Source organism: Labrus mixtus, chromosome 2 (assembly GCF_963584025.1).
Source record: "Labrus mixtus chromosome 2, fLabMix1.1, whole genome shotgun sequence".
In the NCBI taxonomy this organism is placed as follows: Eukaryota; Metazoa; Chordata; class Actinopteri; order Labriformes; family Labridae; genus Labrus; species Labrus mixtus.
In genome coordinates, this window is record NC_083613.1 from 1,875,045 (window position 1) to 1,947,133 (window position 72,089).

The 72,089-nt window shown below is 41.3% G+C and overlaps 1 protein-coding gene across 2 annotated transcripts; it reads right to left on the reverse strand.

Annotated features, from left to right (window-relative positions):
* Window positions 1-31,139: 31,139 nt before the first annotated feature.
* pcdh18a (protocadherin 18a) lies at window positions 31,140-38,760 on the reverse strand. 2 transcript variants are annotated; one of them, XM_061046912.1, is made up of 4 exons: window positions 35,761-38,760; window positions 34,998-35,086; window positions 34,281-34,453; window positions 31,140-32,573 (listed from the first exon to the last, which is right to left on the reverse strand). In XM_061046912.1, the coding sequence occupies exons 1-4, from the start codon at window positions 38,248-38,250 to the stop codon at window positions 31,750-31,752; spliced, it is 3,576 nt and encodes a 1,191-aa protein (XP_060902895.1). In that variant the 5' UTR covers window positions 38,251-38,760; the 3' UTR covers window positions 31,140-31,749. The 2 variants fall into 2 exon arrangements, with proteins under 2 accessions (XP_060902895.1, XP_060902903.1); XM_061046920.1 differs by having other exon boundaries at window positions 34,998-35,053; window positions 35,761-38,758.
* Between the last annotated feature and the right edge of the window lie 33,329 nt (window positions 38,761-72,089).

The window sequence follows — 72,089 nt, forward strand, 5'->3', positions numbered from 1 at the left end:
AACATATGTGAAGATAAGGTTTCAACATGACCCCTGTTTTGAAATAATGCCCTTTGAACCTTGACCCAAGGGCATGTGTGAAGGCTTATACCTCAGCAACAAAAGGGGCTACAGACATGGGAACTGTTTTAGAGAGGTCTTGGAACAAAGTATCATGTGAGGGTTGTCAGCTCACCAAAACAACAGGGGGAGCTGCTATATATGGTTAAAATACATTTTAACAAATGTATCAATTATTTTTTAAATATCTGATAACATAAATGTGTTAACCATCCAATTAAACTCCCCTGTGTACCCTCAATTAGATATATATTACTTCTTAGGTAAGGGAAACACTGAGATTTGTCTAAAAGACTACAATTCCTCAGAGTCAAGTCATACAGCTTGACACTGAATGGCTCCATAATTGTAGTCTTTTCCGTTTCCAAAAAAAGGTTGTAACTAGGATTATAAAGGGCTTACAAAAGATATATTCACTGAATATGTCACGAATCTCGTGTGGCCGAAGTATTTATTGCATAGTACATATATGATCTAAGTTAAAATAAAGTACATATATCAGTTCATTTCAGATATTTTGTCTGTTATTCTAGAAACAGGAATTTTTGTAGTTATGTCTGGCGTTGTGCACAGAGGGAACATAATTAGGGTTGTAAAAAATGTATATCTACCCACTGTATCAAATATTTACTAAAGCCGAATGGTTTTGTAAAATAATCTAGACTACATATATATTGTAAAAAGGTGGTCAAATCAAACCTGTTTTAAAAGATAGTATTAATCTGTCAGGATTATTTTGTTAAATAAAATCATATAAATCACACAAACTGTACAGTATTGTCTTTATGTATTGTTACATGTTATAGTTTATAATGTTGCTAATATGCATCGATCTGTTCCAATCGTTTTATTAAATTTGGTTGTAATGAAAGACATCCATAAAAATGTAACAGAAATCATTATTTATTGCATAGGAGTTTAGTTTGATGTCTAGGGTCTGATGTAACCCGTTTTAAGAGCCGCGAACCGAACGTCCACTTCCTTCCGGTTCGTTGTTGATAGCGTCCATAGCTATCACCATAGCAACAGTAGAAAACGTAACAGTCCAATGTTTCTCTAGCGAGACCCGAAAGAATCTTCGTAGAAACGAACAAACTAAAGATCATAAACATAAACTGAACAAAGATTATGAAGATACAATGTACATTTGTCACCAGAAAGGTTATCAAAACGACACTTAAGCCTCAAACTATCTTAAAATATTGCATTTTCCACCGAAAATAGAAGGGATGTCCGCCATGTTTTTTTTTTCACCAGGGGAAAACTGGGCAGTCACGTGACCTGAGGTATGCCTATACAAAAGAATAGACAAAAGGAAACGTAGACATGTCACAATTTTAGAGCCCTTATTGTGAAACTAAACTAAACTAAACTTGCTGGATATCATGTACATAACTGCCCTGAATGTGTATATGTGCGAGTGCACGGGTGAGTGTATGTTATGTACTTAACTACCAGGTGACCTGCCGCTCAGCTCCTAATAAGGGGCATCTGGTGCTGCTTTACAGTATAGAGGAGCTGGGATGATCAGAAAAAAAGGGTACTTTTCACTATTACAAGGTTTTTAGTAGAGGGAGGAAACATTGTAACATTGGGGATGTGTCCGAGGAAAGGGAATGGGTAAAAGGAATGTACATGGGGGAAGGATTTGAGGATGAGTGACTGTGACAGAGAATGAGAGCTTGGAGGGCATATTAGAAGAGAAAATGAGATATAGAGAGCGACGCCGAGAGATGAGCCCACAAACAGAGTGAGAGAGAGCGATGGCGAGCCAGAGAGAGCCCAGATGAGGGAGTTGAGATGATGGGCTGGCAGTTTCCAAGCACCAGGCTGTTTTTCAGGGCTGTCAAGCACATTGTGAGGCATTGTTTGAAATGCCCAGGATGATGGCTGACATATTTCCCATGAATCTAGCATGCCAGGCCGCTGTCCAATACACTATACTCAGACACACACGCTGATGTGCCACGCGCTTAGCGAGGGAGTGTATGTGAGTGTGTGTGTGTGTGTGTGTGTGTGTGTGTGTGTGCATGCTGGTCAGTGAAGGGTAATTGGCTGACCTTGGCCCATCAGGGTGGCTGGAATGAGGAAGGGGGAGTGAGAGGGGAGGAGGTGGGGGAGGGCAGTTGTAAATTTTGTCTGACATCAATGTATTTCAGTCAGTGGCACTCTACACTGGCAGTTAAATATTACCTCTGGAAATGTTGGAGCATACACACCCATACACGCACACAAACACCCGCACACACACACACAATCCAAGAAATATTATGAGTTATCAACCCTACACACACATACACATACATGCACTATGGCACACAAAAGAATGAGTGCAAGCATCTCTTAACAATAGGGGGCACCCAAAGGGGATGACACACACAGCCACACACACACACACACACACACACACACACACACACACACACACACACACACACACACATACACACTCATGAACACAAAAATGCACACACACACACACATACAGGGTGAGGTAGTGTTTAATCCCCTCACCAGCACTGATCCAGAAGCGTCTCATACAAAGTCATATCAAATCCACATATTTAGACATATGCTTCCGGAAAAAAAAGAAAACCTCATAGGTCGTTTCTTTCCTTCCTTTTCCTCTCCCGCATTTTTTTTCAATTGTCTCCCACATTGCATCTCTATTTCACTGTATTTCTCTTTGTTGGCTCATTTTCTTTAATCTGCCCCCGACACTCCTTCCCACCACCTCAGCTTTCCCTTTTCCTCCTCTTCCGCCTCTCCTCTCAAGTCCTGTCTTTACTGTACCTTCAGCCATCCCTCCTGCTCGCCACGATCATCCATCTTTTCATATTCTTGCAGCCTTTCATCTCTTTGCTTCCATACCACCTCTTTCCCTTCTCTCCCTCTATGTTTGTACTCCACATCCCTCTCATTCCAATTTTCAATTCCATTCCCCTGGAATGTCCCTCTGCAGTTTTTCTTCCTTTTGTCTCTTTCCTATCCTTTGCCCCCCCCCCCCCCCCCCCCCCCCCATAACCTTCATTTTTTCACGCTATTGGCTGGGAGAGGGCAGCTGGGAGACAGACCTGCAGAAATAACCGTGTTACTGCTTTAATCCATACAGCCAGGCACCAGTTGCTACTGCCATGTCCCATCTAGTGTTTGTATGTGTGTGTATGTGCACGTGTGTCTGTGTGTTATTGTGAATATGTGGACTTTTCCTAGAGGCAGAAATGACAGATAACCAAAGATATATCTGCCTCCGCCATCAGTGGAGAAGGACAGGATTTAATACAGGTATATCCCTCCCTCGCTTCATCCTTCTCTACTCTTCTTCCTCTCTGTTTGTCATCTCCACATTCCTCCTCTAATCTTTGCAAAGCAGCAAGCAAAAGGATCAGAATTAGATTGGAAAAGCAGAGTTCGTAAAGAGATGATTTTAGCATAAACAGAGCAGACTGAGAAGAGAAATGTGATAATGAAATACTCCCTGCTCTGTTTATCTTTGACTCTGGCTGTCATACAGCTCCACACAAACACACAAGCAAACACGCACAGATGAACATTCACACTTACCCAAAGACTGCTTATGACAACATCATGACTGCTATTAACACCTACTGCGCTGCAAAGCTGGTCAGCTAAACTGCTGAAATGTGTAAATCTTTATTATTAAGATGTGTTATTTTACTTTAAACATGTTGTTCCAATATCATTTGGTGGGAACTGTGTATTTGTGTGCACAGTATGTCCCCGCTTTAAAACACAAGACTTAACTTATAGCCTCCTGAAGCACTGGGGGCACTGTAAGTCTTAAAGTGACAAATACTCATTTTCTCTGCTTTCCACGGCTCATTTAACTCAGTGACAAAGAGTTGGTCCATCTGTATTTAACTCCCCTTAAGATGCTTCTCCTTGTCCCTCCCCAGTTCTCTCTCATCGTCCATTTCTCTTCTCTAGCTAATGAGGATGTTGTTGACCGGGAGCTATGTTTCTCCTCTCAGCTTCTTCCAACAGCGCTGGCTGAAATTTACTATTTTCCAAAGCACTGCTTAATGGTGGATGCAGTTTATGGGAGGTAGGGGAGAAAGGCCATGGCTGGCAAAGCTCATTGGTTGTGATGTGACTTGTTGAGCGTGCATAGGATTAGAGAGTGAGAACGCCTTGACATTTGAATGGAGGGAAGTAAAAATAACAATCTTTAATGTACTGATAAAGGTGACAGAAAGGTTACGAGACAAATGTAGGTTCTATTACTATGATAATAAGTAAAACAAAGAGGCAAACAGACCAAAAGTGAGAGTGGATTAAAGGGAAAAGTATTATAGGAACAGACTTAGAAGGCACTTTCGGCTAATGGCCCCCTGCCTTGACTGACAAAGAATATTCAGTAATCTGTTGGTTTTATGGGATTAACTGTTCAATAGCACTCCTTTGGCTTTTACAGCTTTACACAGGTTCTATTTATAAATCAGCTTTAGAGGAAGGCGTAAGTGATCATGGCTCACATCGGCGTTCTAATCATTTTAAAAGACTAGAAAGCGCTTTAAGTGACGAGGATTCTGGTTCTCAGGGGTCACGCATAATAGTCAACTAGCTATGTTTATCAAAAACTGTAAAAAGTCTGTTGACAAAATCCAAGTGATAATGCCAACAAGGAGGGTTACATTAGAGGTTTATTCCATTCGTCCAACATTTATCTCTCCAAGTATAGCAAGGATGTATGTCTTGCAGTGCAAACCTTACAACATGCGATAAGACAATGAATATGGAGACAAAGGAAACATGTGTGATGATGTAGCTTACTGTAGGTGCATCCAACTCTTTAACCTCTTTCAGTTCATACTGCCAATAGTCATTTCCAAACTCCTTCACCTCTTACTGGAGTGATGAAATTAGCTTGTAAACAGCAGTTCTACCATACATACATTAAAAGCCAAATCAGGATCGAAATGTGTTGACAGTGTTTGTCAACGGCTAGCATCCATGCTCAGTGCTAATGAATCACAAACAAGTGAGTAAAAATAAACCACAGTAACTAACCTGCCTCCTATTGGTCTGCATCAAATTGTATTGAGTGTGTGTGTGTGTAGTGGGTGTCTATGTGTTTAAATGTTTTGGTATTATGTTTTGGATTTACCTTTCATTTGGATTTTGTATTACTGATGATTATATTTATGTTTTGTAAGGACCGCCTCGAAAATGAGATGATGCATCTCAAGGGGCTATCCTTGAAATAAATAACAAATATACTCAGACACACAAGCTCACACACACACACTGCGTAGGCTACATCAAAATAACTTAAATGTTGCAGTTAAGAGTTGCATGTTTGTACCAAAAGACCTCTTTCTGAAGTATACGTGGATCCAGGAGTGTTTCTCTGTGTGAATGAGTGGGAGTGTTTTTTTTTTTGGTGTGTGTGTGATTGCTCTCCCCTACTGTGAACTGTTGCTATGGTGACAGTATTAAACACGTGCTGTTTGTCTACCCCCAGAATTACATTTTTCACAACCCTAATGCCTTCTCTTCTAGCTGTTTTCCAATAAAAAGAGAGAAAGAATTGATACATTTTCCTTCATTTCTCTGACCTCTGATAATTACAGTTCCATTTTTACAACAGTGTATTAACCTACTATACACACTGATTCAACTTAGGCATGTATTCAATGTTACATTATGCCGTATATTTAATGGATAGATAGCCTATAGTTATTCTACTATTGTAGAATGTCTCTAAGAGCTATTAGGAACAATGTAAGTTTTAGTCTCTATGGAATTATTAAACAAGTGAAGAGGAAAAAAGGGAATGTGACAAAAGAGAAGAGGAAAAAAAAATAGCTAAAAGATTTAACTTTAGAAATACACCTTCTGCTTCTGTGGCTTTGCAATAAAAGAGGTCTTTATTTGGAAGCCACAATCCTCTGTGAAAGCAGATCCACACGGGCTGAGTGGGGAAAGGCTTGACTGCCATCTCCTGGTGGAAAAAGGAACAAGTTATTAAGCATGCAACACATTACTCTCAGATAATCTAATACAAATGGGATATGTATTGGCCTATTGGAAAGCATGAACACACGCATGCTGCTGCTAAGAGGCTGACAGACACACATGCACATACACACTCTCTGTGTGATGTGTGAATTATAATGCAGTTTTCACCTTTTAGAAATGTGGTGGATCTCCTTATAATGCCTTCTTTTTTGGAATGGTAAGAAATGTAATTTTTTAAAGATGAGAAGAGCATAAATGTCACCATTTTGCAGCAACCTATACATTACAGAGTGTGCTTAAGATTCAACTCACATACACACACTTTAACTGTAAACTGTCAGTTTGCAAAAAATCCATGTTTAGTTGGAAAAAATTAAAAGCATGCAAAATCATGTGTGCTCTCTCCTATAGGTGGACCTGCACAAATGGAGAGCACATGCAGAACATAGGGAAACTCAGACTCACATAAACATAAACACAAGAGAGCACACCATGTCTCATTGTAACAAATCCACAGCTGTGTATTGATCATGTCCTATTTGGAATTCATTATTGGCACCCTTTACTAACCTGACCACCTCACTTTCAGTCCATTGCCTATTTGTTATCTGTTATAGGCTATTATTTCCTCCCAGCTCCCAGGATGACCAGAGACACTATTCATTAAAGCCCCGATGCTATTAGACTTGCAAATGTCTGCCTCATCTTACTGCCTGTATCTCTTGGTGTCCTGCTCGCTCTCTCTTCTCTTAAAGTGCAGCCATTTAGAGCCATCCTTAACCCAGCAATTTGCTTTTTTATGCTCGCAGAAAAGGCAGCCAAAGGGTGGATGAGATCTATCGTAAAAGAGCTCTGGATGTGCGTGGCATGTTGAGGCTAACACCCTCCTTCAGTATCACATGGATTTTTCGGAACAGAGCATTTGGTGTTCTGGATATAACAGATCGAGCTGCTCTGCCTGAATGGGAAGGCTGATGTGAGGATCCTAATGCAGCGTCTAATTGCCCATCTTTTCACTCTTTTTTTTCTCTCTCTTTTTTCACTATGTTTGTAAGGATTCATCGAGGAGGAGTGAGTGCAAACCAATGTTTAAAGAAAAGCACGTATTCTCTGACAGTAAAACAACTTTAACTACCGGAAATTATTTGCACAACTAATTCAATCCAAATTAATTTTTTTCCCCGAATTGTTGGCTCACATTTTTTCCCCTTAGTGGCTCATATAAAAAACAACCACAATGAAAGACATTGTTTAATACATAGGATTAGAGTTTTGAACTAGCACAGACACCTTATGTACAGTGAGGACGGTCTAATTCTTCAATTCTCCATCGTTGTTTTTGGTGGCTGTGGCTCAGTGGTAGAGTCCATTGTCTCATAAGTTTGGGGTTTGATTCCCAGCTCCTGCAGCATCTTGTCTGATGTGTCCTTAAAGGAAAAATATGCAACTTTTTGATCCAGTAGATGTCGCCCTTGAGCACCAGCATGAAACCAAAACAACTTGCGCTGCATTGTTGTGTTAGCATGCTAATGTTAGCTGTCTTTTGTTTGCTCGTATCTTCACACTGCATGTAAATTTACCCGCAATGACCGTGATCTAAAAACGCTTATGTGACATTCAAATAAGCAGTGAGTACAGTATGTTCTTTTAAACAACTTTTATACGCGATGGGATGAGCCGACCAGCTGTCCCGTCTATGTAAACACGATGTAGATACGATTATTATTTTCACAGGATATACTTGATTTCTGATACTTGATTTGTGTAAAATCTTGCATATCCAGCCTATAAAAGACTGAACCCCAAGTTACTCCCACTGCTTCGTCAGCGGTGTGTGAATTTGTATGAATGAAAAACTGATGGACACGTTACATAGCAGCCTCTGCCATCAGTGTGTGAATGAGTACTGTATGTGTTGGTAGATATGACCAATATATGACCAAAAGCACTTTGAGTAGTTAGAAGACTAGAAAAGTGCTATACAAGCTCAAGTCCATTTAGATAAGATAGATAAGATAAGATATCTTTATTGTCAATGTACAAGTACAACAAAATACTGTTGGAGCAAGCCTGTAGATGCCTAACATCAGTACAAAAACTAATCCAAATATACTAAATTTACAATACTAACCTTGCCAATATACAGATTTACAAATTGTTTAAAGAACATATAATTTAACTAAATAATACAATTTTACTATTTTACTTTGCATTTTGCTAGTCTTAAGTGGCATTTTTCCACAGTTTTAATACATTTTACTGTTTGTGTTTTGAAATAAGTCAGAATATGATATAAACATTTAATTAGCCACAGAATCTTATGAATTATCGGATAATTATAGTAGACTGCATGCATGCAAAACCTGAATATGTGACGGCATTATTCAAACACTCCTGATATGTCTCATTAGATGACTGACAGAGGTTGGAATCTCACTCCCTGGTTTCTTCTCCATGAAACATACAAGAACTTACACATTATTAATACTAGCTGTACCCTAATTCGGAACATTGTGTTCAAACCAATCCTGCCTCAACATCATATCAGAGCCTTAAATAATTGGAAATCTTCACATTTGGGCAGAATAAACAAAAACATAAAAAGGCATCTAGCTTTTTAAAATAGTGTCTGTTGCAGTTCTTATTATATTTTTCCACCAATTAATGAATCAACAATGTTTCAATTTATATTATAGAGTTTAGTGAGTTTAGTGATATTATTAAGTCAGACTCTTACTGACAACTCCAGGATCTGACAGCCTACACCAACCGTTTCTTCTGTAACTTGCTTTTTATTCTGTATTCTGGTTTGGTTACCAAACACTCCTTGTTGACAATGGCAATAGTACCTGACTCTAATTCTGATTCTTCCGACCTTCTCTGTCTGGAAAATGTCTAAATGTTTTATACAGATGCAACCTTGGCCAGCTTATTTGACCTAAAGTGTGTCTCCTGTCTCAAAACATGTAGAGAGGAGCGCTACCTGGACTCAAAAAGTGAAGGTTTGAGGTGCTCTTTGCAGGCAGTCATAGGAAAAAACAAGAACAACTCCAATGTATCTCTCTTTTAATCAATTAAAATGCCTTGAGTTGTCAATAGTTTGCAGAAGATACCCTTTTTGTGACCATCTATGTTCTTTATTCCATTTTGTTCCTGACTGCTGTTAGCAGAATGCCCTCAAAACAGAATGATTATCCCCCAGCATCCTGTCCACCCAGGTGGGGAAAGAACAGCTTATTCATGAAAGTGACATGAGTGTAAAAGGGATCTTAAGATCAACTGCTGGTCGGGTGCAGAATCTGCAGTAAGTCAGCCGTACCAGCTTGTGCTGGTAAATATGGAGCTGCTCCAGGGGCCGAGCTATCAATGTATTTCCACTTAGTTTTGGGTCTCCCTGTCAAACTTCACCCACCCTGACCAATGACTGAAAGAATAAAAACAAGGATTCACACTGTCACAGTGACACTTCTCTGCAGGCTGTTGTCACAATGTCTGTAAGAGGGAGAGACACTCAGAAATCTTAGAGGACCTGCAAGTTTAGTTTCACCTCGGTACTGAGTGGAGCAAGTGGACCTGCCAAGCTCCCCCTACGGACAGAAAAACAAACAGCTAAAAACGACTGGAAAGACACCCAAGGAAAGACTCGAGGAACACTGCAAGGACTACATCCCTTAGTTGGTCTGAAAGTGATCTGTGCGACCTCAGATCACTCCGACTGGAGCTGCCCGAAAAATAACATTTGACTTGTTTTGCCTTCTCTTTTCCCAGCAACCCTGACCCAGTTAGTGTTGAAAAATTGATAAATGCATGAAAATGCATGAATAGGGGGGTTAGAAGCTATTACCCACGTGATGGTTAAGAGACAGGACATGGGTTCACAATAAGTTACCTGCTGGAGTGTCCTCGGGAAGAAACAGAGAATATATATTTGGCTTTTCTTTTTTACTGGCAACAGGAAAAGAGCATGATAATGTATTTAGCCAGCATGTCTACAACACCATAAAGTGGTGAACAGAAAGAGAAAACCAGGTTTTTCATATAATAATTATAATTGTATACATACATCATGAGTAGACACAGTGTTGATATGATAAACTGTGCTACTTTTTTGATTATGTGATATATTGAAATGAGAGTTTTGTCTTGTCTTCTTGATGCATATATTTAAACTGTGTTGTGATACAGCCTCATCTTACCAAGCTCCCCTCAAACCTAGAATCTCTCCACCACATTGTCTTTTTTTCGGCCCTTATGGGCAATCAGTTATATTTGAACTTTGACAATCTGAGTCAGAAACTGAAAACAAACACTGCCATAGGCCGAAGATTAGATGTTTAAGAATTCAGGGTTAAAAGCTACTTCAGTCTTTAGCTTCACTCTGAAGCAAAACATTGTTTCAGCATTCTTTTTTTTTTGACTATAAATGGGTGAAAGCATGGATACTACAGCGGCAGGTTCAAGGGGTTTTCCTGAACCTGTGTCGAGAGCTGGAGATAAATGAAACCTCCGAACAGCCAATCAGAGAGATTCCTCTCAAAAAAAAAGGCCAGCGGGGGCCGACGGGTAGCGATGGAGACGGACACACCGCAAAAACTAGGGCGACGATTTCTCAACGAAGGTCCAACAAGGACCGACGGCCGACTATCTCCTTGCTGTGTCATGGACTTTTAATGGTGAGCTAGCAGCTAGTTGCTGGGAGACACTGGCCTGCTAATTGTCAGCACAGCCAGAGATATAACTCCATTTTGGCCTGTATTACAGAGAATGAAATATCCCTAAAATGCATCTTTAAGAGGAAAGAACCCCAAGATGTGAGAGTACTCTGTAAGTGTCCAGCGAAAAGCTTAATCAGCAGTCTTTATTTGCATGGCAGTAACTGCAGCTGTAAATGACAAAGAGTACACTTCATACTGTGAAAGAGCTGAAAACGAAAAGAATAAAAACATGAAAAGAAAAGAACTCATGTTAAGTACCTCTAAATTAAAGCATTGTATAGTACTTGAGTTAATAGTTGTTTGTGTGTATGTATTCTGGTCTGTGAAAGACCGTCCCACTAAAGCAGAATTCCCACACTGTTGACACAAAACACAAACAATTGCACCGAAACAATGATTATGCAGAGGAAGCATGAATACAATGCAAGCACATGAATAAACACAAAGGACAGTGAAACGTACCGTTAATCTTAAACACACACACACACACACACACCAAATGCCACGGTTCCTTACATCGTTACATATGTCATTTGTATGCATTGTGTGCTCATTCTGCCAATACATTTACATGACAAACCCATACACTAATATACACACACACAGTTATTGCTACATACAAAAGTCATTAAGAATGCAGGAGCTCTAGGCCACAATTAAGACGACTGTGGCTCTTGTAATCGTTGTCAGAAAGCTGCCATCTGATTGGAGAAGACACATCCAATCCTGCGGGTAGATTCTTTTCATAAAGAGGGCCAAGACCTCTGCTCAGTTATTATCTCAGAAAGCACCTTGTAGATTGTGTGTGTGTGTGTGTGTGTGTGTGTGGGGGGGGGGGGGAGTGACTTGGTGTGTCACACAGTAACCTGAGGATGTGCATCCTTCCAGAATAAATCATTTCACCACTAACTAGCTTCAGTCCAAACAGAGGACATTTGACTAAGAGAAGAACTCCGGTGTGTGCATCCGTCCTGCAATTCCTCGTGGTGGTGGAGCTACAGAATGAGTTGGCGTAAGGATCAGCACTTGCATAATGGCCACATCTGAATAATTAACCAAAATATCCACAAAGATAACTTGTTGGCACGTTGTTGCAAAAACCCAAAATTACTCATGATGAAAGCCCAGTGTAAAAAAAAAAAAGCTATTGATTTTTACAAAAGGTTCTTTCCCCTGCAGTCCGTAACCACAGCTAAGTAGCAGTGTCATTTCCTAACAAGCAGACGCTATTAGATGAAATTACAGAAATTTTCAAAGACACCCCAGCACATCACCCTCTTACACACCCCCCCCACACACACACACGCACACACACCACCACAACACCACAACACCCGCTTCCCTAATAAAAGTGCTGCCCAGTCATTTTGGCTGCATTACCTGTCCCCTCTCGTATAATAATGTAATTATCCAGTGACCAGAGTAATAATCTTGTTGAATTACATTGTGACCTCTGTCTGTGTGGCTTGCTTTCACAGCTCGTCACTCTGTGGGGTAATGGGGAAAGACTGAACCCAAATGATCTATGTCTGATGAACCGGTGAGTGCAAGCATGCACATAATGGACACAAACATGCTCAAGGACAACACGGACATAAAGTGAAAACAGACAAATATGCAGGAATATAAAGTGTGTCTGTGTGCTGTGACTTGTTTTAAGGGGGGGAGGGAGTTACAAGGGAAAATGTATTATTAATTATTCTTTTTTTTTCACTAGCATTGCTTACTTCCTCTCCTCTCTCTTCTCAGCTTTGATTCACTTTTTCAATTTTTAATTTCTCCCTTTCAACTGCGACAATGTCATCTAAAAACCTGACACTGTTGTTCCTCAGAGATACAGATTAATATGTTATTTAAGACTGTAAGACAAAAGAGAAAGGGATATGCCATGAGGGATTCACGAGACAGAATCAGAATCCTGCTTTGATCTGGCATATAGAATATCTGTACACGACCGCAATAGATTACTCCAGCTAGTCTGTAATTCTAAACTGCAGTCTGTATGTCAGCGTGAAGCGCGGTCAGCAACATTTGTTTGGGTAGAAGACCTCAGCAGGAGGTTACTGGGTCAGCATCACTCTCTGATATTAATTATCTGTTTCGCTGCTTTGATCTTTCAGCTCTGCACTTTGTTGTAATTTATTATGAAGGACGGCGTCTGATAAATGCCAAACATCCAAATTGGTTTGTAAGGTAAATGAGTGTCTGATACTGAGTGATAATTCTGTTAATAATTGACATGTTCAGTGGATTGTGTTTTTAAAAGGTTATTTAAACAGCATGGCATTTAGATGACAGAGGGAAATGACAGAAACTACATTGTGTGTGAGGGAGAAAGGCTTAGATCGAGCAGTACATCAAGGGACGGCATTCTTGTTCTTTTTTCTCATTATTAACAAATCACATTAAAAGACCAAACACACACTGATTTTATCCATTTATGAAAGGTATTGCATGTTTAACTTCAGCCTGATCTACTTTAGCTTATTCCTCAGAGGCTCCCAGCCTGGAGCATTTTAACCCCCTCATGCAATTGTGATCAGCAGGAAAGGAGAGAGCAGTAAAATTATATGTCTTCATTTTAAGGAGTCAGAAGCCATAAATTCTGTGAACCAGCACTGTAGACGTCTACTGCTGTCCGAAAGCTATTAAGAAGACTTCAATGAGCCATTACTATACGTTGTTCATTTATAACAAAGAACAAGGGCACTACAGTTTATTTTACACCACACCATTAAGGTCGCTTTCTAATTTGTGCACCAATTGTGTATTGATCTGCACTGAAAAAGTCCAAGGCAAATGCAATTTCCTCTGGTTTGATTATTCACAAACAAACTGGAATTTAAACGACTTTAATGTTCAATACCACTCTTTATTTAATTTTATTGTAATTACAAAAATACAAATGGACATTCTCCAAAACCTTGCTGTATTAAAACGTCAAATTAAGACAATACTTTTTATTTTACTGTTCATTTTTAAAGGGGCAGTGCACATTTAAAGGAACAATACGATATCTACTGAATCTACTATATCATTAGATATTAAGGAAACATGCTATATGGAAATTCTGACTTGTCTGACAATAATGCAGAAGCCAGTATGTCGTCCTTTTTAGTTTTTAGTATGTATTTGTTTTGACAAGAGAAGGTAGGCGGTTTTAAAGGTACAGGACACCCCTCGGTTTGTCGGCATGCAGCAAACCAACAGGTGTTGCAGACAAGGAAGCAGGCAAGCCAACTGGTTCAGATATAACTCATTCCACCAGACCTAAAAAGCTCCACGACCAGACACGTAAGAAAAATGGAAAGAGGTTAGAACGCAGAAAGGTTTCAAGACAGATTAAGAGCCGGCTAAACACTGAAGCTTCTGTTTCCGCGGCATGGCAACCCACATGCGCAACAACTCTTCGGAGGAGGGGGCGAGGGGAGACAGCGTCCTCCATCTTTGTGAACTTACCCTACTTATTTTAAACGCTTGTTTCAGAATTAAATATTGCTCCCTTAAATGTTTTTGCCCCAGAGTTAGCTAAAAGCTCCTTTGCATCAGTTCTCACTGGGCAGATAGACAAAGAATGCATAACAGCAAGTAAATTATCAAAACAACAGGATTTGAAAACAAGCCCTATAGGCTATTAAATGTTAAAACAATATTTCATCTTTTTAATGTAAAATGAAGGAGCCTATAGTGGATGTGGACTTTTGTTTTCTCCTTAAATGGCTATACAAAATGTAACTATTGAGCTTTATGTGAGTCAAATGGAAAATATTTACATACAATAGAGGATGGCTTCTAAATTGTCGGTTATGTCCTTTAAGATATGTTTTGTTAACCATTTAAAAAAAATGTGAATCTTATCTTATAACCATGTTTACCCCAACGACTCAATAAAAACAGGGAAAGCACCTAACCTGCTGAGAAACATGCACATGCCTTGAGGCGATTTATTCGCTATGCCCTTTTAAAAGCACATCAGCAGTCGGCAGTGGAACATAAAAGGTGAGCAAGGTTTCTTGGCGGACCAAAATATAAGCAAATAAACATTAATAAAGGACTTGTGAGACACAAATATGCAACAGAACAGACAGGAGGTAAGTTGGAAGAAAATGTACAGAGACAGAAGGATGAAATGAAGATGTCAAGAGAGGAAGAAATAGATTAAGAAGGCTGAGTGGCGAGTAGCTCCCAGTTCTCCTGTTTAGAGAGAGAGAGAGAGAGAGAGAGAGAGACAGAGGAGAAAGAGAGAAAAGATGACAAGACAACTAAAAAGCAGCATCAAAGCAGGTCAGAGGAAACCAGGCTTGGAAACAAAATCAAAGCTCTCTACAAGGGGCACCAGAGGAGAAGACAAGAGCTGGAGTGGCAACAAAGACACACACATATGTGTATCTGTGCAGTGTGGTGGATGTGTTGATGTGTGTTAGCGAGTATGCATAGGCTACACAAGTCTATGCATGTCTAATAACCTTGTCTCTTTTCATGTCTGTGCAACTTCAGTTCCATGTATGTGAACGCTGTGTTTGCATTATGCGCATGTGTTTGTGTGTGTGTGCGTACGAGCAGAATTCTGGAGTGCTGACAGAGCAAACACATCGCTGCTCCCCTCAGTGTGCAGATGAGCCCTTGGCAACCCAACTTGTCCGAGCATCAGAAAGCAAGGCTACCAACACAGATGGTCAAAAACGGAGATGCTGGAAAACAAAATGGTTTGCAGCGCACAAGTGGCAGTCCGCCAAAATGCCAACAAAGCCGAGTCTAAGAGGTCCCACCAACAATATGTTTAGTTAGATATGAGGGTGCAAAATGAGTTGGCGGCAAGATTGCCTCACAGCCACCGGAAAATGTTTTGTTTCATTTTTTATTTTTTTTATTTTTTTGCACAGCTGCGTGATATCAAATGAGACATATGGCTCAGATATGAAGCATGATTTGTACTCACAAAGACGTGCACCTTAGCCTTTTGTGCTGCATTAAAACAAGAGTAAAACATGTTTGGCATTTGTGGGCCATGATGAGCCCGAAGAGAAGCCTTTACAAATGACGTTTTATCCATGGTTAGATTGCTGGAGATTGATGAAAGAAGTAGAGCAGCAATTGGAATAATCTTTTTATACTATTTGCCCAAATGTATGACTTTCTCATTTAACCACCATCATGTTCTGCTAGACATCTCAATAAAGAGCATGGGTGATTTTTCCCCCTAAGAAATTATTTAAAATTGGTGTGTTTTTCTTTTCCTTTCGTGTACTTTGTTTAAAATAAGTTTTTAAATAGAAAAAAAATAATAATTATGTGTTTACTTAAAAAAAAAAGAGTCAAATACATCAAATTGAAAAGAATCATTTTCCCATTGCACAGGTGTAATGTTTCAGTGGCAAATAACCAGATGGCTGGTGGATGTAAAGACTGATACTATAATCCCTTCTCTCTGTTTTAATCTCTCACACAGTTTCCTGCACACACCTCGAAATAGATGGAATTGCTTCACCTTCCTTGTAAATAGTTAAACTGAATTAAGGATCAGGACCTTTGAGAGGCAGAGGCTGAAATGAGCCAAACAAACCCTGCCCCTTTCTCTCTCTCTGTCTGTACTCTACCTCTCTCTCTCTCTGTCTGTACTCTACCTCTCTCTCTCTGTCTGTACTCTACCTCTCTCTCTCTGTCTGTACTCTCTCTCTCTCTGTCTGTACTCTACCTCTCTCTCTCTCTGTCTGTACTCTACCTCTCTCTGTACTCTACCTCTCTCTCTCTGTCCGTACTCTACCTCTCTCTCTCTGTCTCTGTCTGTACTCTACCTCTCTCTCTCTCTGTGTCTGTACTCTCTCTCTCTATGTCTGTACTCTACCTCTCTCTCTCTCTGTGTCTGTACTCTCTCTCTCTCTGTCTGTACTCTACCTCTCTCTCTCTCTCTCTGTCTGTACTCTACCTCTCTCTCTCTCTCTGTCTGTACTCTACCTCTCTCTCTCTCTCTGTCTGTACTCTACCTCTCTCTGTACTCTACCTCTCTCTCTGTCTGTACTCTACCTCTCTCTCTGTCTCTGTCTGTACTCTACCTCTCTCTCTCTCTCTGTCTGTACTCTACCTCTCTCTCTCTCTCTCTCTCTCTCTCTGTCTGTACTCTCTCTCTCTCTCTGTCTGTACTCTACCTCTCTCTCTCTCTCTGTCTGTACTCTACCTCTCTCTCTCTCTCTCTCTCTCTCTCTGTCTGTACTCTACCTCTCTCTCTCTCTCTCTGTCTGTACTCTCTCTCTCTCTGTCTGTACTCTACCTCTCTCTCTCTCTCTCTCTCTCTCTCTCTCTCTGTCTGTACTCTCTCTCTCTCTCTGTCTGTACTCTACCTCTCTCTCTCTCTCTCTCTCTCTCTCTCTCTGTCTGTACTCTCTCTCTCTCTGTCTGTACTCTACCTCTCTCTCTGTCTGTACTCTACCTCTCTCTCTCTCTCTGTCTGTACTCTACCTCTCTCTCTCTCTCTCTGTACTCTACCTCTCTCTGTACTCTACCTCTCTCTCTCTCTGTCTGTGCTCTACCTCTCTCTCTCTCTCTCTGTCTGTACTCTACCTCTCTCTGTACTCTACCTCTCTCTCTCTCTGTACTCTACCTCTCTCTCTCTGTCTCTGTCTGTACTCTCTCTCTCTGTCTCTGTCTGTACTCTACCTCTCTCTCTCTGTGTACTCTACCTCTCTCTCTCTCTCTGTACTCTACCTCTCTCTCTCTCTGTCTCTGTCTGTACTCTACCTCTCTCTCTCTGTCTCTGTCTGTACTCTACCTCTCTCGCTCTCTCTGTACTCTACCTCTCTCTCTCTCTGTGTACTCTACCTCTCTCTCTCTGTCTCTGTCTGTACTCTACCTCTCTGTCTCTGTCTGTACTCTTCCTCTCTCTGTACTCTACCTCTCTCTCTCTCTCTGTACTCTACCTCTCTCTCTCTGTCTCTGTCTGTACTCTACCTCTCTCTCTCTCTCTGTACTCTACCTCTCTCTCTCTGTCTCTGTCTGTACTCTACCTCTCTCTCTCTGTCTCTGTCTGTACTCTACCTCTCTCTCTCTGTACTCTACCTCTCTCTCTCTGTCTCTGTCTGTACTCTACCTCTCTCTCTCTGTACTCTACCTCTCTCTCTCTGTCTCTGTCTGTACTCTACCTCTCTCTCTCTCTCTGTACTCTACCTCTCTCTCTCTGTCTCTGTCTGTACTCTACCTCTCTCTCTCTCTCTGTACTCTACCTCTCTCTCTCTGTCTCTGTCTGTACTCTACCTCTCTCTCTCTGTACTCTACCTCTCTCTCTCTGTCTCTGTCTGTACTCTACCTCTCTCTCTCTCTCTGTACTCTACCTCTCTCTCTCTGTCTCTGTCTGTACTCTACCTCTCTCGCTCTGTCTGTACTCTACCTCTCTCTCTGTCTGTACTCTCTCTCTCTGTCTGTACTCTACCTCTCTCTCTCTGTCTGTAATCTCTCTCTCTCTCTCTCTCTCTCTCTCCTCATCCGCGATTCTCACTCAATGCATTAATCAAGTTTATCATATATATTTTAATCCTTAAAATGTTGAATACAATCAATTCATATATGAATACATCATGAATAGTTTGATTACATTTGCAATTAGATATAAATACTCTTAAAATAAAACCATAAACCAGGGGCGGCAGTAATTCAGTAGGGTGGCAGTATCTCAGTCTGTATGGACTTGGGTTGGGAATCGGAGGGTCACCGGTTCAAGTCCCGGCACGGGCCAAGTCCAGAAAGTGGGCTGGTAGCTGGAGAGGTGCCAGTCCACTTCCGAAGCCCTGTCAAGGTGCCCTTGAGCTAGACACCGAACCCCCCCCCCCCCTCCATTAATGCATGTCAATAGGATCCTGTTTATGCATGTGTGTTTATTCCAGCCTATGTGTGTGTTCATTAGACAGAGTGTAAAAACAAATGTCCCCTCGTGTGATTAATAAAGTATAAATTATATTTGCTTTGAAATGTGTTTGTGAAGCCTTTTTAAGAGGGGTGTATGTAGATGTAGTTAAATGTAGTTGGTCATTGATCAACTACATAATGTTGTGGGATTCGTGGTCAAAGTGCTCTCCTATCCACAGTGAAGGGTGTAGGAGTTTGGGTTAAGCATCTCTTCTGTGGCCAAAATGTTTCGGCTATAGCAGCAAATCAACCTTAACATTCAGGGAATTTGTAATACACACTGGAAAAGCTGCTTCTGTATTTCTATGTCTTCTACATGATTCATCATTTAGCATTAGCTAAAGCATCTAGTTAGTCTTTTAGCATCACGTATTTAGCCTAAAACCCTTATGTAGGGTTGAAGTTTTAAAAGACAAATCCCCGCATTTTGATCATGGTCATGGAGATTTAGCATCAGACCAATTGTTTATAATAGACTAGAGAAAAAATAAAAATACTTGATAGTGTACTTTAGTATCTAGAAAATGAGTGTTCAAATATATGCCATGTAAAACAGAAGGTACCACATTTACCTCATTTGTCTCTTTATAGTTTGCATTACATGATCATGTTCATTTGTGCCGTTTTAAAGGCACGGCAAGTAGATTCCACCACCAGGGGGCTCTCAATCAATACAATAATAAAACATGACGTTGAGGCTCGCAGGGAATCATTGGCGTTCTCTCTGCTACTCCACCCCCGATGAAAACGAACTGTGCGTTGACCGTAGTAAAGATGAACGGCCAAACAGACCTGAGGAAGACAATATGCTTAGCGATGATGTATCCGAGTATAATTGAAAGGACAGTTCCCACTCCCTTGTGTAGTGGTCTTTGACGTAACATCCAGTGTTTCCACGGCAACGATAAACATGTTGTTTCTGTCATGGCAGCCGCAACGACAAGACACGTCCCGCTACAATTATAAAATTAAAGTATTTTTATCCTCTACAAGATTTTGTATAAATATTTGTTTTATGTTTGTTGTATTTGTTGAGGTTATGTCCGTACTCAACAGCAAAAAATATATATAAAACATAGGTTAAGTCCATTTATTATTCATTTCGATTTTTTATTGTAAACATTGTAATAAATTCTGCATGTTGTACATTTAAATGATAAAGAGGCACAAATAGTTGTGCAATCCTACAACCTAAGACATGTAAAATTAAATATATTTTGTAAAGCTAGTTACAAGATCAACATTTAAATACCTCATGATCAACATTTATCAAAATGAAAGAAGGAAGTTATTGTAATTTAACACTGGAAAAGTCCTACATTCAAGTAGCACATACAGTGGGTAAGTGAAAAGAGAGAACAAATTGAATGGTTGGAAGAAAAAGGGGTAGAGATACTGGAAGAGACAGATAGGATAGCAGTAAAGACGGAGCCACTTAAGCATGAGGGTGAAGAGAGAGAGGGACAGACAGTGAAAAAGGCAGAGTAAATTGACTGCCGGGTGTCACATGGAAACAGTCCCTAATTGGCCAATCAGCGGACCCCAGATTGAGCCTGTCGTTTTCTCTGACACTGCAAGAGCACCTGTACCTCACAGACACACACACACACACACACACATACACACACACACACACACACACACACACACACACCTTCAAACATAACACCTGCCACCATTACCACCTCTTCATCTTCTCCCTCCATTTCTGACATATACTTTTAAGAAAGATCTCTGACAGCAGGGAGCTGACAAGAAAAGGAAAAGGAGAAAGGAATGAGGAGACGGTAGAAGAGAGATGGAGAAGGTCTTTTTTCTAGACTGGCTGAGAGTAAGTCGTCAGCCTCACTCTTCAGCTGCTCCCACTGGAGAGGTAACCTTTACATGAAATATTAGGTGATAAATTGAGAATGTATGACATTTCAGATAAACATTTCCTGTCTTCAAAGGCTTCTTGATGTATATCTCAATAACATGATGTGAGAGGAATACATGCTGTTTAATGCTAAGTTTAATTGTGTGAATTTAATTGAGTTAGAAATCACAGAACATGTAAACTTATTTAAACTTCAGTTATGCTGTATTAACTGTCTGTAGTAGGGTGTGAAACCTTCATACTATCACCTCTTGAAGTTGTTGAGTGTTAGGGAATATAAGTCATCAGTTGTCCGTTTACAAACCAGCAGTCTCAGGGAGAGAAGAGCTTTCTGGAGTATGTAGCGATTGTGCAGCATTGAAATCACCACGGATGTAGAATATTGCTAATGGTATCCTTTTTTCTAAGGCTAAAACTATCCAACCTAGTTTTTAACAGCAGCAGCCGGAAATTGTGTTCCTTGAGCCTGACTTTGAGAAACCTGGACAGCACCAGAGACAGAAAAGTTAGAATTGGGCTTGTATATAATGGACCCTTTATAGCAGTGGTTCCAGACCTTATTCCCCATGTAATTCTGGGCATCGCTCCTGTGTACGTTTTGTATGAGCAACACTCCATGTAACTAACTTCAGTGCTAAACTAACTTCATTTAATTTGACATACAAAAAAAACCTATACATTCATTCATGAGTTATTTGAGGTAATTTAAAAAAAATCACACAGGAGTCTTGCAGTGTTCTTCTAAATCTATTTCATGTTTATTTGTATATTAACAAGTATGGAGCAAGTAAACACTTGCCACACACAACATCATTAATAGCCTAAGCTAATTGTTCAATGCCCATCCATATGGGCCTTTAAAAGACATAAAACTCAACAATAGATACACATTAAACAGTACCAAACAATCACAACAATGCACAACACCTGATTTTTATGAACATTCAGTTGGAGAAAAGCATCCAAAAAGGGGATGCGTATGGTGCTGATCTAGAAGCATATGGCATATGGAAGATCGAACAGGCTGTCAATTTAAAAAGCAAAACTGCAATGTAAACTATCAAATAACATTTGCCATTACCTTCAGTGACTAAAGGAAAACTGACTAAAGCTTGAGCTCTCATCCGTTTTAGCATAGCTCTCCGTAACACTCTTCAATCTTCAAATACCTCTCTAGCTCTGATACTTTGAACTGGTGTTAGGATTCATTATTTCATACACAGTTTCACTATTCATGTCTGAAAAAGGACATGACTATTTTTTTTACTGGTTTGAGAAATGCAACCATCATGAGGTAGCATGTCTGACATGTGCTGTAACTGGCAAAAACAACACAGACAAGCTGTCTTTGTGCGACTCCAAACATGTCCGCATTATCTTCATTTGTTTACTTGTGGAAGACATGACACCATGCTGGAGCTGTAGAAATACATGAGAAGACAGTAGCATTGTAGAGAGGTTGTTTGATTCTTTGCTATTGGGAACACACACACCCACACAACCCCGCACACAAACAAGCACACACACACACACACACACACACACACACACACACGCACACACACACACACACACACACACACACACACACACACAGGGTGGATTTCTTGTTAAGTATGAGGCGGTACAAGCAGACCCACAGTTGCTGTGATCTCTGGATAAATGGCCTCTGGTATCACTTTACTCCTCTGAATGTACAAATACTCACAAAGACATTGCATTACACACACACACACACACACACACACACACACACATTGGCTCGCCATTCTGCTACAAAGGTTGAGGAATAATTTTAAAACATAAGGCATGAGCACAGATGCATGCTACCTCTTGCCTTCACACACATTAACACAAACACACACACACACACACACACTATCCCACAATCTCAGACACCCACACACACCAAAAGGGAGATGAATTACTGAGTGGATAGGATCTGACGCAACCCATAGTGGAAGTAGGTCACATGGGGGGAGACAGGTCATCAGGGAAATAACAGTGCAGTTGCACTACCTTTCTCTCTCTGTCTGTATCCCACTCTCAGCAGCATTGTCTTTTTCTCTCCACTCTTCCCAATATCCCTGGATTTTTTGGCTTCTCTTATAACACTTCAGTTTCAATTATTTCATCAGTGGGACTCGGAAATGTAGTGTTGCTAAATCTGTATGTAAAATGTAAGAAACACCACAGAGAAATTATGTAACAAATATATTTATGCAATAGGTTTATACTTCAGAAAAAAAACACGTTTGTTCACCTTGTGTTTTCATGTATTTTACATGGTGATGTAAATTGTAAAGGGACTTGGACCTTTTAGTCTTCTGACTACTCAAAGCACTTTTACATTACATGCACTGATTGTAGATGCTGCTGCATAAAGTGCTGAACTGCCCACAAGGAGTGCTCCATTTGCACACATTCACATGCCACTGGCGTCGCAGCAGGAGCATTTCAGGGTTCAATATCTGCTGTGCCTGAGGACACTTCTGAATGTGACTGCAGGAGCTGGGAATCAAACCCCCGACCACTAAGGAGCAACTGCTGGGTAAGGTAAGAAAGGAGTATACTAATTGCTAAGCCTAAAAAGTAACTGAGGTAAACACCTTCATTATAGCCTGCTTAATCTTTAATGAACACTGTCAAGATTTGGTGTAGTAGACTGCAAAAACGACCAGCTGACTTATCATACGCTAAAACTTGTTCAGGCCCACCCAACACCCACAACATGATCCAACGTTTGAACCCAGCCATATCCACTTCGCTCTGCTGGCCTATCATCTCCCTTGATTGTGTGTGTGTGTGTGTGTGTGTGTGTGTGTGTGTGTGTGTGTGTGTGTGTGGGGGGGGGGGGGGGGGGGGGCAGCTTTTTGCTCTTTTGGCTTGACAATGTTGGAATATCAGAACTGTAGCATGTCTTCGGTCTCTGCCATTTTTCCACACTGTACTACTCACCTTGACCAAACAGTACGTGGAGAAGCTGCTTCTGAGAACTCTGATATCTGAATCATATTTTTTATTTATTTATTATTTTTTATTTTGATATCCTTTATTAATCCCTGAGGGAAATTTGGGTTTACACTTTTATTTATAGGGACATGCTTCTCACACACATATGCCCGAGTCACAAGCATGCACAAACAGGACCTGATACAAGCTGCTAAGCTTCGGTGCCTTCCTCAAGGGCACCTCGGCAGTGCTCAGGAAGTGAACCTGGCACCAGACCAACTTCCAGATTTGGTCCGCACCGGTCCGCATCCGGTTCCCAACCCAAGTCCCTACAGACTGAGCTACTGCCCCCCTATGGTATATGAAGAAGACACAGTGCACCTACACTCACACACTCACACACACACACACACACACACACACACACACACACACACACACACACGCACACAGATTGGCTGTCTATAAGCATGCATTAATTAAACCATCTGGATATCAAACTAGCTTGCTTAGCCTCGAGGAAGAAACACTTGTGTGTGTGTTTTAACATGTGGCATTCATGTGCATGTGTATATATGATGTGGCATAAGGCCAAGCTACTGGCTGCAACAGATAGAGTCTGTCTGTAGTCTCTATCCGTCTGCACTAATCCAATTGTCCAAAGAGAGGGGGGGTGAGAGAGAGATGGGGGTAAGAGAGAGGGATTCTGAAGAAGAGCGGTCTACTATTGGCCTCTCTCCAATTCTAAATGGCAAGCCAAATGGGGATATCTATTAGAGGGTGAGTGTACAGAAAACACACTGAACAACAAACTCTCTCTCACGCATACACACAAATGCAAAGACCCAAACTAGCACGACCACAAGCTTCACACAGGCACATAAACAGGCACTCATACACACACATAACCTCGTACAGCTTCAATGATGAGTGCAAATGCTCTCGCTCTCTCTCTCTCGCTCTCTCTCTCTCAAAAAAAAAGGAAAGAACACAAATCACCATTTCAGTCTACATAAAATCAGCTGGGGAGTAAAAACCTGCAGATGCATAATCCAAGATACAATTAGAATAACAAAATGATTCAACATCAGCACTGTTCCTCTATTTCTTCACAGCTCCTCAGCAGACCTTGATGTTGTGGAAGTATCTCGAGGTCTGAGTGTTATTGTGAAATAATATCCCCTTTTGCTGAAAGACAGGTCCCACAGTGCCATCTGCTGGACAAATATTTTCTAATGCTTTGCAGCATGCAACACTTATGATGGAACATCATCTAATTCATTTCTAAGATGAGTATATGCAATCATTTTTAAGTATATTATACAAATGGACAACTGTTTACAAGGACATATGTTGTATTTATTTAATGGCATTCATCTCTGAAATATCAGAATAATGCACAGTTTTCACCCATGTTATGTAAAACAGACATTTTGACTTATCAAACACATGTGTTGTTAATAACACTGATTGTTGCATTGCATTCATTGCTGTGAAATAGCTATTGTTAAAGTGTCTATAATTGACACCTGTGGGTTTCCTGTTGTAACAAGTCAGAATATCTGCTGTGCAAAGAGTCTGCTTATCTCATTCATTTTGGGATGATACATACACCACTGTTTCTAACTGTTTTCACATATTTAAATTTAACATAAATGAAGGGGAAAAACTTCTAAACGCTATCAAGTGTAAACATTTAAAAATCAGCTATCTTCTAATGGCGAATGATTAATCGTGGCCATGTGGATAAGGCATTCAAATTGTATGAACACATGTGGAAGGATTAAACAAAACATTTCAGTGAATGTATCGTTTTATACTCTTTTTTTTATTGCCTTTAATGTGGTCCTACTTCTTTCTTTTGTTCTCCTCAGGCCTCTACAAATCATTCCAATGAAAAATGAAAGAGGGAGAATAGCTCCTTGAACTTAACACTCTGCTTGAAGGCAGGCCCTTATGTTTGAGCTTACAAATGTGAGTAGTTAACTAACTCTACTGTGCTAATTAATGCAAAATAAATGTGAGAAAACAAACAATCAATGATTGTCCTTTCAATGTCTGGTCACACACTTTAGTTGTTAAACTATAATTGTTAGAGCAACATTATGCAGACATTCAGTTTAGTGGGCGTTGACACCCACCAAAAGTGTCTGAGTGCAACTGCACTGTCATAAAACAAACATATTGACATAGCCAGCACAGTGCCCAAATTGCAGCCTACTATTTGGGCAGGTTTTCCTAATTGTGTCTAGTCCAGCTTCTTGCTTGGTCACTCTCTTTTGTTTTCTGAGCTTCACCTGTCATCGTCTCTTAGCCTCAGACATGCAGTAGTATCAAACAGTACCGAGCCTGGCTTCTTTTTAGCTGAAGGCTGGTGTGTGAACATACACACTTCTCACCAGAGAACTTCTGCTGTCACTATTGTGGGCATGAGATTAATGCAATAGCAGACGTAAATGCTGATTAGTTGCCAACTGGACTTTTTACATTTTTACACAAAGTTTCTCTCCCACTATATGTTGATGAGCAGAGAGTTACTGCTGCTTTATATAACACTCCTACGACAACGTCTGCGGTTTTGGACGAGACCTGGTCTGACTTCTGGTTGGTGAGACAAATTTGAAAATGAAATAGCCGTTGCAGAGGAATGGAATGCCAAGGACATTGTTGTTGACTTGGCATCCTTATGACAACCAAAACTGTTTTTTAAATTTTCATGTGGATTGAGAACTGAGCGTGTGTGGATGGGATTATAAAAATTTCAATTCCCTGCTGAAAAGTTAAGGTAGACCTTCTGGCCCCGGTCAGTCTTTTAGGCCTTTAAAAAAAGGAATTCTAAAAAGTGTCTTAAGAGATATAGGAAGCAGTTTTATCACAGTGACTTGTGGTATAAACAACACCTGACTTCTTCATATATTACAGTCTTGCCAATATCCTGTTTCCCTGACACTAGAGCAGCATGTGTGCACTGAGGGTCACTGTGGTCTGCCTGACTAGATGAAAGCTGTGGTCATTTCAGAAGACCCAATAACCCAGCATAACACAAGCCTCACCTTCTTCATTTCCTGCCGTAATAACAATCAACAGATATATTTTGTAAGCAAATAAGAAGGGAGTTTATGAAGATTTCCAGGCCTCGTCTTACACAAGCTACATAAATAATTGGGGTATAATAGCTGAAACTTTTGTCACAGTTGTGATAATAAGACAATGATTAGCAAAGTGATTAGGGGGGAATCTGTCAGTGAAAAGATGAGCTGAGATGAGATGAAGTAGAGAAGAGCATTACAATTTCTAATGTCTATGGGGATCTCAGCTGTGATATGAGCCGAGGAGACTGCTGGGATTTCAATGCTGGTCTGCGTGTTTGTGTGTGAAGGACAGTATTTATGTGTGTGTGTGTGTCTCAAAACAGACAGATGGACAGCCACAAATAGCAAGAGGATGAGAGAAAGCAAGATATGGAGGTACAGAGAGAGCGAGAGAGAGAGAGAGAGAAAGAGAGAGAAAGAGAGCAAGATATAGAGGTACACAGAGAGAGAGAGAAAGAGAGAGAGAGCGAGAGGGAGAGAGAGCAAGATATGGAGGTACAGAGAGAGAGAGAGAGAGAGAGAGAGAGAGAGATGATGCTAAGAGCAGGTTTGAGAATGACCATGAGTCGATGGCAAGTGAGACAGACAAACTATTTAATGGTATATTTGTTAAGACAATAATAAGCTGGAGTTCATATTTCAATATCATATCAGTGTCACTCCTGCATGTGTGCAAAATTAATTATCTGAGTTGTAATAAATGAGCACTGCCGGATATCTCACCCGATGTGTTTCTTTCTATTACACACACCATTACCCCTATGTCAAAGAAATTTCTTGTTTCTTAAAGATCATCCATCATCTATTGCCAATCTACATTTGAAATGACACACACTTGTGATGCTTGTGAATTTTTTTTCCTCCTCTTGTTACCAAGGAACATATTGCTGAAGCTTTGATTAGTTTGTTGGCATCTTGGAAAACATTTGCTTGGTGCTCTAGATTTTTAAAAGACGAGAGTGATACCACTCTTACATCTTAATCTAAAGTACAGCTAGCAGCCTGCTAGCTTAGTAAAGCATAAAGACTGCACACATAGGAAAACAGCCTGCCATTCAAGATGTGTTTATTTGTGAGTTTGAGAGGTTTCTGTAGGCAGATTATGTTACCTTTGAACTGTGTTCAGCCTTATTGCTGAGCTAAAGCAATCACTAATATGTTGCTGTAGAAGAGAAAGTGACATCATGTTAAAGGGAAAGTTTGGTATTTTTTAAGTAGGGTTGTATGAGGAACTTGTCAATAGTACATGTATTACCCACAGGAGATGCTGAGCCTCTTTTATTGAGAAACCAGCTGGAGTGCTGGAACGAAAACTTGGCTACACAGGGCGGCTGTGGCTCAGTGGTAGAGTCGGTCGTCTCTACTCAAGAAGGTTTGAGCTTCAATCCCAAAGTCCTGCAGGCACATTTCAGATGTGTCCTTGGGTAAGACACTTAAACCCAAATTGCTCCAGCTGATGTGTGAATGTGTATGAATGGGATCAGTTAGTACTGATGACCACTTTAAATAGCAGCCTCTGCCATCAGTGTGTGAATGGGTAGGTGTGACCTGCAGTGTAAAATCGCTTGAGAAGTCAGAAGGCTAGAGAAGCAAGCTGAAGTCCATTCACCATACCATGATTAGCTATTTCTTGAACCCAGAATGACCCAGAATCAATGACAAAGTAATTGTATGGTTCATTTAGAATTCTTTCAGTGCTCAACTTTACCTTTGCAAGCCACTTTGTTTGAGCACTACTTCAACGCATCACATACCTGTTCTTCCGCCTGCAGTGCATTTATCAGCTCTGATGGCTTCAAAAGAGACAACAAACACAAGCAAACTAAAACATGAGCAATTGTTTACAGCGACTATGACAACTTGTTTTCTGTGGAAACAAGAGGATACTTTTATGTACCGAAGTTTACACAGAATAAACTTGATATAGAGATAGATACCTGGTGGTACAGGTTTATGTGAACCCATGCCCAAACCCGCAGAGCAATCAGTGGAACTTGGGACAATACTTCAGAGCCTTTCTGAATCAGTAGAATCAGTAGACATCATCTGAATCATTATCAAATTAGGATACAAAAATGCACAATTACAAAAATTAAAACTTTAAACCAATATTGTAAAATATATCACACACTTAGGTGTAATGATTCAACACAGTTGACTCGATCTGTCCAAGAGAAATTCTATTTTACTAAACAATATTTTGTAAAAGATTACACATGTTTGGAGGCAAAAAAGCTAAAAGCTGATTTTCCTAATTCAGAGAGAACCAGCAGAACATGAAGCACAAGACAGTGGAGTCATAGACCATATTGTAGAGAGTCTGAATAAGAAGACCATGATCAACTATATCGAAAGCTTTTGACAAGTCAATAAAAACACCAGTAGCTCACCTTCTACCTTCAGGCTGCAGCACTTTCCAGCCATGATTCCCTGCCATACTGAACCCAGTGTTTTATGGACCATCATTCATTTTAATACATTCAATTGGGAAACCACAAGAGCCGAATGGGAAAATGTTTTCATAGTCAGTTTTCTACCTACTATTGTTTTTGTTTTCTTGTTTTAATTACATATTGACACAATGTGTTTAATTATCAAAAAATGCTGTGTCAGCTGTTGAAGAGGACAAATAATATAAAGCGCTAAAACTGTTACTGTTTTGTGCCGGATATTCTTTAAACATCTGTTGTTTAAAATAATCTCAAACAGGGATGCAGTGATATCAAAATTCACAATGTAACACATCACTTTACTAGGCAAATCCAAGTTGGTAAACTAACTAACTAACACTGGTAAACTATAGACCAAGTGCGCTTTTGGCGGACGATCAAGTTTGAGATGCACCAAACTGCTAAAACAAAGTGACTCAGTGAAGGTTAAATCAAGAACAGCATTGTTTTTCAAAGATATAGTGTACACTTGCATTGTTAGCAATTTGTTTAGTCCTTTTTTTTCTTAAAATAAGCTAAATTATGTGCAACAAATGCAATAGCCTAGATTACATGCCGCCACTCTGACTGGTTTCTATATTAAGGGGCCGAGCTGAACAGCATCCACTGAGTAATTCACTTACTATTGAAAAGTACCTCATACAACCACACTTAATAAAATACTGAACTATCCCTTTAATAATAATCTTCAAGCATAGTACCTGAATGGCAGACTATTTCATTCTGGCTGGTTAGCTGAGCGGCATCTCCTATGGGTAATTTACTTGCTATTGACAAGTACTTCATACAACCCCACTTCAAAAATTCTGAAGTAGCCCTTTAATATTAAGCTTCAAGCATAATACCTGAATGGCAAACTATTTCATTTGAGCAGTTAGAGCCTGCATTTTGTTATAAATATTGTAGCTTGTACATATGCAGAATTCAAGTTTAGTTCCTAAAAGTATGAGCTAATTTAGCACCTAGCATGCTTTAGTTTCCCTCACTCATACACAGCTAATCCTCACTATTTATTGAGGCATGGCCTCTTTAATGATGAAGACAAATGAGCTCATTATTAGGTGTTTGCTTGTGCGTGTAAGAGTGTGTTTTTGTGTGGGTTTTCATGTGCACATGAAACAGCCGCTTTCCTGCAGGTTCTGATGTGTGTTTGTAAATGTGTGTGATTTTGTGAGTGTTTGCGTGTGATAAGTGCTTGTGAGTGTGTGTATGCAAATTCTAACCTTTACCTTGTTAAGGCTGTCTCATGAGGTTAATTGCTTCATTTAGCCTTAGTTGTTGAATGTTTAACACTTAACAGTCTTCTCTTTCTTTCTTGACTGGGTGTGTGGGTGTACCTTTTTTGTGTGTTCTCATCCATGAGTGTATCATCCTGTGAAATAAAGCCTCATGATCACTGCAGTTTGAGCAGGGAAAGGGGAAGGACCTACCTGCTACTTAATGGTAATTATATTAGGGGTCCATATGGCGCAGTGTACAATGACATGCATTTAATTTCTCATTATTTGAAGCTATTATCAGATGTTGTTCATTTGCTAAGCATATGAGTGTGAGGCTTTCATGGACATGAAACATTGAAAGAAAGTGTCCCCACTATGAAAAATAATTGATGCTTAATTATATTTTCATTTAAAGAGATCATTTAGGAATACATTCACAGCTAATGGTGTGTTTATTAGCAGAGTCATGCATGTGAATTGTGGAATAATGAGGCTGAGAAGGTGGGGTGGGGGAGGTTGTCTGAAAAGCACATAGCAGATTATAGCTGTGCATACCAAGTAGGTTGCAGTTCTGATACTGGACATTAGGGGGTGCTTAAAGACAGGGGGCAAATGAATACAGGAATCCATGCAATACTAAGAAGAAGTGTCAAACACCAGTGAAACTTTTTTCAGACAGAACCCTTTCTATGAATCCCTCCAACTTTATTTATCATCAATTGGTCACAATGTCACCATACAAAACCAACTTCCAACTTGAAACCGCAGAGGAATGTGATTTTTTGATACGCACATACATCCAATAACAAAATTAAATACAATTGTTTTATAAAATAAACAGGGCAGAGGAAAAAAAGACACATTAAGTAATATTAAGACATGCAGTGACAAATATAAAAAATAGACATTTTCTTTATTTTTCTGTACAAACATACATGGACACATATAAATATATAGAAGTAAAAAAGAGTGTATTTTTAAAATACAAAGGTCAAATTGTACAGTTACATTCCATTTTAACAAAACAGAGACATAGCACAATATTCAAGTGAGTTTGCCTTTTCCCACAGACACTGTACATATTGTACACTGTAATAGCAGAAATCAGATCACACAACTGTTGGTTTCTCCCCGTGGAGTCTGTTCACGCCGCTGTAAACATTACAAATGAAGAAAGGAGTACAGTTTCTGTTGGAGAATTTCCTTTTGAAATCTCTCAGACGAATTTCAGAGAGAGTGTAATAACAACTGAGCAATCTGTTCTTGGAGCGCTCGCTTTGATGTCTTTAAGTCACCTCAATCACAACTTCAGTGCATGGTTTTACTTTCTCTGAGTCTCTCAGCACTGAGCAGAGAAGAGGTTATTTGGTAAAATATACAAGACGAGCATTACAGTGAACAAGAAACAGTCTTAATAAAGTTGATATATGTTGGCACAAAGAACAAGCAGTCGCCAGGATGATGTGAAATGTGAAATCATGCTTTGCATTCTCTCTCTTTTTCTCTCTAGTTCTGTCTGACGTCCTGCAGCAGTTTGTTGATCTCATGAACTAGCTCGCTAGCATCCATGTTGGTCTCCTGGCGGCTCTCGCTGCGCTTGGCACCCTGGTGACCCTGATGGAAGACACCATCAAAGTCATCCTCCTCAAAATTCTCTGGGATTTCCTCCATGGCTGGCAGCCATTTGAGGTGTGGTGGCTGTCCATTGGTCGGGGTGGAACTGGAGGTGGTTGAAGAAGATGAGGAAACATGATTGGCTGCCACAGATCCATTTCCAGGATTTAAATAGTGGGTATTGGCTGCCCATGCAGCAACTCCTGGGGGGTAAGCAGAACCTTTCCCACCTGGCAACAAACCTCTCCGGTTGTCCTGAGGAACAGCGTTGTTACTATGGTTACCAGCAATGTTTCCATTCCGCGTGCTTCCTCTCTCAGCGGTTGATGAGGATGAAGGCGGGCTCGTTTCAGTGCATTCTGTGTATGAGTCTACATTAGGGGGGAGGAGGCGCTGGAATACAGAGTTCATCTCTGTGAGGAGGGAGCCAGCCCCTCCTCCAGACGCACAAGCATCACTTCCTCCTCCTGAAACAACTCCCCCAGCCCCCGCCTCCTCGCCGCACTCTTTGCCAAAAGTGGAGAAACTCTTACGGCGCTCCGAGTCAACGGAGGACTGGTCATCGTCAGTCACCGGGGGCTGCTGCGAGGACTCCTCCCCGGGGATGTACATGTTGTTGCGATAGTCAGAGGAGGAAGCGGGTGAAGAGAGAGGGGGCATCCAGCACTGGTCAGAGTGTCCGAGGATGCGACATTCATCCGTGCACAGTCTCATAGCTGAAAGGGGAAAAAAGGAGATAAATAGGGAGAGTCAGGAGAAGTTATGATATAAGCCAGAAGAAATCAAATAATAAAAAAAGAGATACACTGCAAAACACCTGGGATTTTGAAAACTCTTACACTTAGGTGTGATAAAAATCTGTGTTGCTGTGGGAGAAAAAAAAACAATATACTCAAATAATGAGCCATAAGCCATGTTTTAAGCATGGGAACAGGGGAAAGAATACTGGAGATGGTGACACACCATTCTTATTTGGACAGCATATGAACACTCCATTTACAACCCATATTAAATATTCAATATGGTCGTGCTTTAGTCTTTCATTAATATCAAAATCACAGCTCAGCTGGGACATCATTAGTTTTCTTTTCCTATTCCTGCACGGAAGACCAGATTGGTGACATTTACAGCTTACAGCATTCATATCCAGGTAATACACAGGATGAAAAGAGCCATAGGAACTAGATAATGAACTAATAACTGTAAGTTGCCACCCAAATAGCATCACAGACAGTTGTTAATGTAATAATTGGCTGATGTGCCAAGCATGTCCATATCTCTCGAATACATCGCTGAGGCGAGGATTTACTTGTTTTCATCGTATCCAGCATGAAAAGCCAAATTTGCCCATCTAAATAGAAAAATCGAAACAAATTAAATCTATTGAAGAGAAACAGGGATAATCCTCCCTCTCGGCCCATTATCTCCTTCCTCTCCCCTGTTTTCATATTAGCATAAAAGATACAGGAAGGGAAGGGGAGGGAGCAAGTTTGCAACACCTCCAAGTCTTTCTAAAAGGGAGAAGAAAAGGCAAGACAGAAACACGGCCCATGTCCACTACCACCCCTCCCTTTTGTCTATCTCAATAAAGACAGAGAATACATTAACAGGTATGGAAAATAAGAGATGCTGAGGAGCTTTTAGGCGTGAAGAAAGGAGTGAGAGAGGGACAGAGTATATGCACGAGTGAGTTAGAGAGAGAGACAGAGAGAGAGAGAATAACATCATTCTAAAAGCAATTACTATGAATTCTCCTCAGTTCAGACATGAAAGTGCACCACTGTCACTCACCAAGGGGGGAAAAGAGAAAGAAAAGAAAAAGAGGGAAGGGGAAAAAACAGCACACTGAGACGCATACCGATGAGTGACAGGCGACTCATCTCCGCTCCAGGGAGGGTTTTACAGACACGACTCTAACTTAGGGGCAGATAACACACACACACACAACCACACACAGTCACACAAACAGCCAGACACACTGTAACCTCTCTCAGTGTGATAACGAGCGTGGAAATGAGGGCTGTGAGGAAGAATGGGGCTGAGTACAATGGTGATTATGTTGGCAGCAGGGTAAATGGAGTGGCTGTATAGGCAGGTGTACAGACAAATAATGGTCTGTGGTCCGGTGCTGTCCATGGTGCTGAATTTGTCAGGCAGGAGATACATTAGAGAGCTGGGTGAGGCCAGGTCAAATCACTGCTAATTCACTTAAGTGTATCGCCTCAGAGTCTCAAACCCAGACACAAACCATCCAAAAAGATGGTTTGAAGACTTTACAAGATTTGATTGTTCTGAGGTGGGGTACATTTTGCTGAAGTGATAATTGAATGTGAGTTTCTGCTATGGAGGGTGTAAACTGAGTAAAGCCTTTGTAAGGATGTTTTAAATCATGGTAAGCTCAGGTGGTATCACTGAGAGCTCACCTGGGTGGAGTCGATGATGCATTTCAAGTTGTATCAGATCAGAAAAGCCCTCCCCCAGCAGCAGTCTGTCCACGGGGGATTCCCGGCCCATATCACAATCACTGTCCCCCGCCTCGCTGTCCCCACGGCCACTGTCCTTCAGGCTGAACTTGTCCATGTCTTGTAATGCATACCTAAGAGAGGGTTTAAAGAAAACATTACAAACACATACTCATCAATTGGTCAGAGATACTGTTTCAAATTGTGGAGCCTCTTGAATCATTCAAATCTCAAGACAAGGCTTAACCCATCACTACTTCATGCAGGGAGATCCATTCAATAAATCTATCCCAACAGCAACTAGGGGCATCAATAAATCTGTAATCTGTAAGATCATAAGGTGATATCCTGATGAGAGTAATGATGGATGCACACTTTACAATTTCAACCATTTCTTTGAGAAGTAAACAAAATTGTTGTGACATTTAGACAAATGATCTGTATACTTCTGAACTGAATGACTTGGTATGATAAAAAAAACTTGAAAATGGATAAAGAAACATTTACACGCTGTCAAATCATGATCTTCAACCAACCAACCAACTGACAGAAAACAGTTCACAACAGGTTGTTGCAACATGTAATACACAATGAACATTAAGTGACTTAAAAAATAAACAAAGGGTATTTTTCTATGGGCAGATTTGGGAGGAAAACTGAGGGATAGGGGTAAATTACCTGTAGCTGCGGGAGTATTTGTTGCCACGGAAACTGGGTCTGGGCTGGTACTGGCCCTGATGGAGCATGGACAGAAGCTGTGAGACTTGCTACATCCAAAAATAACAAAAAAAAAACAAAAAACAAAAAAAACAAAAAAAAAAGGGGGGGATGAATAACAGATGGGAAATTAAGGAGGGAGAAAAAAGAGACAACACAGAAGACAAAATAATGGATGAGTAAACACAAAATGGATGATGGAAAGGCTGCTACAAATGGATGAGACAAAATGGATGATGTTAAAAACAAAAATGGGGGGATTTCTAGATGAATATGGAGACGTATGACTGAGGGATGAGTAATGGTCATGATGGTGAAGTAATGATGACAGGGTGTAAACAAGGTAAAGACAAAGACACATCTAGAATCATCAGCAGTTTTAATGAGAGTCCGATTGAACTACAGGGCAGTGTTGATTAAGTCACTGTCACACAACCAGATGAGTTAATTTGTTTGAACGGAGACAGCTGTGTGAAGATGAAAAGGCTGGTGTGTGTGTGTGTGAGAGAGAGAGAGAGAGAGAGAGAGAGAGAGAGTAAAATAAACTGAGTGAGAGAGAAAATTTGGAAAGGGGCTGTGCGAACACATTACATTTTTTTGAAAAGGATTTTCTTTCGTATGTGTGTGTATGTGTGTGTGTGTGTGTGTGTGTGTGTGTGTGTGTGTGTGTGTGTGTGTGTGTGTGTGTGTGTGTGTGTGTGTGTGTGTGTGTGTGTGCTCTCACCTCCACTGGGGGAGTTGCGTGTGCCAGTTCCAGTGCAAAGCTCTCTGGAATGTGATTGGACGAGATGGTCACTAGGCTGTTTAGAGACTGGTGGCTGTGGTGATTCTGCCTGCTCCCGATCTGAGCCCGGTCCATGGGGGGGGTGGACGAAGGCGACCTGTGATGAGCTCTGATGGGCAGCGTACCGTTCACTGTGGGAACCAGGGTGATATCACCTTTGTGGATTTGACGGGAAGGTTTCTTGGGGTGGTGCGAGTGGGTCAGCTCGGTCACCCGACAGTTGTAAGAGTTTCTCGTGTCTTTCTTCTCCCTGTTACAGCGAGCAGCAAACACCACCATGATGACCAGGAGCAGGGCGCAGATCGCCCCCAGAGAGATGATGATTATCAGGGATGCATCGAGAGCAGACTCTCCCTGATCCATCACCTGCACGTGGTTCTCTAAGTTCTCATAAAGGGTAAGTTTAAGCACCGCCTTAGCACTGAGGCTCTCCCTCCCCTGATCCCGTACCACCACTGTCAGCTCGGCATGCTCGTGTGGGAAGTTCTCCAAGCTTGCATTGGCATGGATCTCACATGTTCTAGGATCAATAAGAAAGAAGCCCTCCTCGTTGCCACTGACAAGGGAGCAAATGAGCTCAGCGTTGACCCCTGTGTCCCGATCAGTCACCCTGACCATGGTCACCAAATGTCCAGCCTCAGTGAACTTTGACGCAGGGACGTCAGCAGTGAAGTTCCACAGCTGGGGGACTACAATCACTGGAGGATTGTCATTCTCATCCAGAATATTCAGAATAACTGTGGAGTTGCTGAGCAGCGGTGGTTTCCCTGAATCTTTAGCTTGAACAACAAAGGAGATGCGACTCACATCCTCACGATCAAAAGTTCTCAGGGCATAGATGGCTCCATTAGAGGGGTCAATGGTGACGTAGGTTGAGATGGAGCTCCCATGAACAGAGTTCTCCAGGATGGAGTAGCTCACCTGTCCATTGGCGTCGAGGTCAGGGTCAGTGGCTAAGATGGAAGTCAGATATGCTCCTGGGGCATTGTTTTCTGATTTAAAGATCTCATATCGCCCCTTCTCAAAACGTGGTGGGTTGTCATTCTCATCAGTGACATGCACAGTGAAGTGTTTGACAGTTGAGAGGCTCGGGGTCCCCTTATCCTCTGCCACCACTGTCAGACTGAACTCTGACCTCTTCTCTCGGTCTAAAGACACGTTAGTCAAAATCATGTAGTTGTTCTCGTAGGTCTTCTGCAGTTTGAAATATCCTTGACCGTGAAGTTTACACTCAACTTCTCCATTCAAGGCAGAGTCCAAGTCCTCCACCCTCACCAAAGCTACAAACGTGTCCAGAGGAGAAGCTTCAGATATATAGGCTGCGTCCCCATTCCCCTGTGAGGACATGAGGTTGATGCTTATGTCTGGTTTGTTGTCGTTCACGTCCACCACTTTCACCAGGATCTTGCAGTGAGCAGGCATGGAGTTCGGACCCATGTCTTGCGCTTGAACATCAATATCATAAGAGTTAACAGTCTCATAGTCCACACGCCTGACGAGGGTCAGGTGACCGCTGTCGGGGTTAATTCTGAATGTCTCCATTATTTTGGGGGACACGTGACTGCTGAACGAGTAGACTATTTTGGCGTTTGTCCCGTCGTCCGCGTCAGTGGCGTTTAAGTCAATTAGTAGAGTGCCAACAGGTGAGTTTTCTGGGAGATTTATGACATAGGACGACTTGTCAAAAATCGGGCTGTTGTCATTTGAGTCAGCAACATTGATTTTGAGTAGGGTTGAACCCGTCCTCGGGGGAACGCCCCTGTCAGAGGCAGTGTACTGAAGTTCATAACCGGAGCGCACCTCTCGGTCCAGCTCCCTGAGCACCACCAGCTCTGCGTATTTGGCACCGTCAGTCCTGGATTGGATGTCAATCTTGAAGAAGTTGTTGGGCTCTAAGGCATACGTGTAGAGTGAGTTCTCTCCGACGTCGGGGTCCGTGGCACTGTCCAAGGGAATGCGCGCTCCCACGGCTGCGCTCTCGGAGATCTCAATGGGGATGACGGCGCGGGCAAACTGGGGTGCGTTATCGTTGATGTCTAACACTTCCACCTCGACGTGAAATAGCTGCAGGTGCTCAGTAGGGAGTGTCAGCACATCAAATTGAATGGAACAGTTCAGATTCTTTTCACAGAGTTTCTCACGGTCAATTTTGGTCCTGATGCTGATTTCGCCGTCCTGCTCGCGCAGCGCGAGGAAAGACGAGCTCCCTCTTTGCATTGCTCTAAAGCGGAGCGACACCGAGCTCGGAAGTTTTGCCACGACATCAGCCACATCGTCTCTCAAACGGGTGATAACTGTGCCCACCTTCTGCTCCTCGTAAATCTGATATTTCAATGTCTTACCGGAGACGTGTTGTGTTGCCAGCGCCAAAAGAGCAAAAACTTTCCACATTCTTGTCAGTGGTAGTCCTTTCATTCCTCCTGTTTGCATTTTGTATAAGCAACAAACGGATCTAGAAAAAGCTCCAAAAGGCAGTATAGGTCGATTCCAGCTTTAACTTACTATGGGCTGTGCTCCGTCAATCAGCAGATGCATCGCTTTATCAGCGGAGCAATGAAAAACAAAAAACAAAGAAAAACAAACACGTTCGACTGTGAAATGAAAGCTGGCTAAAGTTGCATTTATGCCCATAAAGGCATCACAATTTCCTTCTGTCTGTCCTTCACTGTCAGGCAGATCTGTTGCGCGCATCCAGTGTGCGGGAGAAGCAGATGCAACTGAAATCTGTGCGCCTTTCTCCCTCTCCTCGCTGTGTCTGCTCTCTTCCTCTCCCTCTCTCCGTTTGAGGTGCCTCTGCACATAGACTTGCCCAAAATAGCCCGCCTCCAACCAACTATAGTAGTACACCAGCCCCGGCCCCCCTTTTCACATCCCGAGGAAGACAAACGCTTCTTAAATCAAAAGCTGGCTGGTGGCCACTCAAAGTACAAGAGGAGAAGCGAAGGAGGCGAAAAGAGGGGAGGAAGAAGAGAAAGTGGGGGATCAAAACCCCGCCCTGTGGGGTTCACTCTGCCCACTTTTCTGAGTAACGACCATGCCCCTACAATGGACAGGAGGGAAAATGAACTGAAGAAGAAAACATTCATTCAAGCTTCCCCATTTCATTCGTGTAAAAGCAGGGGAAGGTTTACGAGTTCCTCGCTTCAGGTCTGTTCTCCCCAGACTACATGGAACCACGGAGAGTCTAAATTATCATTTGACAGATCCAAGACATAGCCCCCTTAATCACCAGCTTTACCAAGAACTTTATTAGACACACTTTAATATATACCAAAACCCAGCTATAAGCAGATGTCACCAATCACTCATCCAACACAGTTACGCGCTGCATGCCATGGCTTTAAATGCAGTAAACCTAGCCTACTTTTTCAAGACTTTTTTCCCTTCCTTTTCAAGTGGCAGCTGACTACCTCCCTCCCCATGCGCAGACAAACGGGGGTAAATATTTTGAGCTTTCACATGTATTTTTTTGGTCATCTTTGGCTGTCTAGGGGGGGAGTTAAGCCGGCTAAACTGTGTGGCGAATCGCGCAGAAAGAGAGCCGGACTCTAATGAATGCCTTTAAAGAGTTGGTCACGCCGAAGAACAGCTCTGTTCTCGTGCACAAATGTGTTCAGCATCACTTTCAACTCCCCGCAGGACGAGTATAACGAGCAGAGCATCCGAAACACCAGTTTGGACAGGCATCTAATTCCCCTGGAATAAAAATGAATCGTATTTGTGTCAAAGCGCATGGATGAGAAAAAAGAGAAACTGAGACATTTTAAGAGAGAGACACAGATAGCGAGGGAGAGATAGAGAAATAGAGAGTGTGTGTGTGTGTGTGTGTGTGTGTGTGTGTGTGTGTGTGTGTGTGTGTGTGTGTGTGTCGTGCGTGTGTGTGAGAAAGAGAGATATGATTTAACGAACGTGCACAACTGGGACTGTGCATTCTGGAGACCATCTGGCGCGGTTTGTTTGGCACCAGGTCCCGGCAATAATGGCCGACCAAACAAGACGGAGACCCGAACCTTATACCACTGTGTGGAAATAGTTGTCTTTGGGGGATTGTAGAGTACCAAGCAGCTTCTTTGGATCCTATTACACAATTTGGACTTTTGCATTATGGTTCTGGTGTGCACGGTATTCCAGCAACAGGTTTTTTAAACCCTCATAAATATTGAAATCAAATATTATAGCAGAAGTTGAAGATGAGGGATGATAACCCCACGAGCTTCCTCCGACGAAGCAAACAAAAACACAAAGCGTCACGCTCACTGATGTCTGACTTTAAGTTATCACGTGTCGAATAGTTTTACTAGTCTATAAATTACCTTAAGGCATAGATAGATACCAAATTAAAAAAACTGATTAATAATTTACCACCAGCTGCTACTGACTGTCTGCATGAGGAATGTAAAAAAAGAATACATCTCAAGACTTGAAGATGTTATCCATTTGAACCAGGTCAGTCAGTGTGGGCTGATCTGTTTAACGCGTAGCATCTGCACCGCTTCCAACGCTTTCTGCGCATTTGCCTGAAAACAATAACTTATTAAATATTCCAAACGTGCATGGACATCAACCAGAAGCTCCCTTCTTAAAAGCCTGAGCCCCGAAAAGGCGGAAAACCTTTATTCCCGCTCAACGTGTCTATTCATCGCCTGAGCCATGTCTGCAAAATGTTTGCATTCACTCCCTCTTTTTGCACATCTTTCACTATAGTGCGCTTCTTATTTAAACAGGTTTGATACGGGCACCCGGCATTTCCATAGCTCCAAATGTTCACAATGCAGTAATGCAATTACTCCCTGCGTCCCAGAGAAGCTAATCACATTTGGAGAACAAAGTCAGCTCCGGAGTTTATGGAAGAAGAGAGGAAAAGAAAAGAAGACAGAGTGGGGGGGGGGGGGGGGGGGGGGGTGAACTGGGGTCTTAAACACTGCAGAGAATAAAACAATTAATGTATGGGGGGGTATAATCTAAGTAAAAAGCAGATGGAGACTTAATACATTTAGGCACGCTACATAACCAGAGGAGCCAAACAAACATGGCCTTTGTAGTGTTTAAGAAGAGCAATAATTAAGTTTAGAAAATATTCATGCTCTGTGTAGCAGGTGCATAGATGGCGGTATGTCTGTGGGATTTAGGAGGTTTTTGCCTCCAGCTCCCCAAAGATACTTTTATTGATCCAAAGGCGGCTCTGAGGCCCTGATCGGTGCCTCTCCTCAAATGCACGCGATCAGCACTAAACAAAACAAACAGCTCCAGCGGCTTGGTGCAGCTCTCTACATCTCTGCCGATGTGTGCTCGGGCCTTGTAGCCATAAAGTGATAGTGTGAATTAAACGTCTGTCGCAAACATTCATGGCAATCTTGACAATGTCCCCCCCGCCCTCCACCGAGTCAATAGGCGCAGCAGGTGGAGTGGTCATAGTGACGCACCTCCGAACCCGGGTTCAGAGGAATGCTTGCGTGCTTGCGTCTGTGTGCACGCGGATTGCTGGTGGTCATGGTTGTAAAGGCACGCGAGCATCTGTCGCCTCGTCTGCCCGCTCATTGTCACTTATTCAATTAGAAGCGATTTGGTAGATTCCATTCCGGAGGGGAGGAGTAGAAGCACAGAGAGGTTGGGAGTTTGCTTTCACTGCTGCTGGAGGGAGAGTTTATACCTCCCCCTCCCCCCCATGCTTTCACCAGGGGTTCATAGAGCTTTATTACTTTATGACTCGTTGGCCACCATTGTGTGTGTGTGTGTGTGTGTGTGTGTGTGTGTGTGTGTGTGTGTGTGTGTGTGTCTGTAGAAGCTGACAAAAAAGGGTGCACTGCCTTGTTCTTGCTCACAGTGCATGTGGTGATCACACTCACGGCGCAGCATATTGCAAGCGATGTCAACAGTTGGGCGACAAATTTATAGCCCCAGCAGAACTACGGGGGCAAAGAAAGAATGTGTCTGGTCACATTAAAAGTGTTCGCGTTACTGCACCGCTCCGCTACTCCGTCAGCCAGCACCCCATGAAAAGAACAGGCTGTTATTACTTTTTTTCTTTGCAGACTTTACTGACTTATGCGGTAGGAGAGGTGTATAAAATATTCATACCTCTCCTCCTGCAAGACCAGTACAAAGCGTCATTTTCACTCCGGCATGGATACACTGTATGGTTGACCAATGCATTTCTGTTCTATTCTCCTCTTGAAGCCAGGTGTGACTGGGAGTTTGTGAACTGTCAGTGCTTTGCTTTGAGGTTTGGCTGTTAAATTCCCCCATTAGAAACTTCCATTCTATCTCGTTTCACTCAGTCCTAGGATGTTTCTATTGCAGTTTTTTTTTGGAATACTGGCTGTTGCGTTTTGAGTTTCTAATCATTTTATTGTAAGTCATTATTTGTTATGGCCTCATTTGTACCTTGTGATTCATACCCAGCTGACTTTATGTGTATACACACACACACACACACACACACACACACACACACACACACACACACACACACACACACACACACACACAGGCCAGCACACACCTTATCTGACTGAATGGCATTGACAGCGAGGTGCCTTGCCCCACCAAGACATGGCACAGACAAACACAAAGGCTTCACAAACAATCAGCACCACAGCACTCAGTACGGTACCCCCCCCCCCCCCCCTCTTAACTGTATATTTAAGTCAAGCTCAGATTTATATTTTTGAGGAAACAAACTTGCTTTCTATTCTCATTCTTAAGAGAATTGCATTGCCCGTGTGGTAAATAATGGTAATCAAAAGGTCGGTCATAACAGAATGACACTGTCCAGACATATAGTTTAGTTTTTCTTTTTTCTTTTCTTTTCTTGTTTTCTTTTTATTATTGTCATTTCCTGTTTAATTTTGTTACTTGCCCTTCTCTCTGTGTTCCAGATCCTGCTTCTAAGGTTTCCCGCATTGTGTGTCAGTCTGGCACTGATCGATTTCACCTGTGTCTTGTTGTCCCCTGATTGTCTGTGTATTTAATCCCTGTGTGTCCTCCCTCATGTTGCCACTTCATTGTGTTTTTCTCAAATTAACCGTGTCCATGTGTTTTTCCCCCACATAATTCTTGTGTATGACTTTTGACCGTTCCTTTTGCCTGCTCTTTTGGACTACATGTGTATTGAACCGAACTGAATAAACCTTCCTTTTGTACTCTACCCTGTGGAGTCTTGCTTTTGAATCTTTTTGAGTGTGTCTTTGTTTCACACATCTACAGGTTGAATTATTTGCTCTGTGTTAAATTACGTTATTTGTGCTTAAAAAACTGTTAATACATAAATGTTGGTCCCACTACGAGTGGCTGAAATAGGGAATTATAAAGGAACACTTTCTAGGTGCAGCAAAGGTCGGACTCTGCACGTCTCACAGGTGTGTTAAAAGAGCCTTTCTGTGCACTTGACATATACTAAAGTGAATTCTTGCAGAATATATGTTTAAGGTACATTTAGTCCAAGTGTTTATGCATAATATGTATAGTATGAAGATTTATTGTCAACAAACTTTTTGAAAAAAAAACTAATACATTCAGAAAACAAGTCTCTAGGAAATGAACTTCAACAGCAACCATGCCTCGCTACAATTCATTTATAAGGAACACCATGTTGCATTTTTGAAGGATGACCGAAGTATACATTCATATTGATCATTGCCACCAGAGCTACAGTACAACCTACATCTCTGAGGTCTTTATTGATCTGTATTCAACTTGCTGTGACATGAAAACAAATGTTAAACAAACTCTTATAAATATATGAAAGTATAAAATTCATGAGCAACAAAGCACCAAGTTTCAGTCTTTTCTCTGATCGTTTTAGTCTACTGGAAGTAATGTAAAAACATTTTAATTATCTCAAACATAGTAGTATTTCAATCAGGAGAGCCTTCATTAAGGAAGAACAATTATTTATTTAACATTTAAGGAAATAAATGTGCAATGTCTTTGGGGATTAGACTCCATCATGACGACTTCATGTACTAGGAGGGGTAATGAGGCCGACTGCAGGATGGGATACCCCCCTGTAGAGTCTAGACACTGGTGGTGGTGATAGAAGAATATAGGATGGGATGAGGAGTGGGTTTCTGAGGCGGTATCTGAACTCTGCTGAGCTGGAATGGAGGTGACTGTGGCAATGGAGGGTTTCAGCGATCGCACTGAAATGACAAACTGACTGTGGATGAGAGAGAACAGATTTTAAAATGTGATTGCAGCACACCGTAGCCACCTTGTAACTGCCTTGAAAAGTCTGACTCCAACAATATAAAATAAGCCCAAAAAAATCGACTTAAACGACATGATAACATGATGTGTTTTTGGAGGGGCTATAAAAACCTTTGAACTGCAGAGTAATTACATCGAGATGAGATAACTTTGCATCAATTAAGTCTGACATGGCAACAAACAAACATTTTACTGGAATTACATTGTGAATATGGGCATCACAGTGTGTGTGTGTGTGTGTGTGTGTGTCTGTGTGTGTGTGTGTGTGTGTGTGTGTGTGTGTGTGTGTGTGTTGATGTATGTGGGTGTGTGTGTGTGGGGGGGGGATTGGGACTGACTACTTGTCTTTGTTTGTTTTTTTACTGTGCTAGTAAAAGCAAACCTGGCAGGATTAATTCCTTACTCATTTGTAATGCTTAAAAGCTTTTAGATGATCAAAAATAAGTAAAATGCATTGAAGTTGCTTTTAGGATGTAACACAAAGTCAAAGATGGTTATTTAATAGATACCTGTGTCAATACCATGGCAACAATAATAGAAGTCCTATGCACCCAATATTGGGTACTTTCTTGTTTTCAATGAACAAAAATGACATGAAAACTACTGCACGCTGTCTGGTACTGAACTTCGAGACTGAATCGTTTTGATATGATCAAAAAGTACTAATGTGGAACATTTTGACCAGATGGGGTAAAAGCTTTAATTGGCTTATTTGTGTAATGAGTAATGAGGAGTTATGGTTATAGCAATAGTGCAGAGTTGGCTTAGGCTTTGGTGGAGGGTCCCAATGGGGTTTCTTTTCATGGGGCCCAGAAATCCTTGCAATACCCCTCTTTGTGAACATAAGTGTGTCCACACATGGTGAGTGCAGCATGAGCCTGGATAGGGTTTTAAGATCATGTTGGCTACTCTATCTTTTTCATGATTCCACTGTGCTCCTAGATCTCACACATGAACTTGGTGATGAAATATATTTTGTAGCTGATATGTTTCATATTTGTAGATTGCGGTTCATGAATTAATAAATTATTAAAAACTGGAGCTTTGAATGAATAATTCCTCACATTTGGAAGCATGCTTGTTTACTTTCTTACCAAGAGTTAGATGAGAGCATCGGTGTAAGTCTTAAATCGGTCCATTTAATTAAGCCAAATGCAGTGGACAGTAATCCTAGTTTTTAAGACTGAAAATGAGGGGAAAAAAAGCTCTGTCCAATTGTTAAATACTGAAGTCTCTGGTTGCCTGGCAACTGCATGACAAAACTTCCATCAGTTATCACACCTGTCCACATGGTAAATGGACAGTACTCATAGTGCCCTTTTTTATTCAATGTGCTGTGACACTACATGTCACTTTCACCCATGACAACACACATTCCCATACTGATGCCCATTCATTGTCTGGCACAAAAATAAGTGTAAACAGAAAATAAGTGTGTTAATAAAGGAACTTTAGAGTGTGGCTGAAAGCAGTTTTGTTAGCTTTGAGCATGGGCAGCTGTTTCCTCTGCTTCTAGCCTTACATTTATAGTAAGCAAAGCTTGCAAGCTACTAGCAGTGACTTTATATTAACAGTTAGTCTAGGCTAACTATTGTTTGCGTATATCTTATAGAGGATTTGACAGTGGTTTTGGTCAATTTAACAAAACCCTCAATAAAGGAGTTCATTATACAAAATGTCAAAATGTTCCTCAAACAATCTTGTGTATTGTTATTGACTGAATCCTCGGAGATTAGATTGTTCTGCTTGAAGTTTGAAATTTCATTCTCATTTGATATTGATTCAGAGCAATCGTACTCCACATCCCACCAAGACACTCTCTGATATCTGTGGACATGGTGTTGATGTATAAAAAACCTTTCTTTAGTCATCAGTTGTTCCTTTTTTGAAAGAGGAGGGTCTTTACAAAATAAAATTGGAATATATTGAGGCAATATAAATTGCAAATGTATATTAATTAGGATGGCTCCTACCCCTTCTCCACTCCCCTGTCAGAGTCACCTTGAATTAATGCAGAAAACTGAGTTAGGGCCTATTAGTCTGAGTAAGTGCTTTCACATGTAAGACACACCTACCAGCCCCCGTGTGTGTGTTAAAGTGTCTGCCCAGGACTGTGTTTCCTCTTGTGTCGACGTGCTGTGAGCTGGTGTTGTGTGTTTGATTGACATGTTGTTGATTTGTTGGGGACTGCCTTTTCCCCGATACGATGCCTGTCTACAGCCGATGACTGACAGCTAATTTGTGGTCCAGAGATTAGTGTTTTAGAAAAGGAACTTTTTCAGAGACACGCCACATCCAACCTGAATTGGTCCCATTTGGTGCCATTTCTTTGACAGAATGGTGTGTGTCAGGCCAGTAATGAGGACAGGCCAAGCTTTTCCACATGAAGGCGGCCATCATCCTTGAGATATGGTTTTGAAACACACAGTGACAGCTGCTTTTGTACATGTCACTAAGCATGTGTTAACAGTATCAGAACATTTTCATCACTTCTGATTGATGCATGGGCAGAGTTTAGCATCAGTGTGGTTATTTTAATGAACTTGTAATGAAGTCGAGGTCATGTGTGTTTTGTTGCAGACTTAAGAAATCAAAGACCTTTGCGGGTTTCTCCATCGCGTTTGAATGAGGAAATGTTAGATTGGAAGTAACAGCGAACAAATAGGGGACGGCAGCCACAGAGCAAACTGCCTAACTTGAAGCAGATATCACAGGAGCATACACACACACACACACACACACACACACACACACACACACACACACACACACACACACACACACAGACTCAAATACAAGCACAACCACAACATAACTAGCTCCAGAGACTTTCTGGCACACACCAGACCCCGATGGGTGTGGGAGGAGGAAACCAAGCTCAGCGAAAGTGCTGCAGCCCTGTCTGGTCTGTGTTACACAAAGCCCCTGTTGTTCCCCCTGCAAACAAATCCTAACAACTTGGATTGATTAGAGGTAAAAAAACATGAGCTGTAATAACACAGACCAATACTTGGGCTGCTCTGTTCAGAGCCCAGACATCCATAAAACCTGTCTGTGTGTGTGTGTGTGTGTGTGTGTTCAAGTAGGTGTGCATTTGGTCAAGTGTGTGTGTGTGTGTGTGTGTGTGTGTGTGTGTGTGTGTGTGTGTGTGTGTGTGTGTGTGTGTGTACACATGGGAGGCGATTTACTTGCGAGGGGTTAGGCCCTCGCTAGAGTGTTACATGTTTAAGTGTCCCCCGGTGACCCACTTCCTGGGGTTGCACCAGATTTACGGTTCCTGAGGTTCTGAGAGCTGGCAGCTGTGGAATGGGGGAATGGATTGGGGGTCATGATAAAGAGGAGTGGAAAGGGCTGAAGGAGCAAGGGAATGAAGCAGGAGAGGGATGATGAAGTGACGGGAGCGTGGAAAGGTGGAGGCACAAGTTGAAATATGTTGGAGCCTGATAAAGGGCCTGGATGAAGGGAAGAAGATGCCGAGGCACAGGAAGGGGGGAGGGAGAAAGGGCTGTGGAGAGTAAAAGGAGAAAGTAGCTGTTGAATGGGGAGCGTGGAGGGGGAAAGGTAGCGGGAGGGGGGAAAGGAGGTTAGGCAAGAGCGTGGAATAAGACGCAGGGGGGAAACAAAGAAGGAATTGAAGGCGTCAGGAGAAGAGGAAAGAAGGGATGTGTGGGAGGGAGAGGCATAGGCATGGAGCAAAGAAGAAAAAATAAATGGTGACTTTTTCAGTGGACCCCCCCTGGTCCCTCAGATGTTCATGATTAAAACCTCTTGCTCTAATTCACACACTCCTCATTTCTCACCTTTGCTTAATGAAAACACAACTTTGGATTGTTTGACAGCCTTGAGAATTCTGGGAAGCCTCTGTTCTTATGTGTGCCTGTGTTTGCAGTATGTACGTGTGTGTGTGTGTGTGTGTGTGTGTGTGTGTGAGAAGGAGAGAGCGTGCACAATTTGAGTATCCATTAGTTATCCAACAGCCTAGCTGCACCTTGGATTCGAGAAGGAAAAAAAAAAAGACCTTGGGAAAGGTTATACAAAGTAGGGAGATAAAGTGGATTTAGACAATCATTTCTTCTGCGGGATGCAGAAACAGGAACAAATTGGCCACATATTTCACAAGCTGTTGGACTCTATTGAGGAATGCTTAACATGGTGTTTCAAGTTTATGCAGGGGGGATTTGGGACAGAATCCAAACAGCGAAAAAAAGCAAATGCTCAATCAACTCATCAGGCAGTGAGGTGCAGAGAGAGAGAGAGAGAGAGAGAGAGAGAGAGAGAGAGAGAGAGAGAGAGAGAGAGAGAGAGAGAGAGAGAGGAGGACTCGTAACAGATGACTGGAGAGGCAGAAAAGAAATATGAAATTGACAAAATGTGATAAAGTTGACTAAAAGGATGATGGATTGAATAAAAGATGGAGAGAGAAATGACATTTCATGGGGTGTATCCAATTTTGGGCAATTTGACTCCTCATTCTCTTGACAATTAAGGTGAATTGTAGCGCGGCTCATTTGGATTCATCAGTTTTATCCCCTTACATGAGTGTGTTCACATCAGTGCATGAATTACATTACTGTCTGGCTATTGTCAATCACACACACAGAGAAATGGAAAAGATTATCCTTCAAAACATGCCATTTACAAACTGAACGGACAGGTTATTCAATCTAATAAACCTGGACAGCCATTCATTTTAATCAGTTTGATACAGTAACGGTTTTATAAAGAGACAACAGGAGGATTATATGTTAAAAAATATTATACTTGTTTTATATGCGACATGATTGGAGTTGTAGCAGAAAACACATTGGATATAATAATGAGTAATGCAAGAATAAGAATAATGCACGATGAGTCATTGAGATGAATTTGTATTCTGCTTTAAAAGCATTCTCAGCAGAAATGAAATGTTCTTCACCATCACTAATCATCGCACAAGTCTTGTCAAGTCTTCATCACTCCTAGGCTGTAATTATTTGCTCCTCTCGGCTAACAAGCAATTAATTCACATCAGAGGTTTCTCCTGCACAGGAAGCAAAAAAAACAAAACATTAATGGCAAGGAAGCTCTCTCATGGTTTGAGTTTTTCGACGAACTCCGATACAAGAGAGAAAACAAAAACATGTTGCTGAAGTGTGAGCCGTCACTCCCAAGGGCCTCATCAAAGGCAGGCGAGGAGAGGAGGAAGAGATCGCCATGATCGTGGACACAAACACAGAGAGATGCAAATAAGGTTGTTCTGAATCACACTCACAAAACCGAAATCCAGAAAACATGGAAGCAATACAAGTCCATTTTGTTGATTACAATGCCCTCAAAATTGTTCTTCTTTAAACATCAATTAAACAAGCATCCATCATAATTAGCCAAATTAATTCCCACATGCACAACATCATCATCAACAGCATGCTTTTGTTCACGCTTGATTACTTTTATATATACCAATAGCTACCTCGCGTTTAACATCTTTTCTCCTCAGCGAGCAGACAAGAGGCAGCCTCGGAGGGATGCTAGCTTTCATCTGTAATAAAAACAAGACAGGACACAGGGTGCTAGTGTACTAATCAATAACCATTATCACAACTGCTCACCTGCTCCTAGACTTGTGCGACGGCTGCTCAGGGTCTGATGATTTATTCTGAGGAGATGCACCATAATGACTCATATGATTGAAAGACCTGAGAAATGGAAATACAGCTCTGCAAAAGAATTCTTTAGAGGAATAGTGTGTGGCAGGGACATGACAGGCATTTTGAGGGAAAGTGGCTCAATTTATATATATATTTAAAATACAAAAACAGTGTTGCCATACCTACTGGATTGTCTCCAGGCAGCCATGCTAATGTTGGAACCCTATTTACTTTTGATGATTTGAAGAGAAAGCACATAGCAATGGTCAATATAATGGTCCTGTTCTTCTTCAAATCATAACCACTTCTATATTGAACAAGAAATATGGAGCAAAAATACAGTGCTATTTTCAAAACTGTCTTAACGTTCTTTAAAATGAACAATTGTCAGAACTGTTAAATGGGACAAAACACCTCTACTGGATGTCACTATTGGTGACTGTACTGGATGTCTGCAAAATGTCAGATTTCACTGGAAACGAGTGGTTGTGTCAGTAAACTCATCATGTCATCGTGTGAGCCGTGCTGGTCAAAATGTGTCTGCTTTTTACACATTTTTTCACAGCTTTTTAGATTCAAAAAAGGTAAAAGTTTACAGAGAAAACCTCCATACTGTACAATACAGCAGTACATCTAAAGATCAGTACATGTATTCAGTAAACCTGTTAACCATGTGTTACATGTGCTGTATACAGAAAATTCATCATCTGGTTTTTCATGTAAAGTCACAAAATGTTACCCATGTGTTCCTAGTTCATTACTATCAGCTGGTAGCTCAATTGCCAATTTAGCCTACCACACACATCTGAGTTTGTTTATGAAATATACATTTATGTCTGACCAATTCCGGTTACTAAATGGACCATTTGACTTGTGACGGCTCAAATGATGAAAGACAAGTTGTGAGGATTTTGTGTGTTTCAATGAGAATCAACAATTGTACAAAACATTCTAATCTGTTGTGAAAGACAAACTATCTGTTCAGAGATTTGAACTCAACATTTCAAATTAAAGTCATTTTCATTTGAGAATTGAGCCAAAGTTAATGAAAACAAAACTGAATAGAGTATAGAGGACGTGAAGTTAAATCTTAAAGACTACAGATGATAGATACTGATACTGTACCCGGCATATCTGCTGGCACTTTAAGAACAGACAAAACCATGCTATTATTACCCTTATTATGTCTTCTTTATTATTAATATTTTATTGTTTACATCACAAGACAATAAATAAGGCCAAGAAACCAAAAACCATTCCTAAAGAGCGGTGTGCAAACCAAGGTATTTCGAGATAAGCGTGTTTGAGCCCATCCAAAGCTTTCCAAATAAACAATTTTACACAAAGATTTGAAACACTTGTCTCTGAGTCTGACTGAAAGTAAACAGATTACTCAGCACCCTGGCTAAGCCTTCATGGCTAACTGCCAGAGGGATCTGCAGCTGAGGAAACTTGCAGCACAGTCATTAGTGCACCATGTTTGTGTTTTACTGCAGTCATACTGTTTTCTTATACCACAGAACAGCACATGGTGTTTCATGTGAAGGGCTGCAAAACATCTGACCTATTAGCAGCACTCTCTCGCACTCACTTAAACATTGCAGGTATGTATGTGTACAGCTCACAGAAGCAGGATGGCCAAATTCATGGGACAATGTTGAGATTAAAATCTACTGGAATGATCATCTCCTATTTACAGGTATAGGTTTGGTTGTGTGTTTATGTGTGGTGGGGGAGGGGAGGCACTTTGTTTAAATGAGCATGAGCTTGTTTTTCTTCTTTTTTTAAGAAAAACTGACCTTGACATCTACTGCAAACACATCACAGGAGGAGTATACGGGATGAGATGTCACATTGTAAATACAATCGGGCTGACATTTGAGAGAGGATTTGACAGAGTGACTCATTACCAAGTGGAGTGGAAAGAGCTGCACACTGTAGAGCAATGCAGGAGATGCTATTTGTTTTTCCTCTTTTCCCCTATGCTCAGCGCTGACAATACAGTTACAGACAGAATAGGCACAATTCCTGTGGCATTTCAAAAGTGAACTGTGCCTTAGTTACCGTTTGTCTTGTTGATATTGTATCTGTGAGCTCTGCCGTCGTCCCGACAATTTCCCCCCCTATTTCCATCTCCATCTCTATCTCCTCCTCTTGTTCTGTCACTCTGAGCACCACTTCTCGCTTTTGTCTTATTTTCGCCTTATCATTTCAGGCTCTCCCATCAATTGTTTCTTCCCTGTTTCTCTCATTCTCTCCTTCTCTCCAGCTGCCAATTCTCTCGTCTGCCTCTGCTTGCTGGAAAGGTGATGTGTGTTTCACTGGTCTACTGTGTGTCTGGCACTTTCCAATTAGCTTGTATACCTGCTTCTGGCTGTGTATGAGATAAGATGGAGCTGATACCACCAGGCTACTGTTATCTCTGTTTTCCTCCTGTCACACACAAACAGATGTATACCTTCACACATGCACAAGCACAGTCACACAAGCACACACTCGGCAAATACGGGGGGTTACTAGCTTCCAGCGCTACAGATGCATTGGACAGATAGATATAGTAAGCTAACAAGGGGTGGACAAGTGTTGTAATGAATGCATCAGGGACTGTCACACGTTGTCAGCTCAGTGTGCCTGAAGTTAGTACCTACCTGCCATCGATTCTCCAGTTTTGTGACTGTTAGCAGTCAACAAACAGCTCCCTCTTCTTGTGCGCGCGCAGGGTCACTTTGGAGAGTGTGTTTATATATTCGGATGTTTGCTAGTGGCAGCATGGTGGGCCGTGTGATGACCCCGCGACCTGCCCAGACTGTTGAATAATAAAAGACTATTCAGACACTCGCAGGGTGACAGCATGAAAGGAGCAGCCACAGAGGGGGAGGCAGGAGGGGGAGGGGGGGGGGTTAAGGCCTAGACATGGCTGGCTTTGTGGGAGGTAAATTATTTCTCTCAGGCTGCTCTCTCACTGTTCTGCTACACTCTAAGTTTTCCTTTCCTTTGCTTTTCTTGTTTTGTTTTTGCTTCCTCTAAGTCCAACACTCTCTCTGTGTCTCTCCAGACCCGTCTCTCTTTGATTCGATCCGTTTGTTGTCAACTCATGCTTCATTTTCACCGCCGTCCCTATTTATTTCATCCACCCACCTCTCTCTCTGTCTGTTTTTTTTTCTCTTCTTTCTTTGTATCACAATCCCCCTCTCTTTCCCTTCCCCACTTCCTTCCTTCTAATCTACTTACTCCTAACAACCTCTCATGTCTTACTTATTTTTTTTCCCAGCCACTTTCTCCTCCAATCTTCTCCTTTTTAGTTCCTCTCAATTATGTGTTTCTCTCCCCCCCTTCTCTAACTCCCTCTCAGCTCCTCCCTCTCCATCTCATTAGTGATGCTGTCTACTAAGGAGGTGATTAGCCTGCTTCGGCTCTAATTAAAACACAGAAAGGGAACTAAATGAGACCTGTGATTTGTGGGTTTGTGTGTGCAACTCTTATCTATACAACGTGTGTGTGAGAGTCACGTTCACTGTGGTAGTGCACTAAACAGCAAGCCACTCTATTTCAGTACAAAGTGTTAACGATTATCCAGAGCTTGTGTTAGATGTTGCACATATGGGAAGATGGAAGAAAAAATCTATTTTCTTAATGTCAGTGAGGAAAAGGAGGAGAGCATTAGCAAAAGGGACAGCATGAGAAAGGAGGGGTTTATTAACAGTAAGTGTGTTCTCATAGGCCAAACAAGTGTTATTTCTGTTATCAGAGGTCTAATGCATTACATTACTATACCCCTTTCCTTTTCACCTCAGTGCTTTGAAATTAAGTTAAGTGCGTGGGAGTTAGAGCGCTTAATCACAGACTATTCAAAATTCCCCAAAAATTGTTTGGAGCTAAATGGTATAATATAGTGTGAGAAATAGTTTAAGAAATGGAAAAATAAATCCCTGCAGTGGGAATCTGAGGGGATGGAGCTGATCTGAAGTCTTCCATTCCTCTTGAATAATCCGACTTCTTTCTTCTTTCTTCCCCAGTGTCATTTGTGGTTGAATAAGCCAACGTTTCCCCACATTTCTCTGGCTACTCTGTTTCAAATCTTGTGCTTTCCAGCTTGCCAGCTAATCGAATGAGCCACCATGGAAATACATTATATTTAATCACTTCATCTATTTAATTTCTCATCTTAGCCCATGTTTATCCATAGCCGTATCAATCAGAGCACTTGATCTGTTTCTAGGTGTTCATCCTGTAAAAAAACAAACATCCCATCCACCTCGTCTGTTTGCATTAGACACATCTTGTGTTTTGATGCTGTGTTTGTAGCACTCTGTTGGATGGAAATAGTGGAGCGTAAAATAAAATATGTATCGATAGGGCAGGGCAATCCAGTAATGGCCTATAAATGGCTGAAATTCATAAAGGTTTTGAGATGAGAAAGATCAGCGAAAGAGCATGTGTTTAATATTTTCAAGCACTTTGATATCTAACTTCTGGACGTGAAAAAAAAAGAAGATAAAAAAATTAACATTTTGAAGCTTGCAGTCAAGCAGTATGTGCTCTCTCTCACTTCAAATGGCTCCACAAAAGCATCCTCTTTATGTAATTATGTAGCCTGCATTGATTCTTTAAGAGCCTTTCCATAGACCTGGCTGCCAGAACATACCTGACCCCCCTCTCTTTGAATATCAACCATGTCTGAATTCCAACCATTCAACTGTCTTCTAGTGGATCTGTATCTTTGTGCGCCACAGTATCAAAGGCAACGCTGCACTGTTGTCAGCGTTTAGACCTTTTCTCACCTCCGAGCTGAAACGCCAAGGGCCAAAGAGAGACGAGGAGCTCACAATCTGACGTCTGATCATATCAGGCCTGACTGAAATAGGGCAGAGAATCACCCTGCTGTGGACTCACACACACACACACCTTCTTTTCCACAACCTTTTTTTCCATATGGTGCAATAAGGTTTTGTGGCTTCTCTTTCAAACAACATAAACACTGACTCTTTTTTTCTACTGTTTTACTGTTTTGAAACCAAAGTACTCTTTTATAATATTTTTTTTCTATGGAGCAGTGTAAGGTTATGTAGCTGCAGAATTAGACTCTATTCAACTCACGTTAAAGGTGAAGGACTAATGAGTATACTAGTATGTAAAAGGTTCATGTTTTCAATCATTAAATAGATTCATTTGGCTAAGAGTGGGATTTTTGCAAATGTTCAGGTGATGTACAGCTAACTTCTCCTCTCGAGGAAAAAACGGTAAGCAAGCTAATTTTACTTCTTAGTGTTGTCACAGACTGTCGAGGGCTGAAGTGACAAGCATTAGTCTGTGCTCTACTTGAAATGACAAATCTTCCATCACTCTCACAGTTAATTATTTCTGACTGCACATCTGGAAAAAACAGGTGTCGAAAAGGGTGTTGCGTTGCTATAACAACAAGTAAATTGTGAGCTGAACATCACCAGTCTTAGTTGCTGCCCAATAAATATTTGAAAGGGGTATCAACCAATATCATCGAAATTATCTTAATAGTTTGAAAAAAGTTGTACAAAGCCTTTTTTGGTGTCAGAGGGAGCTGAGTACGTCTGATATATCACCTCATTTGGTTTGAATTTGGTCATCATCCGTTTGGTTTGAAGTTGAAACATTTTGGAGAACAACATGGAGACATTAAGTGAGAAAAGGGCGAGTTTCGCATCAATCAATCATTATTTGTATAGCGCCAATTCATAACAAGTGTTATCTGGAGACGCTTTACAATAAAGCACATGGGGTAATATGCAGTAGAATTTCTTCTCAGACCTCTGGAGCTCCTCATTTCTGTGTGGGACGAGCAGCTCCGGTCTACATTAGCCGCCCATAGCTCACCACACCCATGGTCTCAGATGGAGCTGTTTCCAGTGGAGCTGCATTGTTATGTCAGTGTCTGCTTTTGATGTAAATGTGAATATTCCCAATTTTTCATTGGATAAAAGCATAAAAATGTAAAGAAAAAGATGACATTGGTCTTCAATCCCCTGGGGCCAATGCTTGAAGCAAACTAGGGTCATACTGCTCGCACTGTTGGGAACAACAGGTTAAATTAAAAGTTCTGGTTTATAACATATAGGAGTTTTCTTTTAGATAAAAATATATTTAAGCTCATAAGAGGAACTTTGAGTTTGTGTCAATATTGTTGAACACAAAATGTAATCTAATCTCTGTTGACATTTGTCTTTAATTTGTAAGTTATGTCTGAAAAGAACAAGTTTGATCCTGCTTTATTTGAACAATTTGAACAATCAGTATTAATCCTCATGTTTGATTTTGTCGCTCATATACAGGCATCAGTATTCATTTCAATCAGTTTCATAAGCATAAAACCACCTCACAGGAGATTTGTTTTTTTTTTAAAAAGACCACCTTTATAATTATGTCAGTCATAAACCCAAAGATTAAATGATGGAACGGTAGAAAGAAATTTAATGTAATTTTCTTAAATTGATGGTTATTAAGGTTTTTCTTTTAACTTTCTCAATCAAGGTTTGACATCCCTGATCCGAGGACATATTGCTCTGAAAGCTTGAGTTAGCTCATAATCCTTAGTAATAAGAAGTGTATAAATGCCTTTGACAGTAAGTGCAGTGTAGCTCTTAGGGAGCAGGGATAGTAACCTCTGGTCTACCTGCATGTGTTTCTTCACATGTTTTGTTCAGAAGTTTCACTGTGCTCCATGATATTGGAATTACACAAAAAAAAAAACTAAAAGAAAAACAATTGGCTTTGAAGAAGATGGTGAACGCCATTATCAAACAGGTGCCTTTGTTACATCCAGCTCCGGGAAGAGGCCTGAAGAAGAACTTGATGATGTTGATGATGACATCTCTCTATGAGAATTGTAATGATTCTGATGACACAATGATAAGACGGTGACTATGATGAAGGTATTGTTGTCATAACAACAAATCCAACCCGGTGATGAAGACAGATCTGCATTGCTCAACACTCCATCAAGTGTGCCCCCATTGTGCTCCAATCAGGGCCTCCTCTCATTACTCTTCATCGAGCCCAATGAGTCTGACGGCTGAAGAAAAGGTGGAAAGTTCCCTCCCTCTCGTCTTTGCATCCAAAAAAAACAGAAATCAATTTCATCTATTGGATCCTGCCCCATGGCTGGCTGCTTAGCCTTATTTTGATGCAGCACACACACACACACACACACCTCTCTGACACCTCTTTAGCTCTCTTTTGTTAGCCCTTCATTGCCCATGCCATATGGCAAGTGAGAAGCACCCAGTGTGTGTGGGAGTGTGCGTGCGCTCGTGAATGTGTTTGTGTGAGTAGACTGGGAGGTCAGAGGGGGGTTATTGAGGGCTGACCCCGCTGACAAAGACTCCCCACTCCATCAGAGATCTCTATGAATACATGAGGACAAGCCGGGCTGAATGGGAGAGCAGAAGCCGTGGAGGAGTCGTCTCCGGGGGGACGCGGGGGGTTGTCCTGGTGTTTGGATGAAGGGGCTAGGCATTAGCAAGATGGATGTTAGGAGGGATTAAGAGGAAGAGAGAAAATAAAAGAGACAGGGGGTAGATGGAGAAAAGAGGGGGACAGAACTGTGATTAAAATGAGAGCTAAAGAGAAATAAGCAAAAGTGTGTGCTCAGGAAGGCTTGAGTCTGTGTTTGGAGCTCGTGCATGTGTATTTGTGGCTCTGTGTTACCCACTGTGTCCTGTGTTTGCGGGGGATAAGAGGTGATCCCTGTGCCACAGGGGTCTACAATAGGCCAGCAGGTCCCGCTCAATGTGATGACAAGACTCTCGGGTCCTGTGTGTGTGTGTGTCTGTGTGTGTGTGTGTACATTGTCGAATGTGTGTTTCCCAGCAGGCTGCTCTCTATAGGAGCACCAGTCTATGCGAGTGGAGAGATTCTCATTAACCACATCTGACAGCCAAAGCAGGGAGCCCACAGTGAGGTAGCAGGTCAGAGAGTGTTATGAACTCTCCCCTCATTGCTTCTGAAGTCTTCGTGTGTGAAGGTGTGTTTGGGTCTCTGCTGCGAGCTAAAGTCGGTTAAAAAAAAAATGTTTTACATTCTCGTCTACTTTTATATGAGATTGCACCGAGGGTACTCTTTAACTATTGCAACATTCCACACAGCTCTGATCTTTACAATTACTGTCGCTCTGATCAATGCAGATAAGTGCTGATAAGCAAGTGTACAAAAGCCCCGCTTTGCAAAGTGCCTCTTTGAGAGCATTTACATTTGAGCAGAGAACTAACCCTTTCTGATAAGTGGCTCTGACTTCAGTTATAGTAAGAACACATGTAAGTGTCTCTGAATCTGAAGGACTGTGAGACAGCAAAGAGTACAAAAAGGAGAGAAAATAGGCCATGCCAAAGCGATGGAGACGTTAGGGATTGCTGCCAGTTGTGATCCCACTAACCCAGTGCAGCCATCAACCGATGTTGCTCCATAATGGTCACACTATTACACGGCGTTGCATAAGACAGATAAGGCTTCGAGGAGGCATATTCCCCAACACCAAGAGAACTATCTGCTGATTATGTGTGTATCTGAATTGGCAGTGTAGCTGGGGGAATGTGTGTGGAAGTGATACAAGATGAGCTAAGAGACAGGAGTGGGGAGAGTGGGAGAGACGTGATAGTGCTCTGTCATCTACGTCTGCGGCTGCATGTTTAGTGGCTAGTCCCCGTTGCCATTTAGAATGAATGGTTTCACAGCTCTGGCGTCATAGCGGAGCACTATGGGAAACAAAGAGCCCTTTCACATGCACAGCCTCTTCTCCTCTTTGTTTCTTCTTTCTCCCTTAGCCTAGTTTCTTCTCTCCTGTTATTTTCCTACAACTCTATAAAATTAGCTGATTCATTGCCTTTTTTTTTTTTAAACTAACAGTTGCTCTTCCTACTTTCTGTCTATTTTGTCTGCTCAGCAGCTGTGACTATCATTCCCCCTTCCCTGTCTGGCATTACCTTTCCATATCTCTGTTTGACGATAATCTATTTTCTGTCCTATTGCCTTCTAATTCTTATCTCTTGTGCTTTTCACTGCCACCGAATCACTCTCAGTCTCAGCTCTCTGCCCCCACACACAACCCCACCAACACCACACACCAGCACCATCCCTTCTCATTCCCTCACATCTGTTTCCATGGCCCTGCTCCACGAGGTTGAATGCCAGCACCCTCCTCCTCATTATTTGCTGAACACAACTCTCTGACTGCCCACCTCCCTGACTTCTGTTGCCTTTTGTCCCGCAGACTGGCCCGAGCCATTGCCTCTTTGACAGTGGACAAAACACAACATCACTAAGCAGATAGCGGGACAGTTGGTCAGTCTTTTGTCTTTCTCTGCTTGTGTTTGTGTTTGGGTCTATATATGTTGTTTGTGTGAGTATATGTGTGTCTGTTCTATACAGAAGTCTTCAGCTGATTCACAAATTAGAAATACCGCTCCCAGTTTTTATTTCTAAATATCAAATAACATTCAAAATCTCTCTGTATACATATAGATATAGAGAGATAGATTTTAACGACACACTCTCTACGTGCACAGAGAAAGGACATTTCTGAATATATTTGATCATGTGGTGGCTAAAAAGCTTATTAGGGGGTAAAGGAGTCCACATTGTTTGATCTTTGTATAAATAAAGCATGAAGTTGATTGGGTACCGTCCCTTAATGTGTAATCCTTCAAGGGCACACACACACCTTCACCGAACACAAATTAGGGTAGTCCCCTTTGCCCGTTGTTGATGTGTCACCAATTATACCAGACATCCTTTCTTTAATGATGTGAAGTGAAAAAACACTCTTAAATGTGTCCTAGGTATGACTGAACCACACACACACACACACACACACACACACACACACACACACACACACACACACACACACACACACACACACACACACACACACACACACACACACACACACACACACACACACACACACACAACCACGCCAGGCCGTAATTTAATGACTTTGAATAAAAGCATTCTAATTATTGATACATCTGAGGAGGCTGCAAGTTAGTGGGCATAGTGTCGTTCAAGTTGCATTCAAATCAACTCACTAACCATGTACCAGTCATTTACGTATGTAAACATGGCACACACAACACAATTTATTGATCAAGATCTGTATCAAAGCCTCCAAGGTTGGATATTTGACCCATTATTTCTGGTTCAGTCTCATCACAGTTGTTGATGTTGCTACATCACATTTAAATATAGACAGTTCATAAACCTCTTTAGTAAGTGTGGCACTTTATAGTTATTGTACATATTTTGTCATGCAAAAACTGCAATGTGTTGTGATAAGTGCTGTCAATTTTTATTTTATTTAACCTTTATTGAACCAGGTTGGTCCCATTGAGATTAAAAACCTCTTTTTCAAGGGAGACCTGGCCAAGACAGGCAGCAGCAAGAACACAAAGTTACAGACAGAAATACAAAGAGAGACGAAAGACATCTATGAGTCATATCTGGGAATCAGTTGTTCAAACAGCTGAGCTAAAACATCGACATCCTATAGAATCTGAAAACCAATTTCTGTCCGAGCGTTTGAGACAGAGAGCATAAAGAGGTCCTGAGAATGCAAAGAATACTGTCAAGTACTTCTCTGCATGATAAAAACACAGATAGAGAGGAAGCAGACCAAGAATTGTCTTACATATAAGGGTGTACCAGTATCTATCAATCAATACAATGATGTAATCATGATTAGTCACGGTTTCAAATACTCATATTTCACCCTTTGAAAATGTAAACTACTCTAAACATACCCAATGAAATTCAAAGAAAGCTACTAGCAGCCTGTTGCAACACAGCCCAAAAAAGTTGATGTGGGATTGTTGGGTGGCGCATCAAGGGCCTGGGCCACCCTGGTCACTCCCTGGATCTGCTCCTGCCTCCCTGGTTTAATTACCTGAGCCCACCCAACATTAAGCAACATAATGGATGAAAACACAGGGCCACTCAGACAACTTTGTTTGCAGTTTGCTCAGTGTAACCTTTCACCCAGCAGATACTTTTATTTCCTGCATTTTTAACCTTTTACCACACTATGGCTCGGCAAACATTTACATAATAAGAAAATGTCATAATAACTGTTCTGTACATGTATTACAGTAGTTAGAAAATACATCTTTACAAGTAATCTGTATTGTTTTTTTCACTTCAGAGTACACCAGGCTAGTTGTTTCCTCTTTGCTTCTTTGCCAAGGAAGGCTAATGACTCTGTGGCTTTAGGTCCATTCCTAACATTAGAAGATGAAAATGGAGCTTGTCTTATCATCCAACTCTCAAGAAGCACATACACAATAGCACAATACCCAAATGAGTGTTTGTAAAAGTGTGTTACCACAAGATAGGCCTTGTCTGAACATGTCCATTGAGACTTATTCTCTGTATTTGTCAAGTCTGCTGGTCTCTGCAGTGCTTTTTAAAGACATTTTAATTGTATTTGTTTAGTTTCCACTCTCAATTTTCTCCATTATAATAGACGGGAATTTCCACAGTTTATACTTTTTAATGTGGTGTTCAAGCAAGCATGCAGTCCACCAAGGGTATAATTAAGGAAACAGTAAGCATTAGAATTGACAGGTAAACAAGCCAACGAGAAAGCAGTCAGGCAAGGTAATAAGACTTTTCAGGCAAGCTATTACAGCCTGGCAGAGTGTAAATGGTAAATGTAGCATTTACTGTAAACTGCATGTTTGATGAGCCATTATGATGCAGCTATAAGCATAGAAGCTGGACAGAGTTTAAGGAACGAGAAGCATGTTCTCAAAGATCGATATTTCACATAAGCACAGATAGTATGACCTGGGGGTCCTAGAATGTGATTACTGGAAGCTGACTTGTCTGAAACATAATAAAATGCCAGACACAATATAACATGCTCATGAATTCTAATTTACCTCTCACTGTCTTAATGTTGTTATTACTCAATTTATACCAGATAAAAGTATAGTTAAATAGTTAACTGCAACATTAAAGACCCCTAAATTTCAGAAACTTAGTATTTTAGTTTCGGGCCCCTCCTCCTGTATACCTTTTTGCCCCCTGCTCTGTATGCCTTTGTACATTTCCCTGTAGGGGAGGTGAGTGTATTATCCTAATCTATCCCTTTCTTTATCATAATCTTTTGTTCACATTTCTATTTCTCAAGATGTAGCATTGTGTTCCGCTGACTCAGAATATATTGATTTGTACAGAACTGTGTGGCTCAGAGTCGATCGTCTCTCAACTGGAAGGTTGGGGGTTCGATCCCCAGCACCTGCAGCCACATTGTCGATTTGTCTGTGGGCTTGACACTGCAGCCCCAAACGGCTCCTGCTGCTGCGTCAGCGGCGTGGGAATGAGTAATAATGGATTAGTTAATTCTAACTTAAATAATGACAGCAGCCTCTGCCGTCAGTATGTGGAGGTGGTGTGAATTGGTAGGTTTGGCCTGAGGTCTACAAATGGCTTTGAATAGTCAGAACTCTAGAAAAGTGCTGTACATCTTCAGTCTATTAGTAAAAGTCCATTTAACTGTCATAGAAAGAAAGTTGAGTGAAAGTTACAGTAATCTAAACTAATTTATGCATGTATCTGTGTAGGAACTGCAGAATCATTTACATATTCATCTTTACTGTTGATGCAATTTTATTCCATACTTAATGTGTTTTAAAGCACTCCTGTGGGAAAGCAGCTAGAGCAGGCAGTGAAAATAACGTGTAGGTTCTATTGGAATATGTATGTGGTCATCCATACATAGATCTCAGTGTCTCACCGCTATAGTCCAAGTCTTACAAACTCCAAACAAAGTCCCATGTCTGTCATTTGGCGTCTTAGTGTAACAACTCCTTGTTTTTTTTCTGTAGTTTTTATTCAGGGTTTAAAAAAATGGTTAGCTGCTGTGGCATTATTGATGAATCCATTTTTGGCGCACATCGGGGAGGCTCATCCAGCTACTCAGCAATGGAGACCGCATTGCAATTGAGCTAATCCTCAGGATTTGGTCAGTAAATGAGAGAAAAAGACACTATGTTTAGTCTGGGCAGTGGGCCACACTAAACACAGACATGGGTGGCCAATTTTTAAATCCTATGAGGTCCCTGCTTAGTTCTAGTCAGTGCCAACAGGGCATAAGGAAGACACCGAGGAAATAACAGAGGAGAGGTGCAGTGTGACACTATCACATTTCTGAAAACAAGATGCCATTACAGCAACAGTTCTATATACGTTAAGTTGATGATCTACAGGCTTGCCCAGAAAATATTTATAATATCCAGGTGACAAAGATTATTTTAATTTGACTGTAACAGCTGCAATATAGTAAGATGAGTGTATATAACTTCTAAGCAGCAGCCACATCGCGGGACATGTCACTTCTTGTTCAGTTATATTTTTAAAACGCTGAAACTAATCTCTCTAAGGTGCGTCGGAGAAGAGTAAAACTTAAAGACAATGCTCCTGCACACTGTCTCGCTTTATGCTGTTGTTGCATAGTTTTCAATCACCCAATCAGTGTGCCACCATAAAATGAATCTATTACACAATGGTATGATGATAGAAAATGACACTACTTATCAATTCATGGGGTATAAGGTTACATGAATATTCAATATGCATTGTGCTTTATCATGATCTTTGAACTCTTCCCTGGCTAATGACAGACTAAGCAGCTTCAGGTGATCATCACTCTCATTGGCTCTCTGATTTGGGGATTGAAAACCAAGGCAGTCTCTGTGGTTGTTACATGGAAATGTTTTCTTGCTGCCATTATACTTGATGAAGGTCGCTTAGACCGAAACATTATATGTTCAAATAAATGTTTCAGCATTAAGCGAGGCGACAGTGTGCAGGAGCCTTTCTCATTGTCTTTCAGTTCTATTTTAAAAAAATGAATTCAGTTGAAGAGAAAGTTGTTAACAACACTTCACATGAAGAATGTTCAGAAGAATAAACACAGAAAACTACTTCAGTCAAACTTGAAATTACTTTTTTTTGTGTCTTTTTCCAGAACAGTGTGCAGAGCACAGCAATGACCCTGCTGCAATTTCCCCTGAGAGAGCCAATTTGACATTATCATGGTTTTGTGACGGAGACATCCCTCCACACTGCTCAAATTATTCCAAACCATAGAGCAGCGTTCACTTGCCTTCTCTCTGTACATGCAAGCATTCACTTTCTTACTTGGTGTCCTCGTCATGTGTCATGTTTTGCTTTTCTCTCCTAATTTTCCTTCAAGACCTGTTGTTTTCAGAGCCTTAACAAAGACATATGATGTGATGATCCCTGTATGGGAAAGCTTTGGTAACAAAGACTGAGAGCCACTCTGATACCTGAGTGTGATGAATGTAATCATGCAGTATATATATCCCCACATAGGGACGTTTTCTTACATTTCTCCTCATTCTGTCTTTGTCTATCTGCCTCTTAACTTTATTTGACTTATATTATCTGTCCCTTTCCTCCTTCTGCTCTGCTTTATATTGTGCATTAGAATTCCATTCCACCCTTCAGTCCTCAGCCCCCCTACCCACCCACCCACATCCACCCTCTCCATTTTCTGAAAGCAGGAATGATACACCAGGATTAAGCTAAATTCCTTGTCTGTCTCACTAATTGCTTGCTAAATGCATGATGGAGAAAATCATTTTCAGCCAGCATCGGAGCGAAAGAGCCTTTCAGCATTGTTCTGGTTGTCAAGGCAACGCAATTAAAAAACCACCAAGAACAAATGTGCACTCAGGATAGGGAGGTTTTTACACAGCCGACTCTGCTTCTCCCCTCCTTCTTGCCTTGCTGTACTTTTTCCTCTTTTTGAATGTCATATTCACTTCTTGTCTCTCTGCCATCCGCAATTTGGACACTTTTGTTACAAAAATGGAATTTGTACATTTTGAAAGATGTGAAAGACTCCTTCTCAAAAAAGGATGCATGCAAATGAAGAGCTGAAAAGGAAGATCTATAAAAAACAGTGTAACTTAAGATACTGTTTACAAACAATAACACTAAGAGTCTTAGATACTGAAGTTACTGTGAAACAAACAAGTTTGTGTTTTTGTGTCAGAATTCTGCTTTATATGTCTGGAACGAAATGCAAGCGTTTGTTTTAAGCCTCCTTCTTCTGTTTTGTCTCAGTTAAGAATGATACACTTGTACACTGAAGTCCAGTGTGTAAGCAAGGCCAACAGTATTTAACGTATTCTAGTCCCCCAAACAGCCCATCCCCAAACACATTCTCTCTTCTCTCATATTCTCTTTCTATCTATTTTTCACTCTCTCGCCCTTTTTAATTAGTTCCTGGTGTGTTGAAAACTGTGGTAGTAATTTATGAGTTCGGCCTTGGGTCATACTAAACACTAGGGATTGAAGAGAAGAGGAGAGGAGAGGAGAGGAGAGGAGGAGAGGAGAGGAGAGGAGAGGAGGAGAGAGGAAAGGAGAGGAAAGGAGGGGAGGGGAGGGGAGGATAGGAGAGGAGAGGAGATGAGAGGACAGGAGAGGACAGGAGAGGAGAGATATTTGAAAGCAAAATTTCAGCAGTCAACTTAAACGTTACCATTAACTTCCCTCTCATCTTGCAGCAGCCCCTCCCTGCCTCACTTTCATACTGAGCCCTCATCAAGATGATGTATGTGCGGGTGTGAAACCCATTTCTCCAACCACCTGTGTATTGCTTGCTTGTCGGCAGTGTAAGATGTCAGCCAGAGCAATGATGATATCATTACTCAAAACATTACACAGATTTGTGGAGCAGAGGCATGCCACGGATTGGGGGGGGGACAAAGAAAGCCATGTTTGGAATGACTCTGTCACCGGGGCCACATGTTGTTCTTGCTCTACTTTTCTTTCCTCTGCAGAGAAAACATACTCTGATCCAGACAATTTGAGAAACTATGTGCAAGTGCCAAAACATGGCTTTGGCTTGTTTTGTGACAGTCTTGTGTTAGACTGTCAGAACTGGGTCAGTTTACGATTTGAAAAGAACTCAAAGCCTTCTTGCTGATAGGTTGAAATATAGTGACACAATAAAAGGAGGAAATCACTCAGTACTGCAAGCCTATACAAGAAGACACAACGCACTTTATTTGAACTTAATTACTCTATCCCCATCTCTTCTAGGGTAAAAATGTTGTTGACATAAGTCGAAAATTATGTCATATTTCTCTGACAAAACCCAAAACCCTGAATCCTCTTTCTGTAAAATTACAACTGTCTCTAAATTCCCTCTATCCTGACAAAACTGAAATAATTTAAACTGGAGCTAATCATTTCACCATTGCAGTTTATCGGCCCGATCAACTGAATATAAAGCCTGCCGCTAAGAATGTTGGAATCATATCTGAACAGTGATTTGCCTTTCGACCATGTCACTAAACGTGTTCTGTTTCCTGCAGCTAGAAATATTGAAAGAACCTGAACAATTCTCTCCTCTGAAGATTTCCAGCAGTTAGTCACACTTACAGTATATTACCTCCTGCCTGGATCATTGTAATTCCCTGTATTCATTCAACGCTAAACCCATTCCAGTCCCTCCAAAGGCAGCAATCTGGTTATTTACTATAATCAGTCATTAGTCTCCCCTGTTCTTATGTTCCACATAAATAAGCCTTTACAAGCTAACTTTCATTTCAATTACATGCAACTGGATCGGTTGGATAAGTCGTTATGAAAGCCGTGGTTTGATTGCTTTGCCCACTCAGTTGGAAGTATCTGTGGTGGAATTTCTGTAGTTATTTAGATTATAATGTACAGACGTCATGAGGTTTATTCATTGTTCTCTAAGGTCAGTCAGACCTGACAGAGTTCAGTTGTTATTAGAACACCAAGTACAGCTTAGAGAGTGTCAACTGTTCTTCCTGATATCTGTAAGGATGTTTGGTAGACTTACTGTCTGCTCCAGTGTTATAGACGTCACAGTTTAGTCTAGGTGGGTCAATGTGACCCTGATAATGATAATGTCTTTTCGGATATATGCGATGCCTTTCGAAAAGTTCTGCAGATGTGATTGATCAAGACACGAGAACAGAAGTGTGATGTTGAATCATGTCTCCTCCGGAGTATTCATCTGATGTATAAACTTTCATCAACGTAAGCCATCTGAGTCAACAAATGATTAGAAACAAAACAAGTGAGCTGAGATCTTCCAAACGGTTACCACAGGATCCGTGTGTGCCATGTTCCATCGGTGCAGTACACGCCGGAGCTGATCACGCCCTCTCTAGTGGAAGCTGGTGTTTCCACTGCCCACACTCAGTCCGTCTCCTGGGGAGTGTCAGCAGGGCCACTCCGGTCTGCTCCGATCCAAATATGCACCAAGTCCATTTTTGACGGAGCCTGCTGCAACTTGCCAAGCTAAACAGAGCAGATCAACCTAGTCAGGAAGTCAGACGAGTGAATGCACAGAGCCTCAGGTCAATTTCAAAATAAAACACAATATACAGACTCCTGATCCTATATCCCATCTCTTTACCAACATTACTTCAAAACAGGCGCCACATGAACAGCAAATTTACAACGGAAAGACAGCTGTTTGCACAAAGTTCTCTTTATTGCATGTTCTTCATCAAATTCAACACCAGAACATCACAGGACATCATGTGTATATATATATAGAGAGATAAAGATATATATATATATATATATATAGATATGCAGATATAGATACACATTCCAGTCCATCAGTGAGAATAGTCCATTGTTCTGGTACCCTTGAAAGTTTCTACATTTGTGCTCGTGGCACAAATGTAGTTATAAATCAAAGGTTTGTCTTCATTTTACAATTACAGTTTATGTCATCAGGTCCATCTCAAAATGAGTTCAGAGATTTGAAATGTGAGCAATAACAGGTGCGTGTCTCATAACAACATGCTAATGAGTTGCATCATGGGAAATAAAGGATAGAGCATCTGGGAGCTCAACACATATACCAACGACTTCATGTCTTGGCCTCTTTTCAGTCAATCTTCACTAAACGTCTTTCAGTGTCATGATGTTTTTACACATCCACAGAGGGGACATTGAAGACAGATTGAAAAAAAAACATCAGCCTCAACATATCATGGGACAAGCGATTATGAGTTTACATGCATGACTCAAACCACAAAACACTGGATCTGATGTACCACTGTTGTTAAAAATCCACACCTTTAATTGGTATTCAGGACATTTAATATGAATTTGTAATCTTCAAGCACAAGTAGAATTTACTGTGAAAGATGTGAGATAATAAGATTGAGTCGAACTAACCATGAATATAAATCGAGAATGAGGGATGAAAAAAAGAGCCTAAAAATGTTGTGTAGATGTTTTGATGGCAATTGCTTTACTGGAGGTAATGACTAGTATAATAATAATAATACACTGGTTTTATATAGCGCTTTTCTGAAGACTCAAAGACGCTTTGACAAAAACATACATAAACAAACAATAAAACAAAACAAAAAACGACGAGGACAGTACAACAAAGAAGTAATGTAGGGGGGAGAGTTAGTGGCTGTAGGCAGTGATGAAAAGGTGAGTTTTGAGGGAATTCTTGAAGGAGGAGAGTGTGGGGGAGTCTCTGATGTTTTCTGGGAGTGAGTTCCAGAGGGTGGTCTCTGGTGCGGGAGTTTGTGAGGAGATGAGCAGCGGAGTATAGGCACTAAGTAATGCCAAGCTATCCTAAGAGATTGATCAGGTATAGTTGAAGTGTTTTTATTTTGATGAAAACAAATTTAAGGTTATGAAAGGATTCAACTTTTAGCTTTTATTCGCAGTAATCTCTTCACCAATTACTAAATTATCACCGTATAACCACCTGTAGTAATCATCAAAGGCACAACTATCATCACAGTATTATGGGCTTCTTAGGAGTTTCAAGAGAGACGAGGGAGAAGCCAGAGATGATTTCTCATTTAGACCGTGTTGGAATGCAACGCTATTTTTAGATCATTATCAGAGCAGGAGGACTGCACTGTATCATTTCTGTTGGCTGGAAAACATCTCTGATCTCCTGACCTCTGAGATGATTCTCTGGGCTCATGTGTGTGTGTGGGTTGGTGCTTATGTATCATGTGAAATGAGAGCTTGTGTGTATTAGTGTGTGTCCCGCTCTCCCAGACTGCACTGGTGTGATGGATGGAGTGAGGTGTCGCTCCAGCTGGAGATGGTAATGAAGCCTCACACCAGAGTTTGTGTGTCAGTGTGTGGGTGCACATGTGGGGAGGGCTGGCATGACTAGATTATCCTTTAAGGATATACAGTATGAAGGCCTGATTCTACAAATGGGGACACTGACACACACACACACACATAAACACACATATACACACTGACCACCGCCTTGGAGATGATGAATGTAGGACTCGGAGTAGCTCTCAGCTCCAGGGATCCAACTTGGAGACACAGAGACCCAGTTTCCCCCTTTTTTTTGGGGGGGGGGGGGGGGGGGGGGGGGGGAATAGTGAGGCGGATGCCACAATGGAGCTGTAAGCGGAGACAAAGATGGGGGGCATTCACAGATGGTGGCCAGGCACTGGGAATCAGGCCTGCTGATGTTTTTGTGAGTTTGACTGGAAGTGTCCTGACCTGACCCTTTGGATTCTGTGACCTGTTGCAACCCATCATGACAGGTGTTTCATCATTCTAATGATAATCTGAAACACATTTCAGGTCCCTTCATTGCTGGAGTGTTACTAATGCAAACCCTGATAAAAAACAAATACAATTAACAATGACATTGATGGTAAATGATGAATGGACTTCTGACTACTCTTTGCGCTTTATACCGCAAGTCACACCTACACATTCATGCCCATTCACACACTGCTGGCACAGCATGCAATGAACAGTGTCCATTAGTAGTAACTAATCCCATTCATACACATTCACAGGCCACTGACGAAGCAGCAGGAGCAACTTGGGGTGTCTTGCCCAAGGACACATCTACCTGCAGGAGCTGCAGGGATCAAACCCCCTACCTTTCGGTTGAGAGATGACCGACTCGACCAACTGAGCTGCAACACCACAGATCCACCCATACATTTACTAAAGTCATTTGGATTTAACTCCTGCAGTACGCTTTGGCTTTATAAAGTCACTTGTTTGTAAGTGCAGTTAAAATGTGGATTTTGTAGTTGCATGTTAGAAGACTGAGTGGAAACGCTAAAGTCTTTCCTTTGACTGAGTCAGGAAAGTGGGTGGATCAATAAAACTAAAATCAATGGAAACAAACTTAATGAGTGAGTCATGATGTCAGTGCAGACCCCTGGAGGAAAAACTTTAACAAAAATCAGAGATCACTTGATGAACTCATTGTGTGGACCAAAGAAGCAAAAGTAACATCCGTCAAATTAACATACGAATCAAACATAATGGAAGTGCTTTATAATGAATAATTTATCCTTTATTAATCCTGCGAGGGGAAATCCAGTTTTTACACTCTGTCTAATGAACATGAACACACACATAGGCTGAGATACACACAGATGCACAAACAGGATCATCTGCTTCTGAGCAGTTTTGGGGTTTGGTGCCTTGCTCAAGGGCACCTCTGCAGTGCTCAGGAAGTGGACTGGCACCTCTCCAGCTACCCAACCAATTTCCAGACTTGGTCCATGCTAGGACTTGAACCGGTGATCCTCTGATTCCCAACCCAAATCCCTACAGACTGAGCTATGAAGTTCTTCATTTTCTCATCTAATTGTATCCCCTTGTGCAACAATGTAATATTATCCAACTGTTGATCTGCTGCTGTCATTTACATTACAGTAGTAGTGGGAACTGTTTTTTATTAAGGGCATTTGATTTTGTTGATGTGACAATTTAAAAGAAGCCTACTATTGTCACCAGATTGTAAACAAATGGACTTGAGACAAATCACTGAGGATTGTTCATTCAGAAGGAGATGCACATCTACTATGTCTCAACATAATGCTAAGTGTCTTACAAACAGCTCCTTGTTTATTCAGAAACTGAAGACATCAGAATTAGTGTAAAGTTGATGGTGAGCTGCATCAAAGTAAGATTAAACATAACTTCAGAAAGCAGTCAGCAGCACATTTAACACCATCTTATGAAGAAATACTTGGCCTGAAGGTTACATATTTGCATGTTGAATGAATCTACAATTTTTCTTTTTCTTGTTTGTTTAATGCATCTTAAGATCTGCTTAATTAACACTGCTGTGATGGTGGAGTGGCAGATGACCTTACTGAGATACTGAGTTTTTTCATTCAACCAATTCCTATCTGTAAAAAGGGTATAGACCTGAATCTGATTAGCAATTTCATGCCTACTTTACTGAGGTGCCTTAATTGCCTGTTGTCCTTTTTTTGATCTTCAAATATCAAGGCAATTCAATCATCTATCCCCCATATGATTCATCAGAAATGTGCAGTTCAGCATTCAAGTTCTGACAAGCTCGGCAAGAAGTAACTGAATGCATAACTTATCTAAATTTCCCACAGACTTGAAATGTGTTCCTCATGTTTTTCACTTCATGAAGCAGTCTTTCGGGAAAGAAAAAAACTTTGATGATTTAAAACAGATGATTTTTAAACAGTGAAAGCAGTTTAAATCAACACTGACAGGGTGCATGCTGCATCAGATTTGACAGCAGGCAGACCAAAAGGCATCAGTGGACAGCCACTGTACTCTTTAATAGGTTAAGATCAGTTCACATGGGTGATGTTATATCAATCTTTGAGCCGTTGACTATGGCAGAAGAGAAAAAAAAACACCTTACCAGCGTTAATTCCTCAGCAACTTCTTATTTCAGTATGATCTACCAAACCTGGTTTCACCACTGCTTTCCCCTTTATTCTGTCCTCATCATTTTAAAGAGGTATTGTTGCAATGTAAGTCTTCTACATTATGGAGAAGGACTGAATCTTTTCTTTACTTACAATTCCTTCCTTTTTATGCATTTTACTTTTTTAAATTTAGTCAAATAACCACACATGTTGCTCTATACTGGGAAATGTTGTGCTTTTTGAGTCTTTTTTTTAACTCAATCCTGCATTGCAAAACATGGACTTTATGAAAATCATATTCAAACAGCAGTGAGAGCTCTCACAAACACAACACACTGCCTAAGACAAAATACCTCCGAGTGCTCATATATGCAAAATGCTAACATATTCCTAAGTGCCACAGTGCCATGTTACATCGCTGCCAGCCTTGTAATTTTCATATGAATATTGCATCCGCACTTCCTTCCCCTCTCACTCTGTGTTATTGTGTCAAATGCAGGCTGGATTTGTCTCTTCATAGTAACAGAGGATGGCTTCCACTGCCTGCAGCCAGGTTCTGGGGCCTGCCTGTGTAAGATTGAAGCTTTTCTTTCTGCTCGGTGAGCGCAAAGGGGCAAATGGGGGGGAGGGGTATGGAGAAAAAGAGAGGGAGGACAAGATAGGGGGGTCTTGGCAGGGGGAAGGGTGCTTCAAAAGAGAGACCCCCAGCGTTCCGCCCGAG

Bases quoted from the DNA above. Each gene is read 5' to 3' on its own strand.
- pcdh18a (XM_061046912.1), bottom strand. From the start codon at position 38,250: ATGCAAACAGGAGGAATGAAAGGACTACCACTGACAAGAATGTGGAAA. The intron at 35,087-35,760 runs GTGAGAGCACAC...TTTTGGATGTAG, and splicing joins ACGCAACTCCCCCAGTGGAG to CAAGTCTCACAGCTTCTGTC. The intron at 34,454-34,997 runs GTAATTTACCCC...ACCCTCTCTTAG, and splicing joins AAATACTCCCGCAGCTACAG to GTATGCATTACAAGACATGG.